The sequence below is a fragment of the Jaculus jaculus genome, chromosome 3 (genome assembly GCF_020740685.1).
Source record: "Jaculus jaculus isolate mJacJac1 chromosome 3, mJacJac1.mat.Y.cur, whole genome shotgun sequence".
NCBI classification, from domain to species: Eukaryota; Metazoa; Chordata; class Mammalia; order Rodentia; family Dipodidae; genus Jaculus; species Jaculus jaculus.
The window spans coordinates 172,213,457-172,275,709 of NC_059104.1; the positions used below are offsets into that span (position 1 = coordinate 172,213,457).

The 62,253-nt window shown below is 42.3% G+C and overlaps 5 protein-coding genes and 1 pseudogene across 5 annotated transcripts; 4 read left to right on the top strand and 2 right to left on the bottom strand.

The window, feature by feature from the left end:
- The first annotated feature begins 10,580 nt into the window (after nucleotides 1-10,580).
- On the top strand, nucleotides 10,581-11,519 carry LOC101595096 (olfactory receptor 51I2). Its single transcript, XM_004650950.2, has one exon. It carries the CDS (start codon nucleotides 10,581-10,583, stop codon nucleotides 11,517-11,519), a length of 939 nt encoding a protein of 312 aa, XP_004651007.2.
- Nucleotides 11,520-17,155: 5,636 nt separating this feature from the next.
- On the bottom strand, nucleotides 17,156-18,100 carry LOC101595389 (olfactory receptor 51I2-like). Its single transcript, XM_004650951.2, has one exon. The coding sequence runs from the start codon at nucleotides 18,098-18,100 to the stop codon at nucleotides 17,156-17,158; it is 945 nt and encodes a 314-aa protein (XP_004651008.2).
- Nucleotides 18,101-31,236: 13,136 nt separating this feature from the next.
- LOC101613671 lies at nucleotides 31,237-32,152 on the bottom strand (annotated as a pseudogene).
- An 8,322-nt stretch (nucleotides 32,153-40,474) lies between these two features.
- LOC123459490 (olfactory receptor 52D1-like) lies at nucleotides 40,475-41,443 on the top strand. Its single transcript, XM_045146131.1, has one exon. It carries the CDS (start codon nucleotides 40,487-40,489, stop codon nucleotides 41,441-41,443), a length of 957 nt encoding a protein of 318 aa, XP_045002066.1. The 5' UTR covers nucleotides 40,475-40,486.
- Nucleotides 41,444-48,834: 7,391 nt separating this feature from the next.
- Nucleotides 48,835-49,803, top strand: LOC123459491 (olfactory receptor 52D1-like). The gene has a single exon (XM_045146132.1). The coding sequence runs from the start codon at nucleotides 48,847-48,849 to the stop codon at nucleotides 49,801-49,803; it is 957 nt and encodes a 318-aa protein (XP_045002067.1). The 5' UTR covers nucleotides 48,835-48,846.
- Nucleotides 49,804-57,181: 7,378 nt separating this feature from the next.
- LOC101613394 (olfactory receptor 52D1) lies at nucleotides 57,182-58,150 on the top strand. The gene has a single exon (XM_004650731.2). It carries the CDS (start codon nucleotides 57,194-57,196, stop codon nucleotides 58,148-58,150), a length of 957 nt encoding a protein of 318 aa, XP_004650788.2. The 5' UTR covers nucleotides 57,182-57,193.
- Nucleotides 58,151-62,253: the final 4,103 nt, after the last annotated feature.

The window sequence follows — 62,253 nt, forward strand, 5'->3', positions numbered from 1 at the left end:
TTCATAATGTTTGAACTTTTCATAGAATAGATGGTAGCTTTGAGCTCCTAATTCTCTAGTCCCTGCTTCCTGAGTCCTGGGCTGTACCATCACACCCAGCTGGAGAAATTCTTAATTAAAGAAACATAATACCCCACCATTTTTATAGTTGCTTAATTTTAGCCTATATGATAAAATCTAGTAAAAGTAAACTTCGGGGTGGAAAGATTATTAGAGTCACAAATTGGGACATTATGCACAGAGACTTTGCCTAGAAAAATTCCATAAGATATTTTACCATAAAACCAATGTATTTTTCTTTTTTTTTCCTGAGGTAGGGTCTCACTCTAGCCCAGGCTGACCTAGAATTCATTATGTAGTCTCAGGGTGAGTTCGAACTCACAGCGATCCTCTGGCCTCTGCCTCTCGCATGCTGGGATAAAAGGCATGTGCCACTACACCCAGCTTAAAACCAATGTATTTTTCAAAAATTATCTGTCATACAAGCAGGACTGTGCAATTTGTGTTTGAAAGAAATCAAAGACCCACACAGAATATTGAACTCCAATACATGATATAAATGCCAAAATCATTATAAATATATTGATGCTACAATTTGCTCAGAAATATCTCTAAAAGGAAAAATGGATGTATACATGGTTATCAGGATGGACACATAACTAGAGACATATAATTAAACAAGTATAATAAAATAATTAAGATATAGGTGCAGGGTATACTTGTGGTGGTTGTAAAATTCTTTTGTGTTTTCTTTGAAAATTTTTATGATAAAACTTGCTGAGGACTTTTTAATGATTATAAAGAAAACAGAGGAGAGATGGCTCAGCAGTTAAGGCACTTGTCAACAAAGCCTAATGACTCTATGCAATTCCCTAGTACCCATATAAAGGCCGATGTACAAAGTGATGTACGCATCTGAAGTTCATTTTCAGTAGCTGGAGGGCCTGGTGCTCCTGTTGTCTCTCTTTTCTCTATTTCTCTTTGCTTGCAAATACATAAGAAATATTTAAGGGCTGGAGAGATGGCTTAGCAGTTAAGTGCTTGCCTGTGAAGCCTAAGGACCCCGGTTCGAGGCTCGCTTCCCCAGGTCCCACGTTAGCCAGATGCACAAGGGGGCGCACACGTCTGGAGTTCGTTTGCAGTGGCTGGAGACCCTGGTGTGCCCATTCTCTCTATCTCTGCCTCTTTCTCTCTGTCTGTCGCTCTAAAATAAATAAAATAACAACAAAAAAAAATTTAAAGAAATATTTAAATATGGTGTGTGTGTGTGTGTGTGTGTGTGTTGAGGCAAGATGTAGAATATTCTTCTTCAAGTACTAAGCCACATTGAATGAAGCAACGGGAACATGGGTCCATGCTGTAAGAGTGCACTGTGGACTCTGAAGTCAGCAATGGGAAACTCAGCCTCGTACATTATCTCAAGTCTCATTTTAGACAAACCTAAGCATCTGTGGCATCAACTGTGTTAGCATGTGTGATGATAAATGTTATGTACTTGGCATGTTGATATTCTTTCATATTAGTAAAGTCAAGAACAAGAGTCCTCAGGTGCAGCTTCTGTTCAACAAAAGAACACTCTGTGCCACATTTACCTCCCACTCTGGGAAAATCCAGCTAGTGTGCCATAAAGCTTACCATTTCTGGCAGAGGCCACAGAACCATGAACACCCACCTACCCTCAGCAGACATAGAGACAGCATTGTGAAGAAACAGGCATCAATCCTACCTGAATGGGCAAGGTCTGGAGATATCACTTGGTTTCAATAGTACATCAAGGGGCTGGAGAGATGTCTTAGGGGTTAAGCGCTTGCCTGTGAAGCCTAAGGACCCCAGTTCGAGGCTCAATTCCCCAGGACCCAAGTTAGCCAGATGCACAAGGTGACATGCATGCATCTGGAACTTATTTGCAGTGCCTGGAGGTCCTGGCATGCCCATTCTCTCTCTGTCTCTCTCTCTCTCTCTCTCTCTCTCTCTCTCTCTCTCATTCACTCACTTTTTCTCTGTGTCACTCTCAAATAAATAAATTAATTGAATTTTTTTAAAAGTACATCAAAAGTAAAATAGTTCCCAAAGTAATCCAGCTCTCTGGCTTTGAGAGACCTTTTAAATATATATATTTTTTAATTTTTTATTTTATTTATTTGAGAGTGACAGACACAGAGAGGAAAACAGATAGAGGGAGGGAGAGAGAATGGGCGCGCCAGGGCTTCCAGCCTCTGCAAATGAACTCCAGACGCATGCGCCCCCTTGTGCATCTGGCTAACGTGGGACCTGGGGAACCGAGCCTCGAACCGGGGTCCTTAGGCTTCACAGGCAAGCGCTTAACCGCTAAGCCATCTCTCCAGCCCAAGACCTTTTTATGCAACAAAATTTCTACTTTCAGAACTTGATGAGTCGAGCTTGTTGTGAACTTTCGGTCTTGTTGCATGCTCTTACCAAGTATTAGGTGGCACTTTGCATGGTGCTGATTGTGAAGATGAAAGTCACAGGAGATCATTTATGGTATAGTGCTAATGATAAGAACAAGATAGGACTACCTATGTAATTTGAAATCCTTTCTTTATCCTTGTGAGTTTCTTTGTATATAACAAACGATGAGTCGTTACTACAGTATTCCAAACTCTCACATCAATTGTTGTCCAGATGGATTTAGCTAGCAGGAAGCATTCACAGGCGTAAAGTCCCTGCCCACCGACTCACATGGGCACAGTCACAGCATGGGTCTCATGCCTTCCATTCTCTGGAAGACACTAGTTCTGCTCGTCTTTGCTGCAGCTCTGGCGACCCCGCCTCTGACTCACATCTTTATGTGATAGTAACGCTGGCTGCTGCAAATCTCTCGGCTGTATTACTATCTGCTGATGGGTTTCTAGGTTCTTTGAAATCAGCCTAAACAATTTTGGGGGGATTAAATTTATTTTAAATTATTTTTCCCTATCAGATACCTTTGTTTTATTGATCTTTTTTTATTAGTCAAGTATACAATGTGTATACAGCCATGATGGTAACATCGTTAGCCTGCTCCCTGTCATCCCCCCTCACCCGCAGACTGAGGGTGTTGTATTGTGGGGGTGGCCTTCAGTTATGGGGGAGAAGCAATGTCTCTGTGCATAATAACCCACTTTATGGCTCTAACAATCTTTCCTCCCCCTCTTCCGCGAATTTCCCTGAGCCATGTTGAGTTCATTTTAGGTCATTTTAAATTATTTTAATGGTAATTATGTAACTTTTCACTCAGTTCCATCTTCTATGCCATTATTTGTGGCACAGAGACTAAGCATTTCAAACCCACGTCTCTTCTGGTAACCGATTCTTGAGGTTTGCAAATATGGGGCACTGAAATGCTGAGGCGTGAGGAGGGACCCATAGTTTCATATTTATTTGATGTTGTTATGTTATCCCAGCAATTCTTCTTCAGCCAGGCACCAGTGATTAGTTCCAGAACCATTAGTTGGTTCCGTTTATCAGCTTCCCACACGTCTCTGGGAGTAATTTACCCAAATGCCTGCCTGAGAAGAGTAAGTCTGTCCTAGTCAGCCTGTACTCTGAACTCATGAGACCCCAGAACCGCCCCTAAAAAGTATGAGCCTCAGGTAATGCTCGTCTCCCAGACTTTCCAGGCTTCACAATTCCATGTCCATCTTTTTGCTCCTCCAGTCCTCGAGTTAAAAGTTAATTCCCAAAGTTGCCACTTCCAATGATACCATCGCATTTTTTATTTGCCTTCCATGCTAACACTTGATTTTCTATTAGTCTATTAGTTGTGTTGGTTCTTGTATTCCCACTGGACCCCAACTGAACCTGGTGCTGTCTCCTGGGTTACACTGTGACTCATGCACATGAACCTGACAGCCACCAAATTTTGTGTACACTGAATACATGTTAAATCTAAATTAATGAAAATTTAAATCGACAAAAGTTGCTTACTTTTAAGCATTCAGTGAGAAACTATTGCTTCATTGATGCAAGGCATTTGTGAGAACAGCAGAAGTCTTTCCATTGCATAGATGGGGCACATTCTAGAAAGAGATGTTGTCTTAGATTCTCTTCAAATCAGCACATCTTCTACAAAAGGGATCTAGATTTTTTTTTTTAATTTTTTTGTTGATTTTTTTAAATATTTTTTGTTCATTTTATTTATTTATTTATTTATTTATTTATTTATTTATTTATTTGAGAGCAACAGACAGAGAGAGAAAGAGGCAGACAGAGAGAGAGAATGGGCACGCCAGGGCTTCTAGCCATTGCAAATGAACTCCAGAGGCATGCGCCCCCTTGTGCATCTGGTTAACATGGGTCCTGGGGAATCTAGCCTCAAACCAAGGTCCTTAGGCTTCACAGGCAAGGCTTAACCGCTAAGCCATTTCTCCAGCCCTGTTGATTTTTATTTATGTATTTGAGAGTGACAGAGGGAGAAAGAGGCAGAGAGAGAGAGAGAATGGGCATGTCAGGGCTCCCAGCCACTGCAAAATGAACTCCAGATGCATGCATTCCCTTGTGCATCTGGCTAACGTGGGTCCTGGGGAACCGAGCCTCAAACCAGGGTCCTTAGGCTTCACAGGCAAGTGTTCAACTTCTAAGCCATCTCTCTAGCCTGGGATCTAGGTTTATGATAGAGTTATAAGAAACCATTGATACACTAATTTCAATTAAACAGTACATTAGTTCTAATTCTAAACAGACAAGAAAACAATGAGGATATGTTTTGGATATTGAATGTTTCATAGATGATTATTGAATAATTGATGGTGGGACCAACTGGAAAAATGGACAGCTGTAAACATTTAATGCACTACTCAATACAAGAGCAGTTCACCTAAGCACTAATACATAATAGAGTTCCCATTTCCCCTTGTGTGCATGTCTGTGTGTAGAAAGGTATATGTGGTGTGTGGCCCATGTACATGAGTGTGCAGATGGGTGAGTCCAATGTGCATGCATTTGGATACCAAAAATCATCAGGCGTCCTTTTCTTATCACTTATCTTAGAATTTCCTAGAGACCAAGTCTCTCCCTCTGCCTCGAGCTGCTGTCTGAATCACTGCCCCCATCCTCAGCAGACTGGAGTAACCAGCCAGCATGGCCATGCTTAGCTTCTCATGTGGGCTCTGAGGAGCCAAACCTGGCAATCTCAGCCTGGTGTCCTCATGCTTCAGCAGTAAGCACTCAACCACTGAACCATCTCCCTGGCGTTCCGCTTCTCTCCTCGGTAGAGAAGCTAGGAGCCATTGGGAACAAGTGAAGTACATGAGAACAGTAAAGCTTATAACTCTGAATGCTAGACAACTTGATAATTGCATGAGACAGGACATTTAATTATTTGACAGAGAATATTTTCCTGTCTGGATATGACCTAAGACAAGTAGGAAACTTGTTCAATCTAGATTTCAGAAATAAAGTCCCACTCAGTACATTTCAAGGAAAAAGAATAGCAAAAATGCTTATTTTCTGATTATTCATTTTATGCATTGTACCTATTACTTGCATAAACCTGTGCTCTCTTTGAAGGTGTTGAGCTCCCTTACATTCCTGCCTATCTATCTCCAAATAGCATGTGCTATTGGGTGGGAATTGGCCTGCCAGGTTGCTGAGTTCATTTTCAGCTAAGAGTGCATGATTTACTCTTTCCAGTCATTTAAGATCTTAGGAGACTTAGACCTCCCTGAAGAATTTTCAGACATAAGTCAGCATCAGTGACCTCACTCCCTGGGGCTTAAAGTGAGATATAAATGTGACAGGCATGAATTCCCCTTAATAACACAGGAAGACGTGTTGTTCTGAGGGTGTGTCTCATCTGGCTTCTGGTGAGTTCTGAAACTTTGTGGGGAGGAGACAACTGATCTTACAACTCCTGATCCATGAGTTGTCCCGAGTCAGAGGCGGGGTGAAGTGCTTGAGACCAGGTAGATGGCCTTTGACTGCAACTTCTTAGTAGGATGAACAGAGCAGGTGGACACATCTGAGATGGAAAGATGAGTTCTTGTTCTCGAATTGTCATTGTAGCAGACAGCTTCAGGTTCACTGAGATGAACTTTCATACCAGGCACAATTATGGAGGAAGAGATATTTATTGAAGCTTATAGATCCAGGGGAAGTTCCATAATGGCAGAAGAAGCTGGCCTGCCTTCACAGGACCAAGAAGAGAGAGAGAGAGAAGCACAAGCCAAAAAGCCACACAGCACACTTCAGGAACTCTTGCTAGGCACACTTTGCATATCTTTAGATTGAAATCTGAAACCCACCATCACACCTTAAGATCCATCCAGTGACCCTGCCTCCAGCCAGGTGACTGTAGATACAAACTACAATCAATAAAGAACTGAATATATTGGGGGCCATCTCTTCAAACTACCACAGTCATGAACTGATTTTGTAATTCATTATACTTTTCCAGATTACTCCCTTCCCATAGTTAATTTCTAATCTTCAAAGATCAAAGTTTCTATGGTTTAATAACAACACAGCAAATTCAGGAATCAAAACAGGACCCAGTACTCAGGAATGCTCACCATCCATTACTCTGTCAGCCTCAACATGCACAGTCTGACTTTGCCCTTGGCCCTTGAATTCTAATAGAGTATAGAATACAATGCACATATCCACAGAAGGTTGAAAGAATAAGCGAAATCATATAGATGATATCTAGTTTCTTGGATTTGTGACATAGAGTGAAACCTATGGTCTTTAGGCAAAAATTTCTATGAGCTATCTCAACCTTATTTCTTTTTAAATATCTTATTTTCCTTTATTTATTTGAGAATGAGAAACAAGTAGGCAGAGGGAGAGAGAGAGGGAAAGAATGGGCACTCCAAGGCCTCCAGCTGCTGAAAACTCAAGATTTGTGTGCCCCCTTGTGCATCTGGTTTACATGGGTCCTGGGGTATTGAACCTGGGTCCTTTGCCTTTGCAGGCAAGTACCTTAACAGCTAAGCCATTTCTTCAGCCCCTCTACCTTATTTCTTGCTCCTACCTTGAAAATCTAGAAAATCTCGATAGCTACTCATGATTAACTATAAATTTAAAAATAAAATAACAACAAATTTAAAAGTAAAAAAAGCCGAGCATGGTGGCGCACGCCTTTAATCCCAGCACTCGGGACGCAGAGGTAGAAGGATTGCTGTGAGTTCGAGGCCACCCTGAGACTCCATAGTGAATTTCAGGTCAGCCTGGGCTAGAGTGAGACCCTACCTTGAAAAACCAAAAACAAAACAACAACAACAACAAACAAAAAAACTAAAAAAAAAAAAAAAAAAAGCACATCAAAACCAGAAAAAGATCTTAGAGTACAACCTTTAAAAAAGATAGTCATAAAAACATACAAAGAAAAAAAGTGGTCATAAATGAGATACAGGTGTAAACATTGAAATGGATTTTCCAGGCCCATACAGCCAGTATGTGACCTTCCAGCCCAGGATTTTGTCCCCTATTCACCTTGGATCCTACATGGCTTCAGTACCACAAAGATGAAAGATTCTGAAAGAGCAAGGTGTCATTGTTCTTGCATCATTTTCTTGAGATATATATGTCTTGAGCCACTCACCCTCCTTGTTCGATAGTGCCTTGTCCACAAATGTATGCCTGTGTATTCCTTCCTTGATTCCTTAATGCCCTAAAGTCCTGAGTGGGAGAGGGGAATGTCCAATAGTTCTCTGAGTAAATCGTGGTTAATGCCGTGCTGTGAGGCACACTATTATCACTGAGCCTCAGCTCTCACATCTGTCATGAATTAAATAAGTGAACACTTGAACTGTGCTCTGCAGACTACCTGGCATAGAGTGTTGCTAGCCCATAAATCTTCATTTTCTCTGTCTATATTCCTTCATTTGTGGCCACCCAGACAACCCACAACCTCAGTGGTTTCAGAATAAGGGGAGGCTATCCTGGGACTGCCATGCATTCTCTTTTTCTGAAAATTCCAAGCTTAGCTCCCCAGACTCAGCTTGGCTTTGGGGTGAGCCCCCACAGGATCCTGCTGTAAACCTTCCTTCTCCCTTCTCTTTCTCTTCTCTCTGCATCAGCTCTGGCCTCTTCTGATTATCTTCTATGTGGTTGTATACAAGTTATCAGGCTATCTGTAATGGTGCTCACCTACAACCTCAGTACTCAAGAGGCTGGTAGGCCGAAACAGAAGGATCATAAGTTCAAGGCCAGCCAGGGATGCTAATGATAGTGATGATGATAATAATAACAACAATAATGAATGATGAAGTCAGATGGAAGAAATGAATTGCTAACTCAGACCCCGCTTCTGAATCTCAAAACTTCACAGTCCTTGAAGGGCGCAGGTATGCACCAGCTGAGATCTAAGTCTAGAAGAGAAGTGATCATGGTAAATACAGAGGTGGCCCCTGGCTTGTGGGAACCACTGTGCGTGTGAGTTCCTCACTGTCCAGGGAAGTTGAGCAGTTCTTCCTAGGGGCACTGCTGCCTTGCATAGTCTTACGTCATCTCTTGTTGATTTGGACATGCCAGCTCCTGGATTCCTTTCCTCCTCCTCTCCCATCAGAGAGAACTTTCAAAGCATGTGCTAATCTGTCTTTGTCAGAGGCCAGAGGGAAAGAACAAGAATTTCTATTTTTATTTTTTATTTTTGTAACTCAATGAATACAGTCAAGTTGGTACCATTGTTAGCCTCCTCCCTGCCCTCCTCCCTCCATAGAGACCCTCCTTGTTGGAATACATGAGTAGTGCATTGTGGGGTTAGCCTTCAGTTTTGGGTAGGAGGAAATTTTTTTAAGTTTTATTTCTATTTATTTATTTATTTGAGAACAAGAAAGACAGAGGGAGAGAGAGAATGGGCATGCCAGGGCCTCCAGCCATTGCAAACAAACTCCAGACACACGCGCCACCCTGTGCATCTGGCTTACACGGGTCCTGGGGAATCAAACTACAGTCCTTTGGTTTTGCAGGCAAGTGTCTTTACAGCAAAGCCGTCTCTCCAGCTCAGAAAAGGAAATCTTTTATGTGTATATTTTAATTTCAATGCTACTGACTCCAAGACCTTCTTCCATAAACCATTTGATTTCCTATGTGGCTTCTAAGCCATAAAGTTTCAGAAGAAAAAAGAACCTGGGTTCAGCCTTCATCTAGATGTTTTGAGTCTTCCCAAAGGAAGGAGACTTATAAGTCTGAAGCAGATCAGCCAGGTGAAAAGCCTCCCAGCATCCTCTGTCCTTATCTACTTATCTGTTTCAAAACTATCTGCATAATGAGTATATAAGCAATATAATCACTCTCACATCATAAAACAAACAGTTGAAGGAATTAAGTAATATGTGAGCAGCAGTACAAAAATAACCTGGGAGAGAAATATAAATTTCGTGGGGGTTGAAATGAAAGAGCCCTGTGTGGGTGAGTGCAATAACACAGTGGGAAACCTAGAGGCATACAGACAGATGTGCCGTGTGAACAAGCCAACACCTGTGCACACATGAGTGTGTCCATATGTAAATGTTGCTTGTATGAGGACACATGTGCACACCCAAGACTGTGGAAGCCGAGAAAGAATGCTGGAATGTTTGCATAAAAGTAACCTTGTGAGACAGTTAGTGTGAGTGGGGGGTTTGTTGGAGACAAATGGGATCCAGGATAAAACTAACATGAAGCTGCATCTATGTGTCTTTCTGAGTTGTGAACAGTCTGAGAATACATATTGACTGGAACGAGGTGGGGAAGTTTATATTGATCAAACCCCTCCTACAGACTGAGTGGTAGTATACCTATAAAACACTTAGAACTCATAATTTTCCCCAAATAAGATCAACCTTTAGTCTTCACGCAAATATATGAAGGTTTTGAATTTTCTTCCATATTTTTAAAATATTTATTTGCAAGGAGAGTGTGAGAAAATGGGCACACAAAAGCATAGTGCCACTGTAAGCAAACGGCAGAAATATGTCACTTTGTGTATCTGGCTTTACATGGGTACTGGGGACTAGAACTCAGGTCATTAGGCTTTGCAGGCAAGCGCTGTAGTCATTGAGCCATCTCCCCAGCCTCCTTTCTTCAGTCATTCGGCCAATGAAAGCTGATGTACTGAGTTAGTCAACTACCTCCATGTCCTTCTATCCCTTCTCCTTACCACCCAAATACTCACTGTGATTCAAGCTAGCTCTGGAAAGTATTTACACAATTAGTGATAGTTCTGAGCTAAGCAATATTTTCAGGGAAATATTTCAAGAGTTATTGATAACTACCACACCTAATTTCTTTCTGTAACAGCTGTCTTTGAATTACAGTTAACACATTTCTCTTGAATGGTGCTTCTAAAATGCGTGAAAGACGTGGATAATGTGGTGAAAACATGTTCCCCATAGTTATCTGATATTTGTGAAGTACTGGACAATGTCTTTGCTCTGCTATGAAACAGAAAGAAATAGCAACCCAGTCTGTAGCCTGATGATCGTAAGGTATGAAGAAGTTCGCCTGTATTATCCCCAAACCAGTGATTCCATGAGTCTATCAGCTCCCAGCTGCACAGACATTCTCCAGTGTGACTCTTCATTGCTGGTTCCTTGTCCAGAAGTAAAACTCCTTAGAATTCTCTAAGTAAGAAGATCTGACGCTGAAAATACCCTGCCATGGGGGTGTTCAATGCCACTCACCCTGCTTCCTTCCTCCTCACTGGCATCCCAGGTCTGGAAAGCCTTCATCCCTGGCTGGCTGGACCCCTCTGTGTAATGTACGCCACGGCCCTTGGGGGAAACGCAGTGATCCTGAGGGCTGTGCAAGTGGAGCCGAGCCTGCACGCACCCATGTACTACTTTCTTTCCCTGTTGTCTTTCAGCGACGTGGCTATGTCTTTGGCCACACTACCCACTGTGCTTGGAACCTTCTGCTTCAACGCCCGCAGCATTGCTTTTGATGCCTGCCTCATCCAAATGTTCCTCATCCATTCCTTCTCCATGATGGAGTCGGGGATTCTGCTGGCCATGAGCTTCGACCGCTACGTGGCTATCTGTGATCCCTTACACTATGCCACTGTGATCACCAGTGAATTCATTGCTGGGATGGGATTAGCTGTGACTGTTCGCAGCTTTATCACCCTCTTCCCTCTGCCCTTCCTCATCAAGAGGTTACCTATCTGCAGATCCAATGTTCTTTCCCACTCCTACTGCCTGCACCCAGACATGATGAAGCTTGCCTGTGCTGATATCACCATCAACAGCCTCTACGGGCTCTTCGTTCTCGTGTCTACCTTCGGCGTGGACCTGTTCTGTATCTCCCTCTCGTACGTGCTCATTCTGCGCTCTGTGTTGGCCATGGCTTCCCATGAGGAACGACTGAAAGCCCTCAACACGTGCGTGTCACACATCCTGGCTGTACTTGCATTTTACGTGCCAATGGTAGGGGTCTCCACAGTGCACCGTTTTGGGAAGCATGTCCCTCGATACGTACATGTCCTCATGTCCAACGTCTACCTCTTTGTGCCTCCCGTGCTCAACCCTCTCATTTACAGCGTCAAAACCAAGGGGATCCGCCGGGCCGTCTTTCGCATGTTTCACCGCATCAAAATGTGACTGGCCTGCGGGACCTCCGCAGTTGTGTCCCCATGGTCATTGCTGCCAAGTAGAAGACAGATACGTGCCCCTCAAAGTCGGTGAAAAGAAAATTCTTTCACTTTTTCTTTAAGTTCCCTTAGACATGCCTCTAATTTTTTTAAGTGAAATATTGAACACAGTTCAGATGGGATTGTTGAAAGGACTGGTTTGGAGCTTATAGAGTATGCTTCTAAGCAGCAAAGGGCATGCTTCTGTCTTGCTTTGTCATGAACACAGCTTTTACCTTTTAGGGAAAGGGTTGAATGGGTTTATGAGGAGTCAAGAAACTAGGAGTGGGAAGTCTGGTAGAATAGGGTTCCTGATCCTTGGGCTTCATAGCACTCAGAAGTGCTTTGATGATTAACATCTAAGACAGAATTAGAAAAAAAATATACCAATTCATATACTGTGGTATTTCCTGGAATTGGTGTGAACTCAAAAAAATAGGATCATGGCCGGGCGTGGTGCCGCACACCTTTAATCCCAGCACTCGAGAGGCATAGATAGGTGGATTGCCGTGAGTTCAAGGCCACCCTGGGACTATATAGTGAATTCCAGGTCAGCCTTGGCTAGAGTGAGACCCTACCTCGAAAAACCAAAAAATAAAAAAATAGGATAATCTTCAGAAATGCTCAGGCCCCCGGGGCTGGCTGAGCGTCAGCCTCATGACCAGCTCTGCTAGGACGCCATGCTTGACCGCTGCAGCTGGAACTCAGCTGTGCTGACGGCAGCACTCCTCCTCCTGTACAGAACACAGAGACGTCACCTTCTTGGTTGAGTTATAGGCAATAAGGGCATTTCCTCGCCGGAAGGCTCAGCGCACCGTTACCAAGTGCGCCGGCGCACTTGGGACTCAGAACCTCTGTTGTTCCATTTCACTCGCAGATACAAAGGGTCTACTTTGTGGGTGCTTGAGCATTTGAGCACAGCTGGCCAGTGCCTTCCAGACAGCTGCATGGAACATTTGCTCCTAACTGCTTTCAAGGTCTCTGGGAAATATGGAGTGTACTAAGTCAGTGGATATGTTGTGATTGATCATCTTCCTAAGCTCTGACTACTAACCAAGAGTCACTGTCAAAGAATTACCCTTTCAGGAGGACAGGACTATCATGTGGGCATGATATGACATGAGTGTCAGAAACCAAGATGTGGTTTTGTGGTTCTGACATAAACAAGGGCAAGTGGGTGGTTTTGTGCATACGCACGTTTATAAAATAAACGATTTTCCCCCTCGTCTTTCATTGCACATGAAAGATTAGTTCATCAAATATATGTGAGAGGAATTAAAATATCCATGGACTGTTTGATGAACTGGTTGGATTTTTGTGGCTACAATTTAGGTATTGAGTGGACAGCACCTAAACACCTGCCACTTCACTGTAAATCACAAAGCACCAGCCACGTCTGAATCTAAGACACAACCCCGAGCTAAGGCTCCCGACGAATCGCTGGAGACGACGTGCACCCCCATGCAAGCAAGCACCGGCGGTCTCTTCAGGAGAAACAGCAAAGGCAGAGCTGGAGAGCGGACAGCCACCGCCTCCCTTCACTCACCGCTAAGCACGCTGGGCACAGATTCTTCCTAAGACGCGCTCCACCTTCCCTCTAGTAGAAATATCATTTATCACCTTTGATTCGACTCCCACTCTAAAACAGTGTAGAGATTTAGATGGAGACTAATTCTGGTGATAAAGTGTATTTCTATCCTCACTCATCTTAAGGAATGTAAGTTATTCACTCAACAGTGTTTATTAAAACCCATAATGTACCAAATACGGTGTTTGGTATCTGTGACTTAGTCATCTTGTGATGCAGTCATTGCGGATTATGAGAAAAAGCCTATCTGAAAGGTCACAAGAGCAATATGGCCTGTCAGCACGTTGTTTGTTTGTTTGTTTTTTCTCATCTATACATTCCTTTTAGATGTGTTAACTGTCCATAGTAATGGGATTCAGTGTGATATTTTAGTACATGCATACAGCATACCCTGATCAAACTGAGTCTCTTTACCCACCTTTCATTTCCCAGCCTTGAGCAACGACTGGTCTACAACCAGATCATGTTCTCAATTTCTGCGCAGAAGAAAGAATGGGCAATGCTGGGCTTTTTTCATTTTGAGTGGCTGCAGTGTGGTGGGAGGGCCCCATTGACGGGTGTGTTGGAAATGTTCACATGACTTGTATGAGGTCAGAACATGGGCTGAGCACCAAAAGCAATATAGCTAAAGAGGATGCAAGCTGGAAGAAATAAGGGTTCTAACCCAGGGCCTCACACATGCCAGGCAACTGATCCACCACTGACCTCTCTCCCCATCTTTCATATTAGTCTTAATAGCCAAGCCTGTTACCTTTGACTGAGACAAATTCTTCTATAAATGTTGAACAGGTTAGAATTTGAAACATGATAACCTTACTTATTCTATATCAGGAACAATATAAAAATGAGATCTGCCTACATTTGAAAACATTTAGAAACGTAAACCAAATAAATCTAAAACTTACATAAATTCCTGCTGAGTAGACCTATTCAAACCGTTATATGAGTAGGTAGGTTATAGGTACCATATCTGAAATGTTTCACAAATTATTTATTCAATAAGGAATGGAGACATATAGAAAGGACAACTCAATTGTTAAAATTCAAATATCTATCAGGATATTTCTACAAATAACATAAAAATAAACATTTCTGGTTATAAAGGTAAAAAAAAGTTCTTGGAAAATCCAACAGGATTAAATTGAGCAAGTTTACTTTTAAACAAGCTTAGATTTATTTTCAAAATAATTTCTTTCTTTCTTTTTCTATTTTTTCTATTTTAAATATATTTATGTATTTGAGAAAGAGACAGAGAGAGAATGAGCACACCAGTGCCTCCAGCCACTGCAAACGAACTCCAGATGCATGTGCCCCCTTGTATATCTGGCTTAGGTAGGTCCTGGGGAATCAAACCAGGATCCTTTGGCTTTACAGACAAATGCCTTAACTGCTAAGCCATCACTCCAGCCCTTTTTTTGTTTTGTTTTGTTTTTCAAGATAGGGTCTCACTCTGGCCCAGACTGGCCTGGAATTCACTATGTAATCTCAGGGTGGTGATCCTCCTACCTCTGCCTTCTGAGTGCTGGGATTAAAGGCTTGTGCAACCATGCCCGGTTCAAAATAATTTCTTGATGAAACCTCTCAGTCCATACAGAAATATATAAACAGTTTCAAAATTATCATTTACATAGAAGTTCATAAACTATGTAAAATGCTTATCCTATTAATTTTAACTAATAAATTTTAATCTCAGGGGAAATAAAAAGCTTTTATTTTTCCACAAGTCTCGGTTATGGAGCTGGTCCAAATTTACTAGGCGGCTGAAAAACTGAATAGAAAATTTATGACAGAATTATCTTTTAATATGACAAGAACATTCACTTCCCATTTCCATGCCGTGTCATGTAACTAAATAGTGTAGCTGAAACTAAGTTTCAGTTTTTAAAAAGCAAAAAAAAAAAAAAAAAAAAACTAGCCAGGAACAATGGCACACGCCTTTAATCCCAGCACTGGCAGAGGTAGGAAGATCGCTGTGAGTTTGAGGCCACCCTGAGAATACATAGTGAATTCCAGGTCAGTCTGGGCCAGAATGAGACCCTGCCTTGAAAAACCAAACCAAAAACAAAACAACAAAAACAAAACCTACTCACCAATATATTCCTAATTCAGATACAGATAACTGATATGTGAGAGAGAGAGAGACGTTCCTTTGACTCTGGGCTGCGGGTTAGTCTTCGTTCTTGGTGGTGGTCTTTTAAATTTGCTTATGAGCTGTCCTTTTCTGCTCTCTGTGTGTGAAGGACGGTATTCCAGGGGGACGGGGAAGATCATGGGGGGCAGAGGAGGGGGAAGGGCTCTTCTGCTGTCTTTGCTTGTGCTTTGCTCTGTCCTGGAGCACGCACAGCCTCCCCTCTGCTCGCTCCAGCACCCTGCAGGCGCCGCTTCCAGGCATCCCCAACTTGAGAAGCGTCTGCCCTTCCAGACCCCAATTTACCTGCTTCTCCCACACTCTCCCTTGGAAACTCCTTTGCCTCTTTGTTTCTTAATGTGCCTTTCCCCTTTGGACTGAGGCTACATTCTTTTGGGAGAGCTCATTTGCTGGACGCTTCTGTGATTTGTAAATGCTTGGGACCATAAGCGCACTCCTTGGCCCTCCTGTATCCGTGGGCCTTGGAAACCATAAGGTTTGTTCCCAGTTCCAGCCCCGAGTCATGAAGCCTTCTACTCTCAGGTTTCAACATGCGATATAGTTGCCACCTACTGGGCATAGTATTCCTAGGATTTCTCTGTTACCTAGTTATGTCAAAGGCATCATCTGTGGGTTTCCATTTTGCTTAATTTTTCTATCCTTATGGCTTAATTTGGCATGCAAGAGATGTTTAGGTGCAATTCATATCTTTTCTTCTCTTGCGATTAGGCCATGATTATGTTACTTGGATGCTAGTGGCTTTATTTTAGGCAAATTAGTCTATGATTTTATGAGGAAAAAGGGTACAGTCATACCACTTTTTAAAATTGGGTGCTGGAGAGATGGCTTAGCAGTTAAGTGCTTGACTGTGAAGCCTAAGGACCCTGGTTCGAGGCTTCATTCCCCAGGACCCTCATAAGCCAGATACACAAGGTGGTGCATGCATCTGGAGTTTGTTTGCAGTGACTGGAGACCCTGAAGCGCTTATTCTCTCCCTCTCTTTCTTTCTCTCTCTCTGTCTTTCTCTGTCTGTTGCTGTCAAATAAATAAAAATTTTTAAAAAATTGCCTAAATGTCCGCTCTCCCAGTTAGCCCGTCCTCAATGTTGAGTTATATCATGGTCTTCCAGTGTCCAGTGAACTCACCACACCCCTGAGCTTAATTCTACCAGTGTCCACCTGCCTGAATGGTCTGGGGTGTTTTGCTTTCCATAGATCTCAGAGGGCTTGTCTCTCTCCACAGCTGTAATTCTGTGATCACCCTGGCATGTTTCAGCTTCTCTCCTCTGAGATTCCAGCAGCTGTGGGCCACACTGCCTCTGCTGCTGAAATGGACTTGCCCCTCATCCTACATTAGTCAACAACAGTAGCTTTCTTTCCAATTTCAGTGTTTACCAGCTTCCCAGGGGAAGTGTAATCCTCCATCCAGTTATGTCTGGGCAATGACAGCACATACAAATTTATTGAAACAGCTATCATGTATAACCGGTATTCCAAACTATTATTCCTTTAGCAGTTCTTGAGTGATACCTATGTCCTCAAGGAACAGGAATCCCAATTTAAACTGCATATACTAGTTTTTTTTGAGATTTACTTGAAAGCATAGATATTATTAGTGTATTGGGACCAAAAGAAAAAATCTATTTCAACCCACTTTCCTTTGTTGGATCTGAGAGAAGAAATTTGTGATAACTGACATAGCTAATCACAGCGCATAGCCAAGATGATCCCATTTGTAGGTTGTAGTTACGCTGTATGATGAGAGTAATGGCAAACACCCAATTGTAAGTTCGTGTCTCAACGATTCAACAGCTCCAACAGCCTAGCCCAGTGCACCCAAACATTAACAACAAACCTCCGAAAGTATGGGGTGTTTCAAAGTTTCTCTCTGGTCAGAGCTTAGGGCCCAGCAGCATCTTGTGCAGCCTTCTGCGAATCTCCTTGGTCTTGATGGAGTAGATGATTGGATTGAGCATCGGAGGCACAAAGAGATAGATGAGAGACATGAACTTGTGCACGTACTCCGGGGCGCGCGTCACAAACCGGTGGACCATTGACACGCTGACCATGGGCACGTAGAAGATGAGCACAGCACAGATGTGGGACACACACGTGTGGAGCGTCTTAAGCCTCTCCTCCCGGGAGGCGATGGCCAGCACGGAGCGCAGGATGAGTACGTAGGACAGGAGAATGAGCACCGAGTCTACGCCAAAGGCAGAGACGACAATGAACAGCCCGTACATGCTGTTGAGGGTGGTGTCCCCACAGGGCAGGCGGATCAGGTCTGGATGCAAGCAGTACGAATGGGTCAGAACATTGGCCTTACAGAAGGGAAGCCTCTTCAGGAGGAAAGGAAGTGGGAAGACCATGCAAAAGCTGCGGAGGATGACGGATATGCCCATATGGGCCACACGGGCCTCCGTGAGCACGGAGGAATACTTCAGTGGGTTACAGATGGCCACATAGCGGTCAAAACTCATGGCCAGCAGGATCCCAGACTCCATCCAGGAGAAAAAGTGGATGAAGAACATCTGGGCCAAGCAAGCCTCAAAAGCAGTCTCCGGGACATGGAAGCACATGGAAGCCAGCACTGTGGGCAGCGTAGAAAAGGACACACCCAGGTCATTGACAGACAGAAATGACAGGAAGTAGTACATTGGCTGGTGCAAGCTCTGCTCTTCCTTTATGATGAAGAGAATCAGGGAGTTGCCTAGGATGGAGATAACATAAAGCAGCAAGAGAAGAGCAGTGAGCCAGGGCTCCAGGCGCTCCAGCTCTGGGAAGCCTGTTAGCATGAAGTTGTTGGTATTTGATGTGTTAGTCAGGAAGCTGCCCATGAGGTGTGATGAATGGCTATGAAAATAGAACAGAACGAAGTGAGGTTGGCGGAGGTAAAGGCGAGGGGCAGGGATATTTACTACCTCCAGGTAGAAATGACAATCGTCCTTAGATCTCAACACCAAAGACCATGGGAAGATTGGAAAAGAACAGATTATACTTCAGACCTTTTATTGGTTAACACCACCCCCAGACCTACAGTCTTTCCCCAGGACTGAGGAATTCACATGTCTTTTGTTCAACTTTAGGAGCTAACAGCAAAAGAAACAATAAGCAATAACAAGCGTACTGTCCTTTTATAATCTTTCGAGTATTCAGCCATTTCTCTGCTATGTTTCACAACTAATATTTTCAAATTATTTTCTGCTCATATCATCCTAATTTCTCCACTGTATGTTAGTGACCCTAAATTTATGCTTCTAGCCAAGCTTTTCTTCTAGCTATTGGCTTATAATTGTCTATAGCTGTAATTGACAAATTGTTACAGCTGATTGGCTTATACAGCATAGGCAAAGTTCAGCTTTTTGTCTCTCACCACACTTGATCTTTTTGGATGCTCACCATCTCACTAACTCTTTGTCCTTTCATCCATATCCTCATGTAAGAAAAATCTAGAAAGCATCCTTAGCCCCTCTCACCCACCCCGATTCACAGATCTAGCTCACCCATTCTTACTTTCCTAATATACACTGAATACTAGCTTCTCTTCTTCAACTCACATGCAGTGGTAATCTATCCCCCAGCATCTGTAACAAGGATACCAGAACCTTCTTTAATGACTACCTATCTTTTTTTTATTTTTTTTTTAAGTTTTTATTAGCATTTTCCATGATTATTAAAAAAAATCCCATGGCAATTCCCTCCCTGCCCACCCCCCACACTTTCCTCTTTGAAATTCCATTCTCCATCATTAATGACTAGCTATCTTAATATGATTCCTTTCTCTAATCCATTCTCCATCAAGCAACCAAAATACTTGTGTATAATGTAAATAAAATGATGCTACACTCCAAAAAAACTGAAGTAGACCTTTTAGGTCTACTGAACCCAACATGGCTCAGGGAAATTTGCGGAAGAGGGGGCAGAATGATTGGTAGAACCACATGTTGGGTCATTATGCACAGAGAAACTGTCTCTTACCCATAACTGATGGCTAACCTCACAATGCACAACCCATATTCTCCAGTGAGGAGGGTCCCTGTGGAGGGGGGAAGACAGGAAGGAGGCTAGTGATGGTATCAACACTGTGTACATAACTAATTTTTAAAAAGTAAAAATAAATAAATGCTTTAATACCTTCACTTACATTTTTATATTTTTTGTTCATTTTTTATTTATTTATTTGAGAGCGACAGACACAGAGAGACAGATAGAGGGAGAGAGAGAGAATGGGCGCGCCAGGACCTCCAGCCTCTGCAAACGAACTCCAGATGTGTGCGCCTCCTTGTGCATCTGGCTAACGTGGGACCTGGGGAACCGAGCTTCGAACCGGGGTCCTTAGGCTTCACAGGCAAGTGCTTAACTGCTAAGCCATCTCTCCAGCCCCACTTACATTTTTAAAGTAAGAATTTAAACCCTTAACATGTCACGTGGCAGTGGAAGCAATACCTAGGACCTTATCTCTTCCAATTATTCTAACCTTTCACTCTCATGCCAATAACTTTGTGTTATATCACCTTATACACGTTCTTTTATTGTTTTTAATACTAATAATTATAAGGATATAGTATATATTTGTTTATTTAGTTCTTTCACACTAAATAAATTATAAACTCTCATAATTATTTGTTCATTCTCATCTTCTCCCAGATGATTAGGCAAGCAAATTTACAGAGAGTTCTAGACTAGCTCAGACAAGCAAAATAACTGTTCAATATCTGAGTCTGAGCTCATCTTTACCACACAGCAGCTTCCAATTTATATAATGAATACACTTATTTTCACATTTACAGAATAGAAAAAGTATTTCAGAGTAAAAATTTCAAATTCGTATTCAAATCCCCATGCAAGACATGCCCCGGACAAATGACAGCCAAGAAAATAGCGATAAAGGAGGTTACTTAGGGGTGAAATTCTCTGATCCTAACTCCAAACTATCCTCTCATTTCCAACCAGTTTCCCAAACAAAGGCTCTCTTCTTTTGTCTCACTATGCTATCTAATGAACATATTGGAGTACGAGTTAGTCATACTGAAGCACTGATCCCAGCACAAAATAGATGTCTCTCCGAGCCAGGGATACTCATACCAAAACCTGCAGAGTAAATCTTTACAATCATCCAGCATGGAGTAGGGGGTGGAGGCTGCAGACCCTAATGGCTGAATGGAATGTGAGTATTTAGGCATAGAAGTGATGTGTAGGGGGAAAAATGTTATCCTTTAAACATAAGTCAGACTTTCCTTGAAGTCTATATAGCCCAGCCCCCTTAGGATTCTGAAGCTAAAATGAGGTGTCTGAGGTGTCTGTGAGGGAAGAGCTGAAGTTCCACTTACCTCCTCATATAGACCCAGTGATGGGAGGAGAGTCAAGTGAGACGCTTACTCAAGGGAGAAACATCAGAGATTCAACATACTCTGCACATAGCTCTGCCTTCTGCGGACTTCTGTCTTTACTCCCTACTCTGAGATCTATAAACCTGCCTGGTAAGAGTCCTCTGGGCCTGGCAAGTCCAGCTCAAAGAGATGGCAAGGGAGACAGAGAGTGAAAACTCTTTGAGAGGGAATCAGAGTTAATGACTCCCCTATGCTCTGTCACCTCTCTCCCCTAGAGAATTCAAAACAATTAAGAATGAGAACTAGGGCTGGAGAGATGGCTTAGCAGTTAAGCGTTTGCCTGTGAAGCCTAAGGACCCCAGTTCAAGGCTCGGTTCCCCAGGTCCCACGTTAGCCAGATGCACAAGGGGGCGCACGCGTCTGGAGTTCGTTTGCAGAGGCTGGAAGCCCTGGCGCGCCCATTCTCTCTCTCTCTCCCTCTATCTGTCTTTCTCTCTGTGTCTGTCGCTCTCAAATAAATAAATAAAAAATTAAAAAAAAAAAAAAAAAGAATGAGAACTAGATTCCCCTGCAGTGATCAATATATGTAGCTCCTCACGTTGTAGAACTGATGCCCATAAACAATTCATTCAGTAAATCAGCCACAGAGCTAGATTGAATCACAGCCCCAAGGATTCTCTCTGACTCTTAGGCTATGACATTTTCCATTAACCATGCCACAACTCATATAGGTTTCGAGAAAGAAAATAATAAAGCCACAAACAGCCTCGTTGTGTAGTCAGAAAGCAGGGTAGCACTTTGGTTTGCCTAAGCCTGCGCTGGTCGTCACTTGGGAAGTCTTGTTCCACAGGAAACCCACCGGCAAACTGACAGTTCCTTCCCTCATGACCGAAATGCAGTTCATAACCCACTCCTTGTCTGAGTGAGCAGCGTTAAGGTCGACAGGTTTGCTCCAATTTCAAGTTGTTTACTTTTAAAATGAAGCGTCACAAAGTTCTGGGAACACTGCAGAGGAAGACAAAGAAAGAGTGCAAGGCTACAGGCTGAGAACTGTTATCCAGACATGAACTGGCAGATACATTCATGACCTCACAGGGTTGCCATTTCCCGACAAGACATGCCCAATTCTGAGCCAATCAACATTTTGACATAGAGTACAGAGGAGAACAAGAAGAAAAGTACTGTTTGAATAAAGAGGGGGATGGGTGGCAGAGGGAAGACAGAGAGGATATTAGGACAAGAATATGATCAACTTACCATACATTGATGTATTAAAGTCCTCAGTAAAATGTTAAAAATGAAAGCTGGGTATGGTGGCGCACGCCTTTAATCCCAGCACTCATGAGGCAGAGGTAGGAAGATCGCTGTGAGTTTAAGGCCACCCTGAAATCACATAGTGAATTTCAGGTCAGCCTGGACTAGAGTGAGACCCTACCTCAAAAAACCAAAAATAAAAAAAAGTTAAAAAAGATATAATTTCGGGCTGGAGAGATGGCTTAGCGGTTAAGCGCTTGCCTGTGAAGCCTAAGGACCCCGGTTCGAGGCTCGGTTCCCCAGGTCCCACGTTAGCCAGATGCACAAGGGGGCACACGCGTCTGGAGTTCGTTTGCAGAGGCTGGAAGCCCTGGCGCGCCCATTCTCTCTCTCTCCCTCTATCTGTCTTTCTCTCTGTGTCTGTCACTCTCAAATAAATAAATAAATAATTTTAAAAAAAAAAGATATAATTTCTATAGATCTGGGCAAAAATGAACAATATCACATAGAAAGTTCTTATAAGACAAAAGCCATTGTAAAGACTTGTTAGGCTTCCATCTATCAAAAAGAAGTTGACTAGGCAGTGAAGACAAGTTGGCTTTAAGGAAAGACTAACTTCCAAGATACTAGTTTAAAGTTTTAAAACTAGAAGATTCCTTGGGCCATCTTATGCCACAGCCAAGCTTTGTAAAGGAGAAAATGAGACTATAAAATCAAAATACAAAAAAAAAAAAAGAAAGAAGAAACTCACACGATTTTAAGCAAGTTTGTTATTTTCTGATGGGCTACATTCTTAGCTGTCCTTGGGCCATGTGTAGCTCAAGGATTGCGAGTTAGGTATACCTACTAGAGGTTTAAAATTGACTGATATTCACATACCTGATTAAAATAGTTTTTGTTTTGTTTTGTTTGTTTTGTTTTTAGAGAAGGCGATGCTCCGATTACTTTGAATCTGTCACCTCCCCAAAAAAGGAGTATCATGGGTTTTAAATGACTGGTCTAGTTAGCTCAGATTAATGAAATCAGATGGGGGTCAGTAGTATACATAAAAAGTTCTGGCTTTTTATTTCAAACTATTATTCTCCTTTGACTACATGGAAAACATTCTAGGTCATGGTTGTCACATGAGGAGAGTATAGTGTATCCCCAATACACACAAAACTCCCAGAGCATGAGGGAAGGAAGCTCTTGGAGTTCCCCTGGGAAGGGGGAACAGCACAGCCCAACCCACATCTTTGTTTCCATTTTGTCATAAAAGTATACCCCCAAATCCAACAGCACCAATAAATTACACAGAACAAATATTTGTCTATATTTCATATTACTGTACACAGCCTTCTTACTCCATTACTTCCTTTATTGTTCAATATTATAAATACACTTGCATACAATTTAAAGTATACATTAAATCTGACCAAAAGTCAATATTACCAAAAAGTCTCATCTTTTATTTTATTTGTTTATTTGAGAGAAATAGGGAGAGAGAGAGAGAGAGAATGGACATGCCAGAGCCTCTAGCCCTTGCAAATGAGTTCCACACACATGTACCACCTTGTGCATCTGGCTTATATGGGTCCTGGGGAGTTGAATATGTGTCCTTGGCTTTGTAGGCAAGTATCTTAACTGCTAAGCCATCTCTCCAGCCCAACAGTCTGATCTTTTAACATAATTTACATGCAACTAAGTTCAACTTTTTTTAAATATTTTATTTATTTATTTGAGAGAGAGAAAGAGAGAGAATGGGCATGCCAGGGCCTTCAGCCACTGCAAATGAACTCCAGGTGCATGCGCCCTCTTGTTATCCTGGCTTAAGAGGTGGGTCCTGGAGAGTCAAACCAGGATCCTTTGGCTTTGCAGACAAACACCTTAACTGCTAAGCCATCTCTCCAGCCCAATCATCTCACTCATTTTAAAGGCAAGCTGGATAGCATGTATATGTAAAATAAACATTGGTGTTCACAGAATGTGTGTGTGCATGACTTTAAAATCATTGAAACCAGGTATGGTGGTGCACCCCTTTAATCCCAGCACTTTGCCATGAGTTTGAGGCCACCCTGAGACTACATACTGAATTCCACGTCAGCATGGGCTAGAGTGAGACCCTACCTCAAAAAGCAAACAAATGAAAAAAATCATTTAAAAATAATCTTTGGGAAACAAATTCCAATCTCTAGTATGACAGTGTTTCCGTGGTATACTTAATTTCTAGGGCAATGTGTTTCTTTAAAGAAGGATAAGGAAAAAATATTGTAACAAAATGATAGGTTAATTATAATAATGTATACTTTTGAATTTTAAAATAAAATTGCGGAAGAGGTAGTAGAAAGAATGTAAGAGCCAAAGGAAGGGCACCACTCCTTACAATGCAGCTGCTTGGGCAGAAATTGGCCTTGATATCCATGACCTCTCTGTGCCTAGCAACACCTTCACAAGGCCCTCATAATAGGAGAAGAAGACAGTGACATCAAAATAACAGAGAGACTAATGGAGAGGGGGAGGGGATATGATGGAGAGCGGAGTTCTGAAGGGGAGAGTTGAGGAGGGGAAGGAATTATCATGGTTTATTTTCTGTTGTCAATTAACTCAAAAGAAGAAGAAAATTGAGCATTTTTTGGTAAATTATGGCTCTTTATACCTTCCCCAACCCCATTGTTTTAAAGAATACCTTCTGTGATGCTGTCCTCAAACATGTGAGAGCAGGAATCCAGCTCCTAAGTACAGCAATGTAAAGGAAATTAAACCCTCCTTGTCAGAACAGGTATGGAAAACCAAAGTTCACGGATTTAGAGGCTCCTCAAGACTGGGTTCCCAGCAGTATTTTGCAGAGCCTCAGGCGGATCTCTTTAGTTTTGACGGAATAGATGACAGGGTTGAGCGCTGGAGGCACAGACAGGTAAACGAGGGGCAGGAGCATGTGCATGCGCTGCGGGGCACGCCTTCCCTAGCTGGCAGCCAGAGACACGCCCACCATGTGTGACACGCACGTGTGCAGGGTCTTCAGCCGCTCCTCCCGGGAGGCAAGAGCAAGAACGGCGCAGAGTATGAGCACGTAAGAGAGAAGAATGACCGCAGAATCCAGGCCAAACGTAGAGATGACGATGAATAAGCCAAAGATATCATTAATGGTGATGTCCCCGCAGGACGGGTGGATCAGATCCGGATGCACCAGGTGATGGCTGATGAACCTACTGAGCCGAGTGCCACTGTCAGCCCCTGTCTCTGTTTCATCCCACCTGTGGCCTTCGCTTACAATGATGACAATTTCCCAGTAAATCTCTTACCACCTCCATAATTCGTATCTAATCAGAAGGGTAATATGTTCGGAGGGAAATATGAAAATTCACTCTTCTCATTAGAAACTCTGGTGCTGCTCATTAAACTAACAAATTCAAACACATTAGCCTAGAATTAAAAGTCTCTATGATCAGTACTTGATATTTCTAGCTTCAGTCCTTAAAATTATTGACCTCATGCCTCCAGGTACCCAGTCTGATTGCTACTATCCAAGTTTTACTTGTAGTTCTCCAGTTCCTAGCACCTTCCCTGACTTCATTCACATCATCTTCCAGAGGAAACCAAACACAGAAAGACATGTATCACATATTTTGCCATATGCAAAAATCTAAGATTTTATAAGCTGAGTACTATCTGAAAGCAGAAGAGGGAATAGGGCAGGGGAATGGGAATGGGAAGAGAGCAAAATAGGAATTGAGAGAGAAAAGAGCCATACATATACAGGCATGGTGGTAAATGCCTTTAATCCCAGGACTTGGGAGGCAGAAGTAGGAGGATCTCTGAGAGCTCAAGACCACTCTGAAACTACATAGTGAATTCCAGGACAGCCTGAACCAGAGTGAGACCCTACCTTGAAACCCAAAATAAATAAATAAATAAAAATTTTACATATATACATACACACACACACACACACACACATATATATACATACATATATACATATATATATGTGTGTGTGTGTGTGTGTGTGTGTGTATATATATATATATATATATACACATACACACAGAAAACCCATTAATCTGAATAATCAACATCAATTAATTAAGTTAAAAATAAAATTAAGGGGCTGGAGGAATGAATTAGTGGTTAAGGCACTTGCCTACAAAGCCAGATTCCAGGTTCAATTTCCCCAATACCCACATAAGCCAGATGCACAAGGGGTGGGGGCATTCATGTGGAGTTTGTTTGCAGTGGCTGGGAGCCCTGGTGTGCTCTCTCTCTCTCTCTCTCTCTCTCTCTCTCTCTCTCTCTCTCTCTCTTTCTCTCTCTCAAATAAATAAATAAATAAAGATTAATAATAAAATAAAATTAAGGAAAACATTCATTTTTCAGGGTTGTGACCCATGAGTGACTATCACAAGGAGTGGGAATTCTCTCTTCCCCTTGTATCACTAGGCCTCCATCTTTTGTGGAAACTTCTCTGCATGGCCTCATCCCAGTACTGTGAATCCTTTCTTCTCTACAGATCTCTGATGAGCTCTAAGAACTCAACCCGGACTTACAGTTTCACTCTCTGCTGTGTAGTTTCATCTTAGGGAAAGGAATTGACCACAAGAGGTACTCAATAAGTTATTAATGTTTTATTCACATGTTGTAAATCAGAAATGCTCTAAATTTATATAATAGGATGGTAAAAAGCCAAAACTGAATAGTTGTGTAAACAGAACCAATTTTTTCTGATTTTGCAACTCTGAGTTGCAATGCCTACTCTCTGCTCTACCTAGGTCTTCTCATCTGCCTTTGCTCCTCCAGCTGCCTTCCTCTGTGCTTTCTTCCCAGGGTGCATCTTAATTGTATATTGTTTAGCACTCCTTTTCCTATTTTACTTCTCCATGTATCTCTACCAGCCATAAACAGAATCCTATGAACTACAATCTCTTTTAAAGTTTAGAGAGACTTTATTAGATTAAGATATGGGAAGAAGAGAGAGTATTAAGAGCTTCTGTGTATGAGAAGGTAAGAAGAGTTAGATCCCTCAATAGTACAGAGAGTCCACGCCCATGAAAGGAGGTTAAGCCCACTAGAGACCCAAATTGGAGTCATTTAACAGTCCTGAATGGGGGCTGAGCTAACCAACCACAATCTTTTAACATTTAGCACACAAACAAGTGGTTTCTGAAACAGTCTATGAATTTTTTTTTTATTTATGCTTGATACTAGATTTTTCTGAGAAAGGTATGGGAGGGAGGGTGCTAATTCATATCAAGGCATTTACATTCAAAATATACCATAATGGAATATTCCTCCTGGGAAAGTTACATATGAAGAAGAAAAAGTGGCACACTTTCTGAGAACAAAATAACAGATAGAAAGTAGAAAAACAGAAATGATGAGGAAGAAAGCATACAGAAAAAATAATATTACATAGGGACAGATTATGAAGGATAGCCCCTGGATTTCTGAGCTCCGCAGAGTGCCTGCAAGCTTGAATGTGGAGCATCAGTAACTAAGCTTACCTGCCTGAGGTTGTAAGATATAGAGAAAAGTAGAGCAGTACTGGGGGACACTCACAAGCCCTGCCCCAGTTACTTCTTTCTACTGTCTGTCTTAACCAATATATGTCTCCATCCAGGAAGTCCCTTAGTTTACCATCAGCTCAGGTGTTCATGGGCTTCTGGGAATACGAAGCATCAGCAGTGCCTGCAGCTCCAGAATTTAGCTCCACAATTCTTGAGGGATTATGCAGAAATAAGAAATACCAAAACTGAAAGAGACCTGTAAGGCCATTGTGGCTAATCACCATTCACAGATGTGAGTTAAGCAAACACCTCCAATTTAGATAGCTTGATAATGGCAGAATAGTCCAAACTAATTTTTCTAATTCAGCTTATTGCCTTTCTACCACATATACATACATACATACTCCACAAAAAATAACTGACTGCTATAAACAGAATTTTATAAACTTAACACAAGTTAATCAGGGTTTATAAATTCTCACCTGACTTATCCATGTACTTGACCTGAACCCTGACAAGGTTTGGCAACACAGCCTTGCTAATAAAATACAGAATGAGAATATATATCATATTTTAAAAATGTTTTCTGGTTAAGAAGAGTTGAATGCATTCCACTGGGATTTTTTTTCCACACATGGTTACTCAATGCCTGCCAGGGAGACATTTTGCTCAAATAAACTTTCCTGCTGCATAATTATGTGTGGCTTTCTTCAGTTCTGTGAGTAAGATGCCCAGAACCTGCAAACACCAAGAGAGGGAAGACTGGTAACAATGAAATATGTCGGCATTTTCTTATAGTATCTCAAGCAGACACATAGACCAAACATAGACTTTCTTACCAGCCCACATAACACAGTGCCTTGCTCAATGACGCCATGTGAAACTTGTAGTTCTCGAAGTGTGAACTATGAAACCAATCATGGCAGTTAAGTCTGAATCTTAGGAAAAGGTTAAAGATTCCAGTACCTCACACCAGGAATATGTGATACCCAGGGCCCTGTGTTGGTGCAAATGTCACTACAATTCTACTTCCCAGCAGTGAAATGGACTGAGATAGATTTCTGGGTGGGCCAATTGCACATCCAGACAGAACCAAGAGCTCTCTATTGAATGGGCTGAATAGAAGCGGACTGTCCAAAGCAAATATCTGAGGATCCCCTTTCAGATGGAGCAGTCCTCTAAGACCAACAGGGCCGTCATAGAATTTTTATTTATTAAATATGCTATGGAAAAAATTAGCGTAAATACTTTTAGAAAGCTTTTCACAAGCACATAAAAGAGCAGAAGCATTGTTTCAGATTTATTTAAATTTAAATATCAAGCAAAAGTATTAACAGGGACTTCATATTTTCTGTTTACAAAAGCAACAAATTTATTATGTCATATTTGTGGCAGATTCAACATCATTTAACAACTGCATCCTTCCAAAAATATTTATTTTGACACTTTTTTGTTGCTGCTGTTTATTTCTATTTTGAGCTGGCAAGAAAATACATCAAATATATATTTATTTTCTTTTTTGTGTGTGTTTATTTTAGTTGAGTTTAGTTTAGCTTAGTTTAAGCCAGAAACAAGGGCTAGAGAGCTGCCTCCAAGGTTAAAGGCGCTTGAGTGCACAGCCTGATGGCCCAGGTTCAATTGCTCAGTACCCAACTAAGCCAGATGCACAAAGTGGCGCAAGCACCTGGAGCTCATTTTGCAGTAGCAGGAGGCCATGATATACCTATACTATATCTTTGTCTCTCTGCTTCTCTCCCTACCATAAATAAAAGTATTTTTTAAATAAGTCAGAAATAATATTTGTCACATTGCTATTATTATAAATCATAATCTATTAGATATAACAACATAAACATAAAAGGCACATTTGTGGTAGGTTTCAATGTAAAAGTTATTTTTATTCATTTAAAATGAATTGATATTTAGGCTATGATCAATAACAAAAGATTCATATAAAATTTTTCTGTCGAAAAAGTATGGCCTGTTTGAGAGTAAAATGTGTTTGATATGATGATTCAATGTAAAGGTATCAATGGAATATAAATATATACAAACATATTCATTTGTTAATTCAATCTTCAATTATCTTTGTGTGTTTCTAATGTATTTCAAGTCCCATGTCAAAAGATGAAGAGGAAATGGATAAATAAAATATGGTCCCTGGCTATAAGCTATTTACAATGATAGAGGAAAGGAGACAAATTAACCAAACTAATTGATGTGATTAACATTTATTCTCAGTCAGAATACAAAATAGGTAGTGACTAGTCTTACCTGGGTTAAGATTCAGAAAATAATCCTAAACAGAATGTTTCTTTATACTATGGTTTATCTATATCATATTTGTAAACAGAGCTTATAATTTTGTGTCTATTCTCATTGAATTAAAATAATATGTATAAAAGCTATAGATGTATGTCATTATAGAAACTTTAGAGGAGTTTATTTCATTTATACTTAAAACAAGCGTATGAGGTAGGTAGATCAGAATTTTGTCTTAAGCAGTCCATGCTCCAGTAAAAAACCCTAATTAAATTCACTGGTTCACCAAAAAAATAAATAAGTAAAAGATGTGCGAACAGAAGGGAATCTATATGAGGACAGGAGAAGTATTAGTGTGAGAAGACAGGGTAATTAGTATGCACATAATCAAAGTTCCTTACATACATGTGGAAAATGTCATAATGAGACATACGCCAATAAAATCCACCAATTATATATGCTGGTTAAAAAACCACTTTAAAAAAGAATATAGTAGGTCGGGTGTGGCGGTGCACGCCTTTAACCTCAGCACTTGGCAGGCAGAGGTAGGAGGACTGCCATGAGTTCCAGGCCACCCTGAGATTACATAGTGAATTCCAGGTCAGCCTGGGCCAGAGTAAGACCCTACCTCAAAAAAACAAAAAAACAAAAAAAAAAAAAAGAAAGAAAGAAAGAAAGAAAAGAAAAAAGAATATACTGTTTCATTCCATGGGTGAAAAAGCTAAAACCTAGAAATGCTCATTCCACCTATACCGGATCTGAACTCACACTTGTACATTTTCCTTTAAGGGGACGGTAGGACTTAGAGCTAATGGAAACATTTTATGATATGAAACTCTGACTTGACAAAAGTCAATATTATTTCCTATGTCCATTTGTTTTTTCAAACATTTATTTTCTTCTATTAGTTATTCATTCATGATTCTTTATTCAAACACTTTTTCGCCTAGCCTTTCATTATTACTCTAGCGTCATCAGATGCTATCTCAAGGGAAGGACTGTCGTAGATCCAATGTGGATGGACAGAGTAAGACAAGATTGATGCCAATAAAGACAAAGAGATATGAGTGACGGAGCCATGCCCGGAGATAAACGCAGTAGGTCGTTGATTTCAGTGGATGGAAACTAAGTCCCTGCACACCTCTGGTGTCCTATACAGGGGGGAAATCCTAAGAATCTTAAAGTCTCATTATGACTACTTAAACATCAGAGCTTCACAAGTGTTCAAACACCTGGCATCAAGTCACCATCTACACTACGCTTCCATGTGTGGATAATGTATCCTTAGCCAACATTGAATCCTATCTGTGCCTCTATTTGTTTCAAAGTCCTTGAGGCCCAACACCAAAAGCCCCGGCATCTGGCCAAGTGTCTTGATGTTGATCCTCGATATTCAAAATGCTCCTGATTGTTCTTCAAAGGAACAAAACTACGTTCTACTTCCGGTGGAAATTCACAAAGTTAATTTCTACAGGTGACCCAAAATAATCCTGACAGGTGTTAGATTCATAATGCACTAGCAATCAATAATCTTAGAACTTGAAGCCTAGCACGGGCCTCTTCTAGTTGATTCCTCCCTTGGCTGATGCCCAGCTGGCTCTGTTCCCCCACACTGGTTCATCCAGCGCTTCTCTTTCTGCCAAAGGCTCACATCTTGGCTCTGAAAAGCATCTTGAGAAGCCTCCTGCGTATCTCCCTTGTCTAAATGGAGTAGATGACGGGGTTTAGCATGGGAGGCATAAAGAGGTAGAGAACAGACATGAGGATACGGACGGCATGAGGCAGGCCAGCCCCGAAGCGATGCACGGTGGACACACCGACCATGGGCGCACAGAAGACGAGCACAGCCCAGATGTGGGACACGCACGTCTTCAGGCGCTCCTCCCGGAGGCGATGGCCAGCCCCCAGCGCAGGATGAGCGCAGAGTCCAAGCCAATGTGAGCAACGCAATAGACAGCCCCTAGTGGCTGCGGAGGGAGACATCCGAGCATGCCAGTTTAATCATACCCACGTGAAGGCAGTAGGCCTGCGAGAGGATGTCCTGCGGATGGCAGAAGGGCAGTCTGTGCAGCAGCAGTGGGAAGACCACGATGAGGGCAAAGCTGCGAAGGAGCCTCGCCAGGCCCATGGCCACAATGCGGGCGCTGGTGGGCACCCAGGCACAGCGAAGGGGGTTGCACATAACCACATAGCGATCAAAGCTCATGGCTAGAAGGATGCCAGACTCTGTCCAGGAGAAGAGGTGGATGAAAAACATTTGGGTCAAGCAGGCGCTGAAGCCGGTCACCCGGGCATGGAAGCAGAGGGCAGCCAGTATAGTCGGCAAAGTGGAGAAGGCCACACCCAGGTCGTTGAGGAAGAGCAGGGACAAGAAATAGCACATGGGCTGGTGCAAGCTCTGCTCCTCCTTAATGACGAGGAGGATCAAGGCGTTGCCCACAATGGAGATGGCATTGAGCAGGAGGAGAGGCAGCGAAAGCCAGGCCTCCAGGGCTTCCATTCCAGGAAAGCCTGTCAGGATAAAGCTGAGAGCCTCGGAGACGTTGACCCCGAAGCCACCCATGAGAGGACGGAGCATCTGTCAACAGCCAGCTGGAGGTTCTGAAGAAACTTCACTATGTGTCTCATAGACTGCCACTGTTTCTGTGAAGGAAAAGTAGATGTGCAGGTTTATAAGTTCTGATGATGTTATTCCTGAAATTCACTGTGGACATGACCAGGAGATTACAAAATATCAGCCATAGGAGGTGATGATTCTTTTTTAGGCCTCTCTCAGAAGAATGGATCAGTAACATTTTCAGGGAAGCCGGCTGTCCCAATCCATCTCCTTATGATCATTCTCTCAGCTATCTTCATATAACTCACACATCATGAGATGAGTTATAATCATTCTGAAAAGCAGGGAAACACATTTCAAAGTAAAGGAAGGAATTTATCCCAAGATTCCTTGTAAGGAAGTTACATGGCTATAACTCAAACTCTGTAATACAACTTCAATCCCAAGTGTTTTCCTAGAAATTTTGGATAGTTTGTTTTTATTTTCTCTTGCATAATGTCAACTTCAGGTATAGAAGATGAGAAATGTGGTCTTACATCAGCCCAAACAAGGTTGTCAGAACATATCATAAAGGCATAATATATCCATTTCAAATCCTTCTTTTCTCTAGTATTGTGATTTATCACTGATCATTTTATTTATTTGAGAGAGAGAAAGAGAGAGAATGGGCATGCCAGGGCCTCCAGCCACTGCAAATGAACTCCAGATGCATGTGTCACCTTGTGCATCTGGTTAACGTGGGTCCTGGGGAGTCAAACAGGTCCTTTGGCTATGCAGGCAAGCACCTTAACCACTAAGCCATCTCTCCAGCCAAGCACTGGTCATTTTGAGAAGGAATACACTTAAGAACATTATGTAACATTTCTCAGGCTGGAGAGATGGCTTAGCAGTTAAGCACTTGCCTGTGAAGCCTAAGGACCCCAGTTCGAGGCTCAATTCCCCAGGACCCATGTTAGCCAGGTGCACAAGGGAGCGCACGCGTCTGGAGTTCGTTTGCAGGGGCTGGAAGCCCTGGCGCGCCCATTCTCTCTCTCTCTTTCTCTGACCCTATCTCTCTCCCTCTCTCTCTCTCTCTCTCTCCCTTTCTGTCACTGTCAAATAAATAAATTAAAATAAACAAAAAAATTTTAAAGAATATTGTGTAACATTTCTGTGGCATGCCAAAAACTTTCCATGCCTATAGAAAACGTCCTCACAGGGGCTGGCGAGAGGGCTCAGAGGCGAAAGGCACTTGTTTGCAAAAGTAGCCTCACCTATCACTTTCATGACATGGATGCCAGGTTGACTTCTGCATCTCATGGGTAATTCCGTGTGACTCTCCATCAATGAATGGCTTATTATACCCCTGTCATGCCATCTGTTTTATAGGACCCTCAGGAAGCAAATTGTTTGTCTCTGGCATAAACTACTATTATATCAATGGATTTCCCTGTTGGGGAGACAGGGATCTGGGAAAGAGTCCCAAGGATCTACTAATAATGAAGGATAAGTTTACTAGACAACAGCATTAGCTTTGGAGGGGTAGAAATGATGAACCAGCTAAGCTCTGGGAAGCCTACACAGTTTAATGAGCCCTTTAAGGCCATACAAAGAAATGGACAATGAAGATTTTACAGGAAGTGTTCTAAGTTACCCGGCTTCTCGAACAACTCACCCACGTCTCATTCCACCATGGAATCCATTCCACTAGGAAAAAAACCTAAAATTGTCTTCACTCAAAACTGCTTCTACAGATAAAGATTACGTTTTGTATCTCTTCCTGATGTAACGGGAAGTGACGGAGAGGCGCTAAGGGGTCCCTGGTGACATTAGTGTGCTTTCTGCCCCTTAGAATTTTCCCTATGTTAACACAATAGAAAAAGTGAAAACACAGAGTGAAGACAATGGAGACAAGGAGTCAGAAAGACAAGAACAGACAGATGGGTAGAAGGAGAGGCAGAAAGACAGAGAAAGAAATAAAACTGTTTTTACAAATGGAGGAAATAATTTGAAGATGGGGAAGGGCATTTGAGGAAAGAGAAATGCAAGATCAGAGAAGAATTTTTGGAGAGACAGAGGTTAGACCATGGAACGTGAAGAAAACAAAACTGTGAACAGCTCTAAGGCCATGCCCCAGCCTGCCACAGTGCTCTGCAGTGCACGGCCTGTGCTCACCCCAGGCCAAGTGAAGGACAGAGAAGACCCCACACTTACCCCATTTTTCACAGGAACCACCTCCCAACCTCTGAGCAACAGAGGGACCATAACAAATCCTGAGATCCCCAGCCAAAGCCTGTTGGGAATGGACTTCTCACTGCAGGACTCTTCACCTTCCATCTGTTCCCATGGGTGCTTCACAGCTCTGCGCAAAGGACAAGGCAAAACCCCTCTCCTCCCAGCTAAGCGGAGCTTCCGTGCATCCATGACACGTTCCTGTGGCCTCCAAGGTCCTATCAGGACGTGTTTGTTCTAAGGGGCTTCTGTCAAATCAGTGTTGGAATACCAAAGAGCCCAATGCTAGAAATAAGCCAAGAATGCACCTCCCTTTACTTCTTCACCTCCACCCCACCGTGTCCTCTCCCTAAGCCAAGTGACCATATCAAGGTCTCTTCCCTGAGAACTTTCAAAAGCTATGATGCAAGTCAACTAATGTCATTGAACGCAGCAATCAAACTGGCATTGGTGATACTGCGTTTTCAGAGTTCCCTGAAGTCCCGTTAGAGCTTAATGGTCGTCAGTTCATTTTAGCCTCAACCAAATCCATCGACAGGGAATCTTCCCATTTCTCAGATGAGAAAATTCTGTACTCAAGAGGTCAAATTGTACTCAAAATTATACTGTTGCTAATTAGGCATATTGTTCATGGACTCACTGGCTGTTTTCAGAACACATAAGAAAGCCAGGCAGAGCCGGGTGAGGTGGCTCATGCCTTTAATCCCAGCACTCAGAACACAGAGGTAGGAGGACCACTGTGAGTTCAAGGCCACCCTGAGACTACATAGTGAATTCCAGGTCAGCTTGGGCTAGAGTGAGACCCTACCTCAAAAAACCAAAGGAAAAAAAAAGAAAAAAAAGCCAGGCATGATAATGATTCCTGTGCTGGCAGCACCCAGGAAACAAAGTAGGAGGATTGCAAAGAAGAAACTTAGCAAGGCTCCCTCACTTCATTACTTATTAGTAATTCAATCAATAAGCCAAAGTGTAATCCAACAGTGACCCTGGAGCACACCTGGAGCAGAGGTGTGTCAGGCAGTTGGACTTCCCTGCCAGCACTGGCCTGTTTGATCACCTCAAGCTCCTTGAGGACGCTGCACAACAGAGACAGTTGCCGCACAAGTCCAGCTCCCAGGTGCCGCCCAGCTGTGACTGTTCCAGTGACCATTTGCTTTCACAGGCCTGGAGCCTCCACGAGCAAGCTGCTCTAACTCTCGGACATACCTGAGGCAGGTTTCCCTGTATCAGAGACCTTTGTGTCTGAGGGTATGAGGATGTGTGGAAGCTCTGAAACGAAATGCAGTAGCAGGCTCTGCTAACTGGAAGCATTAGAGGCAGCTTGGGAAGCTTGGAAGGTTAAAGGATTCACTTTCTGTCGGCTTTCTATCTGTGTCATTGTAACCTGCACAGGTTGTTTACCCTGAGCAACATAAACGGATTCTCTAGCAGTCTGCAAATGATCCTGCAGTCATTTCCAATCAGTGGCTCCACAACATTCTCAGGAAGGAATCCACTTTTCCCAGTCCATCACACACCAACGTAGTGGGGCAGGGACAAGGGAAAAGAGGATATCAACACACAATGTATCCATACAAGATATGTTGTTAATAATAATAATACCATATATATACACACATATATGAAAAATAAAGGGCTGGAGAGATGGCTTAGCACTTAAGGCATTTGCCTGCAAAGCCAAAGGACCTCAGTGTGATTTCCCAGGACCTACATAAGCCAGATGCACAAGGGGACACACGTGCTTGGAGTTTGTTGGCAGTGCCTAGAGGCCCTGGCATGCCCATTCTGTCTTTCCCTCTCTCTCTCAAATATACAAATAAATACTAAAGTTTAAAAAACAAAATAACCCAAATTTACTATAGTAAAAAACAAATGCTGTAACTCAGACTCTGGGTCCTACTAACCTGAAGTCTGCATGAGAGCTGAGACCCTGAGGCACCACCAGAGGCACCAGCTGTCTGGAGGAGAAGGAGGAGACCACAAAACTGCCTCCTTCTCTCCTAAGGTCTGTCACTACCGGGACTGATAACTTTTATAAACATTTGACTGCTTCCTCTCATCTCCACTATTCCAATTATTTCTGACACCTCATCCCATTCGCACAAAGTTTTGTGCCACTTTGATTCCTGTGTGAGGTGAGATCTTTACCATCTGCATGACAGAAGCCACCTCCCCCTACCTGCTCCCTGCACCAAGTCCATCAGAGTTCATCCGTTTCTTCCCTCTATCGTGTGATCATTTTCAAATTCAAATCTTTCTTCTTCGGGTCTCCAAGACATACATAGTACCCATTGTTTCTAACCTGACTAACATCCATGGATGTCTCACTCTTCAGGAATCAGTGTGAATTACCTGTAGACCCACTGAGTTTTATGCTTGGAATACTTGTGCCCCTCTTTCATTTGGGTGCAGTAAATTAATTAGTGTCAGTAACTACAGCAGCAGTTTCTCATGGGAATGTTCAATCGACCATTTATGACTTCTGGCTTGTTTCCCATTCATCCCTACTGAGCCTGCATTTTATGCTCTCACATCACACACTGCCTACACCCTCACCAGCGAACTCAGTTTAAGTATAATGTACTCTCAGTAAGAGCTTGACGCAATCACCTGTTTCTCCTTTCTTGAATGAATGCTGTCATGTCTTCCTGTCATTTCACATCCACCACCTTTCTTCAATGCCCTGTGCAAATGATCGCTTCCTGTTTTGACCCTGAATATAATACTCTCTACAGCAATTTTCCAGGCTGCTTCAGGTTCGCTGTGTATTCTCTCCTAGATTCCCTGACACCCTGCTGACTGACTCTTGCCTTTAGTTCTAATTTCTGCCTTTGCAACTAATTGCTTAATCCCTGTGATGGGATGCTTCATAAGCACTTTAAAATCAGGCTGGAGAGATGGCTAAGCCATCAAGGTGTTTGCCTGTGAACCCAAAGAACCCAGGTTCAATTCTCCAGTACCCATGTAAAACCAGATGCACAAAGTTATGCATGGGATCTGGAGTTCACTTACAATGGCTAGAGGCCCTGACACACCTATTCCTAGTTTCTGTTCATGCAAATAAATAAAACTATATGTGTGTTTGTGCGTGTGTGTGTGTTTATATATATTCAATGAGAATGAAAACTAACATCTTAATGTCAAATAAAACTAGAAAGCTACAAAAGAAAAAAATATTCATATACCTAGCAATGGATAATGGTGACTTAGATATTTCTAGGCTACATATATTCCACTGGAAATATTTGAAATAGTGACACAAGAGTTTAATATTTAAATGCCAATATTCACACATGACTGAAAATTATACACTTTTTCTAATATTTAAACTTTTCTTTTGGTTTTCTGAGGTAGGGTCTCACTCTAGCCCAGGCTGATATATAATTCACTGTGTAGTCTCAGGGTGGCCTCGAACTCACGGTGATCCTCCTACCTCTGCCTCCCAGCTTCTACTAGTTAAACTTTTAATGGTACTTTAAACTTTTAAATACGTATGTAGTGTTCCTTAAATTCATTAGGAAATAATTTAAATTGTTTAAAGAACACTGATATGGGTTAGTTTGAGAAATGAACTCAAAAAAATAAAATAAAATAAAAAGAAAGTAAAAGAAAATTTAAGCCAGGCATGGTGTTGCCGCCTTTAATCCCAGCACTCTAGAGGCAGAGGTAGGCGGGTCACAGTGAGTTCGAGGCCACTCTTAGACTCCATACTGAATGACAGGTCAGCCTGGGTGAAAAAGAAAAAGAGAGAGAGAGAGAAGAAGAAGAAGGTGTGTTACAAAGGCAGAGGGTGCGGTAAAGTAAAAAAGGAAACATTAATTAGGAACGGGACTTCACTGAAAATAAGGACTTGATGACAGCTACTATCCTGAGATTCAGAAGATCTAGTCAGAGAAGTGACGCTATTCCCGAAGAAGCCTGACTTCATGATCTCCAACCTGCCAGCTACAATGGGTCACATTCTGAAAGATCCTGAGCAGTGCTCAATCCTCAGCTATCACTGCCATGACACTTTCAGTGCTCCTATCTGAATTTGTTTTAAAATTTTTTATTGACATCCATAAACATAATGTATTCCAACCTCCTTTGTGTGAGGAAGTCTGACAGCACCTTGGTATGTACCTGTCAAGTGACATCATTTGCTGCTCCACTCACCACAGATCTGTTACTCTGAGCTCAAAATTCTGGACCCCAATAACTACGAATCCAAGAAGACTCAAAAGAATAAAAAAAAAGAAAATGTGGTCAAGAAAAGAGGATAAAAATAAACTGAGGGGGATAAAATGAGTAAACTAGAGAGTCAATTTCCACTTTCCCAAAAAAGTTATTGGAATTTTTTTCCTTACTCGTTTCCTCATTTATCAACTGCAGTTTCTTTGTCAACAGACCAAATCCCTAGAGGAGGGTACCTGACTTTAAGCACCAGAGAGCTACAGACAGAATCAATAAATAGCCTCACTTACCAAGCCCTCCACCATAGGAGACTACACGATGGAGTTGAGCTGACATTCAGTGTCTGCACCAAATATCACGACCCAGTTATTCACCACGCCATCTGAACTTACTTCTGTCTTCTCTGCGAAGGCTTTATATTCAGTATACATCTGCTCCAGCCCTCACCACCTTCTCTCCCCCCAGCTTTGCACTCATACATCACATCTCTCCACAAAGTAGCTGGTACCCATACCGTACATTACAGAGCTCCAAACTCAACCTGCCCCACTGAAAAAAATGGATATCTCTCACACAGGTAAGTTTTTGAAATCTGATTCCCCAACAATTGAATTTAATGAACAACCTAGAACAGGGCATCAGTGAAAATAAAGACCTGGTGATGTCTACTGTCCTGAGATTGGGGGGATCGAGAGCTATTGTGTTGATGTCCAGTGGGACGCAAAACCTAAGGCATCATCTGACTCAAGACATTGAGGCAAGTTTGTGAAGGTGTCCCCATGAGGAAATTATATATTAGTTGTTTAAGGATCTGAAAAGAATTTTCGCATAGAATTCCTTTATGTTTTTAAATGTTTTATTTTACTTTTTTTTTTTTTTTTTTTTTTTTTTTTGAGTTACGGTCTCACTCTAGCCCAGGCTGACCTGGAATTCACAATGGAGTCTCAGGGTGACCTCCAACTCACGGCAATCCTCCTACCTGGGTCTCCCGAGTGCTAGGATTAAAGGCATGTACCACCACACCCAGCTAAATACGTTATTTATTTATGAGAGAGAGGAAAGAAAGAGAGAATGGGTGGACCAGGGCCTTCAAATGCAAGCTCCAAATGCATGGGTGTACATCTGGCTTTTACATGGGTACTAGGAAATCAAACCTTAGGCTCTGTAGGAAAGCATCTCAAATACTGACCCATCTCTCCAGCCCTAAAATGCATTTCTAAGCTTCCTGTTGATTCCTCTTACTACCCAACCATGATATCTAGTAGTCTGCATTCACTACACCTGCCAGGTATTGATGCCACTTCCTGACAGACTGCACAGTATCCTGCATGCCGTGTTTGGATCTTCAGATCACCCCATTACAGAGACGGTCCTTACCTATCCTCAGTCACATCTTTTTCTATGCATTGGAAATCTTCTGTCTTTATTTCCATATTTCCTTTTTTTTTTCTTTCACTACTTTCAGGGCAAATTTCCTTGCCTTCGAAGCTATGTCTGGCTTTAACATGGGTCTGTTGTGCTCAATAGAACCCGGCCCGACAGGCGTTACATTGTTGAGTAGTAAGAGGAAAATCAGAAAGCTTAGAAAGTGATTCTGTGTGAAGATGCTTTTCAAATGCTTAACCAAGTAATAAGTAATTTTCTTAGTTTGCAAAAGAATTATTTGAGAGAGTGAGAGGCCAGCCAATAGACAGAGAATATGGGCATGTCAGGGTCTCCAGCCACTGCAAACAAACTCCAGATGAGATGCATGTGCCACCTTGTGCATCTGCCTTTTCATGGGTACCAGGAAATCATTCCTGGGTCCTTGGGCTTCACAGGCAAGCACCATAAACACTAAGCCATATCTCCAGGGCCAAAAGAATTATTTTTATGTGAATCAACCAAATACCTAATGTTCCAGGACAAGCATGCCATCATCACCTTTTGGACAGAGCTCTTCATGTGCCAAGACAGATGTCAGCCCACAACACCAGTGACAATAGTCTCCCAGTCTCCCTATTCCTGACTGGGATCCCAGGACTGGAGTTTGCCCACCCCTGGATTGCCATCCCTTTCTGTGCCATGTATCTGGTAGCCATCCTTGGTAACGTAGCCGTCATCCTGGTCATTGGGACAGACAGTGCCCTTCATGCGCCAATGTATCTCTTCCTCTGCCTTCTCTCCTTCACTGACCTGGCCCTTAGCTCTACCACTGTGCCCAAAATGCTGGCCATCCTGTGGCTCCATGCCACTGAGATTTCCTTTGCTGGATGCCTGGCACAAATGTTTTGTGTCCATTCTATCTACGCCCTGGAGTCCTCAGTTCTCCTTGCCATGGCCTTTGATCGCTACGTGGCTATCTGCAACCCACTGAGATACACAACCATTCTCAACCACACTGTCATAGGCCGAATTGTTTCTGTGGGGATATTTCGTAGTGTCGCTGTGGTCTCCCCATTCATCTTCCTGTTGAGGCGGCTGCCCTACTGTGGCCACCGCATCATGGCTCACACCTACTGTGAGCATATGGGCATTGCTCGACTGGCCTGTGCCAACATCACCGTCAACATTGTCTATGGGCTGACCGTGGCCTTGCTGGCCATGGGTCTGGATTCCATCCTCATCGCCATCTCCTACAGCTTTATCCTCCGAGCCGTCTTTCGTCTTCCATCCCGCGATGCCCAGCACAAGGCGCTCAGTACCTGCGGCTCCCACCTGGCTGTCATCCTGGCTTTCTACATCCCCGCCTTCTTCTCCTTCCTCACCCACCGCTTTGGTCACAAGCGAGTTCCCAAGCACGTGCACATCTTCCTGGCGAACCTCTACGTACTGGTACCGCCTGTGCTCAATCCCGTCATCTACGGGGCGAGAACCAAGGAGATTCGTAGTCGGCTTCTCAGACTGCTTCACCTGAGGAAAGTCTCCAAATGAACTCAGAGAAGCCACAGAGAAGAAAAAGAAAGAGGACTCAATTTGCCCTGACACTTTGTCTGGAAGAGGATGGCCAGGTGAAATAAAAGCATCTATGATTGCAGTCAACATGCCATTTCTCTCTGAGGCTCCGTAAGGTATTCTCAACAGTCCAGAATAATGATAATATTCTACTTCTTCCCCCTTAATTGTCTACTTACTACTACTATGCAGATCAGTTACTGGTCTTAGAAAAAGGCTTGGTTTAACCAAAGGAATACTGTTTCATGAGCCCAGGTAGAAAAGACAAAAGCATTTAGTGGACGTGAATCTGAATTCTACATTCTCCACTGCAGAGAGCAGTTTAAAGGGCCCACAATAAACCTGAACCAGAACAGTGACTCTCCTACTTTCTAACTTGTAACCTTGAGTATGTTGCTAAGAGTTTCTGTGCTTCAGTTTAGACTGGGACAAGAACAATATGTAACTCTTAATACTGTGATGAGGAACACACAAGTGATTAATGTAGGAACAATTGAGGTAGAGGCTGGAATGTAAAGTGTCCAATAAATAAGTAAAAATAAACAGTTATACGCTTCTTTAAACACTAAATTTATCTGCCTCTCATTTTATATTATCTCACCTTGCAGGCTGTCTGTGATAATTATGTTGCATAACAGTTCTATAATATTTATATTATACTTAAGTTGCAAGTACTGCCTAGTGGAAGTGAATTACTCATCCTTTCTCTTCTGAGTTTCTCCTTATATTAATCATGAAATTAACCTTCAATATATGATATTATATTATATTACATTATATTATACTGTTACTAATTAGGCATATAGTTCATGGTCTCACTGGCTGTTTTCAGAACACATAAGAAAGCCAGGCATGATAAAGATTCCTGTGTTGGCAGCTCCCAGGAGAGTAAGTAGGAGGATTGCAAAGAAAAAACCTAGCAAGTCTCCCTCATTTCATTAGTTATTACTAAATCAATCAATAAGCCAAAGTGTAATCCAACAGTGACCTGGAGCACACCTGGAGCAGAGGTGTGTCAGGCAGTTGGACTTCCCTGCCAGCACTGGCCTGTTTGATCACCTCAAGCTCCTTGAGGACTCTGCACAACAGAGACAGTTGCCGCACAAGTCCAGCTCCCAAAGGTGCCGCCCAGCTGTGACTGTTCCAGTGACCTTTTGCTTTCACAGGCCCGGAGCCTCCACGAGCAAGCTGCTCTAACTCTCGGACATACCTGAGGCAGGTTTCCCTGTATCAGAGACCTTTGTGTCTGAGGGTATGAGGATGTGTGGAAGCTCTGAAACCAAATGCAGTAGCAGGCTCTGCTAACTGGAAGCATTAGAGGCAGCTTGGGAAGCTTGGAAGAAGGTTAAAGGATTCACTTTCTGTCGGCTTTCTATCTGTGTCATCGTCACCTGCACAGATCATTTATCCTGAGCAAGATAAGCAGATTGTCTACCAGTTGCAGATGATCCTGCAGTCATTTCCAATCAGTGGCTCCACAACATTCTCAGGAAGGAATCAAGTTTTCCCAGTCCTTCACAATACAACAGTAGTGGGGGCAGGAACAAGGGAAAAGAGGATATCAACACATGATGTATCCATATAAAATATGTTGCTAATAATAATAACCATATATATATATATATATGCATCATATATATATACATATATATAATATATATGTACATGTATGTGTGTGTATATATATATATATATATATATATATATATATATATATATATATGTCAAAAATAAAGGGCTGGAGAGATGAATTAGTTGTTAAGGCATTTGCCTGCAAAGTCAAAGGACCTAGGTTCGATTCCCCAGAGCCCACATAAGCCAGATGCACAAGGGGGCACACGTGTTTGGAGGTCCTTTGCAGTGCCTAGAGGCCCTGGCATGCCCATTCTTTCTTTCCCTCTCTCTACCTCTTTCCCTCTCTCTCTCAAATATATCAATAAATAATAAAGTTTAAAAAATAAAATAACCCAAATTTACTATAGTAAAAAACAAATGCTGTAACTCAGACTCTGGGTCCTACTAACCTGAAGTCTGCATGAGAGCTGAGACCCTGAGGCACCACCAGAGGCACCAGCTGTCTGGAGGAGAAGGAGGAGACCACAAAACTGCCTCCTTCTCTCCTAAGGTCCGTCACTACCGGGACTGATAACTTTTATGAATATGTGACTGCTTCCTCTCATCTCCACTATTCCAATGATTTGTAATGCCTCATCACATTCCCACAAATTGTTGTGCCACTTTACTTCCTGTGTGAGGTGAGATCTTTACCATCTGCATGACAGAAGCCACCTCCCCCTACCTGCTCCCTGCACCAAGTCCATCAGAGTTCATCCGTTTCTTCCCTCTGCCCGTGTGATCATTCTCAAATTCAAATCTTTCTTCTTCGGGTCCCCAAGACATACATAGTACCCATTGTTTCTAACCTGACTAACATCCATGGATGTCTCACTCTTCAGGAATCAGTGTGAATTACCTGTAGACCCACTGAGTTTTATGCTTGGAATACTTGTGCCCCTCTTTCATTTGGGTGCAGTAAATTAATTAGTGTCAGTAACTACAGCAGCAGTTTCTCATGGGAATGTTCAATTGACCATTTATGACTTCTGGCTTGTTTCTCATTCATCCCTACTGAGCCTGCATTTTATGCTCTCACATCACACACTGCCTACACCCTCACCAGCGAACTCAGTTTAAGTATAATGTACTCTCAGTAAGAGCTTGACGCAATCACCTGTTTCTCCTTTCTTGAATGAGTGCTGTCATGTCTTCCTGTCATTTCACATCCACCACCTTTCTTCAATGCCCTATGCAAATGATCGCTTCCTGCTTTGACCCTGAATATAATACTCTCTACAGCAATTTTCCAGGCTACATCAGATTCACTGTGTATTCTCTCCTAGATTCCCTGACACCCTGCTGACTGACTCTTGCCTTTAGTTCTCATTTCTGCCTTGCAACTAATTGCTTAATCCCTGTGATGGGATGCTTCATAAGCACTTTAAAATCAGGCTGGAGAGATGGCTAAGCCATCAAGGTGTTTGCCAGTGAAGCCTCAGAACCCAGGTTCAATTCCCCAGTACCCATGTAAAGCCAGATGCACAAAGTTGCGTATGGATCTGGAGTTCACTTGGCTTGAGGCCCTGGCATACGCATTCTTATTCTCTGTCCTTTCAAATAAATGAAATTATATAATTATGTGTGTGTGTGTGTGTATTTATTCAATGAGGATGAAAACTAACATCTTAATGTCAAGTAAAACTATAAAGCTACAAAAGAAAAAATATTCACATACCTAGCAATGGATAATGGTGACTTAGATATTTCTAGGCTACATATATTAACCACTAGAAATATTTCAAATAGTGACACAAGAGTTTAATTTTTAAATGCCAATATTCACAACTGACTGAAAATTATATACTTTTTCTATTTAAACAACTTTTTTTTTTTTTTGTTTTTTTGAGGTAGGGTCTCACTCTAGTCCAGGCTGATCTGGAATTCACTATGGAGTCTCAGGGTGGCCTCGAACTTAAGGTGATCCTCCCCTCTATGCCACCAAGCTACTACTATTTAAACTTTTAATGGTGCTTTAAACTTTTAAATAAGTATGTAGTATTCCTTAAATTCTTTAGGAAATAATTTAAATTGGTTAAAGAATAGTGATGTGGGTTAATTTAGGAAAAGAACTCAAAAAAACAAACAAAAAGAAAAAGAAAATTTAAGCCAGGCACGCCTTTAATCACAGCATTCAGGAGGCAGAGGTAGGAGGATTACAGTGAGTTTGAGGCCACTCTGAGACTACATAGTGAATTCCAGGTCAGCCTGGGTGAAAAAAAGAGAGAGAGAGAGAGAAAAGAAGGTGTGTTACAAAGGAGGAGAGTGCTATAAAGTAAAAAAGGAAACATAGTTGGGAACAGGATTTCAATGAGAATAAGGACTTGATGACAGCTACTGTCCTGAGGTTCAGAAGATCTGCTCAGAGAATTGATGTCATTCCCAAAGAACCTGACTTCATGATCCCCAAGCTGCCAGCTACAGTGGGTCACATTCTGAAAGATCCTGGGCAGTGCTCAATCCTCGGCTATCAGCGTCATGAAACTTTCCATGCTCCTATCTGTATTTGTTTTAAAATTTTTATCAGCATCCATAAACACCATGTATGCTGTTCCCACCTTCTTTGTCTGAGGAAGTCTGACAGCACTGTAGTATGTACCTGTCAAATGATATGATTTGCTGCTCCACTCACCACAGATCTGTTACTCTGAGCTCAAAATTCAGGACCCCAATAACTGGGAATCCAAGAAGACTGAAAAGACTAAAAAAAGAAAGTGTGGTCAAGAAAACAGGATAAAAAATATTGAGGGGTCAGGGGAAGAGACTGAGGAAAGAGAAGGCTAATCAAAACCTAAGAGGATACAAACAAATCATATGAGATCCTCTGGTTTAGAACAATGGAACACTTAGGAGCCATAGATCATTCTTAGAAAATTTTCAGTGCCAGGGATGGGATATCTCCAGTGAGTTGTGGGCCAGGGAGGTCCCTGATGCTCCCAATTAATAATAGGCTATTGATGAGGCCCTTGGCTTCCAGCCAGGAATAGATGGTAAGACCCTATTGCTGAAGCCTCCGTATGCTTGGGCTGCAAAGCCACTGAGAAATCGTGCTGGAAATGAGCTGATAACCTCCTCCATGTAGACCAGCTGACAGAAAGATGGAAGAAGCCATTCTACGTGTAAGTCAATAGGAGAAAGAGATACAACCAGTGAAGATACTCAACAGTGGACACTGCAAGCCTCATATTTGGCCAGCCAGGCCAAATGAGCCATCAGGTGCAATAGTGGCACGTCTGTCATGGTGGAAACCAACTGCCTTCCAATTGGACTGGAGGTCCGTGCCATGGGGGCAATATATCCCTAATACTGAAAACTTAAAACAGGGGTAGTCATGAGCCCTAGGGATGTAACATCTGCTGATGTCTGGAAAAATGTATATAGTATGCTTATCAAATTGCCCAGTAAGCACCTCTGTTAATTTTCATACCCTTATATTAATGCTACTCTCACTTGGTAGAGAATCTTCTCTTTTCAGATGGCAGTGACCTTGGGATGACTCAGAAGGTATCATAGTGCTGAAAAGAAGTGACTGGAGTACTGAGTAACATCTCGATCACACCATCCAAGGCTCAGGGTCTAATGCGGAAGAGGTGGCAGAAAGAATGTAAGAGACAAAGGAAAGGGTAGGACACCATACAATGTGCTCCCTCCAGACATAAAATGGCCTGGATATCCATGACCTTATAGTACCTGACACTACCTACACAAGACCATCATAAGAGGAGGAAAAGCTCATGACATCAAAATAAAAGAGACACTGATTGAGATGGGGAGAGGATATAATGGAGAATGGAATTTAAAGGGAAAAGTCGGGGGGGGGTGGCAGAAAGGTATTACCATGGGCTACTTTTTATAAGCATGGAAAATGTTAATAAAAATTGAGAAAAAATAAAAAATAACATAAATAAAAGAAAAAAATACTGAGGGGGAAATAAAATGAGTAAACTAGAGAGTCCATTTCCACTTTCCCTGAAAAGTTATTGGAATTTTTTCCTTACTCATTTCCTCATTTATCAACTGTCTTTGTCAACAGACTAAATCCCTAGAGGAGGGCACCTGAGTTTAAACACCAGAGAGCTACAGACAGAATCAATAAATAGCCTCACTTACCAAGCCCTCCACCATAGGAGAATACACGATGGAGTTGAGCTGACATTCAGTGTCTGCACCAAATATCACGACCCAGTTATTCACCACACCATCTGACCTTACTTCTGTCTTCTCTGCGAAGGCTTTATATTCAGTGTACATCTGCTCCAGCCCTCACCACCTTCTCTCCCCCCAGCTTTGCACTCACACATCACATCTCTCCACAGAGTAGCTGGTACCCATACCGTACATTACAGAGCTCCAAACTCAACCTGCCCCACTGAAAAAAATGGATATCTCTCACACAGGTAAGTTTTTGAAATCTGATTCCCCAACAATTTAATTTAATGAACAACCTAGAACAGGGCTTCAGTGAAAATAAAGACCTGGTGATGTCTACTGTCCTGAGATTGGGGGGATCGAGAGCTATTGTGTTGATGTCCAGTGGGACGAAAAACCTAAGGCATCATCTGACTCAAGACATTGAGGCAAGTTTGTGAAGGTGTCCCCATGAGGAAATTATGTATTTGTTCTTTAAGGATCTGAAAAAAAAAATCGCATAGAATTCCTTTATGTTTTTAAATATTTTATTTTATTTTATTTTACTTTTGTCTTTTGGAGGTAGGGTCTCACTCTAGCCCAGGCTGACCTGGAATTCACAATGGAGTCTCAGGGTGGCCTCAAACTCACAGCAACCCTCCTACATCTGTCTCCCAAGTGCTAGGATTAAAGGCGTGCACCACCACACCCAGCTAAATATTTTATTTATTTATGAGAGAGAGGAAAAAGAAAATATGGTGAGCCAGGGCCTTCAAATGCAAGCTCCAAATGCATGGGTGTGCATCTGGCTTTTACGTGGGTACTAGGAAATCAAACCTTAGGCTCTATAGGAAAGCGTCTCAAATACTGAGCCATCACTTCAGCCCTAAAATGCATTTCTAAGCTTCCTGTTGATACCTCTTACTACCCAACCATGATATCTAGTAGTCTGCATTCACTACACCTGCCAGGTATTGATGCCACTTCCTGACAGACTGCACAGTATCCTGCATGCCGTGTTTGGATCTTCAGATCACCCCACTACAGAGACGGTCCTTACCTATCCTCAGTCACATCTTTTTCTATGCATTGGAAATCTTCTGTCTTTATTTCCATATTTCCTTTTTTTTTTTTTTTCACTACTTTCAGGGCAAATTTCCTTGCCTTCGAAGCTATGTCTGGCTTTAACATGGGTCTGTTGTGCTCAATAGAACCCGGCCCGACAGGCGTTACATTGTTGAGTAGTAAGAGGAAAATCAGAAAGCTTAGAAAGTGATTCTGTGTGAAGATGCTTTTCAAATGCTTAACCAAGTAATAAGTAATTTTCTTAGTTTGCAAAAGAATTATTTGAGAGAGTGAGAGGCCAGCCAATAGACAGAGAATATGGGCATGTCAGGGTCTCCAGCCACTGCAAACAAACTCCAGATGAGATGCATGTGCCACCTTGTGCATCTGCCTTTTCATGGGTACCAGGAAATCATTCCTGGGTCCTTGGGCTTCACAGGCAAGCACCATAAACACTAAGCCATATCTCCAGGGCCAAAAGAATCATTTTTATGTGAATCAACCAAATACCTAATGTTACAGGACAAGCATGCCATCATCACCTTTTGGACAGAGCTCTTCGTGTGCCAAGACAGATGTCAGCCCACAACACCAGTGACAATAGTCTCCCAGTCTCCCTATTCCTGACTGGGATCCCAGGACTGGAGTTTGCCCACCCCTGGATTGCCATCCCTTTCTGTGCCATGTATCCGGTAGCCATCCTTGGTAACGTAGCCGTCATCCTGGTCATTGGGACAGACAGTGCCATTCATGCGCCAATGTATCTCTTCCTCTGCCTTCTCTCCTTCACTGACCTGGCCCTTAGCTCTACCACTGTGCCCAAAATGCTGGCCATCCTGTGGCTCCATGCCACTGAGATTTCCTTTGGCGGATGCCTGGCACAAATGTTTTGTGTCCATTCTATCTACGCCCTGGAGTCCTCAGTTCTCCTTGCCATGGCCTTTGATCGCTACGTGGCTATCTGCAACCCACTGAGATACACAAGCATTCTCAACCACACTGTCATAGGCCGAATTGTTTCTGTGGGGATATTTCGCAGTATCGCTGTCGTCTCCCCCTTCATCTTCCTGTTGAGGCGGCTGCCCTACTGCGGCCACCGCATCATGGCTCACACCTACTGTGAGCATATGGGCATTGCTCGGCTGGCCTGTGCCAACATCACCGTCAACATTGTCTATGGGCTGACCGTGGCCTTGCTGGCCATGGGTCTGGATTCCATCCTCATCGCCATCTCCTACAGCTTTATCCTCCGAGCCGTCTTTCGTCTTCCATCCCGCGATGCCCAGCACAAGGCGCTCAGTACCTGCGGCTCCCACCTGGCTGTCATCCTGGCTTTCTACATCCCCGCCTTCTTCTCCTTCCTCACCCACCGCTTTGGTCACAAGCGAGTTCCCAAGCACGTGCACATCTTCCTGGCGAACCTCTACGTACTGGTACCGCCTGTGCTCAATCCCGTCATCTACGGGGCGAGAACCAAGGAGATTCGTAGTCGGCTTCTCAGACTGCTTCACCTGAGGAAAGTCTCCAAATGAACTCAGAGAAGCCACAGAGAAGAAAAAGAAAGAGGACTCAATTTGCCCTGACACTTTGTCTGGAAGAGGATGGCCAGGTGAAATAAAAGCATCTATGATTGCAGTCAACATGCCATTTCTCTCTGAGGCTCCGTAAGGTATTCTCAACAGTCCAGAATAATGATAATATTCTACTTCTTCCCCCTTAATTGTCTACTTACTACTACTATGCAGATCAGTTACTGGTCTTAGAAAAAGGCTTGGTTTAACCAAAGGAATACTGTTTCATGAGCCCAGGTAGAAAAGACAAAAGCATTTAGTGGACGTGAATCTGAATTCTACATTCTCCACTGCAGAGAGCAGTTTAAAGGGCCCACAATAAACCTGAACCAGAACAGTGACTCTCCTACTTTCTAACTTGTAACCTTGAGTATGTTGCTAAGAGTTTCTGTGCTTCAGTTTAGACTGGGACAAGAACAATATGTAACTCTTAATACTGTGATGAGGAACACACAAGTGATTAATGTAGGAACAATTGAGGTAGAGGCTGGAATGTAAAGTGTCCAATAAATAAGTAAAAATAAACAGTTATACGCTTCTTTAAACACTAAATTTATCTGCCTCTCATTTTATATTATCTCACCTTGCAGGCTGTCTGTGATAATTATGTTGCATAACAGTTCTATAATATTTATATTATACTTAAGTTGCAAGTACTGCCTAGTGGAAGTGAATTTACTCATCCTTTCTCTTCTGAGTTTCTCCTTATATTAATCATGAAATTAACCTTCAATATATGATATTATATTATATTACATTATATTATACTGTTACTAATTAGGCATATAGTTCATGGTCTCACTGGCTGTTTTCAGAACACATAAGAAAGCCAGGCATGATAAAGATTCCTGTGTTGGCAGCTCCCAGGAGAGTAAGTAGGGGGATTGCAAAGAAAAAACCTAGCAAGTCTCCCTCATTTCATTAGTTATTACTAAATCAATCAATAAGCCAAAGTGTAATCCAACAGTGACCCTGGAGCACACCTGGAGCAGAGGTGTGTCAGGCAGTTGGACTTCCCTGCCAGCACTGGCCTGTTTGATCACCTCAAGCTCCTTGAGGACTCTGCACAACAGAGACAGTTGCCGCACAAGTCCAGCTCCCAAAGGTGCCGCCCAGCTGTGACTGTTCCAGTGACCTTTTGCTTTCACAGGCCCGGAGCCACCACGAGCAAGCTGCTCTAACTCTCGGACATACCTGAGGCAGGTTTCCCTGTATCACAGACCTCTGTATCTGAGGGTATGAGGATGTGTGGAAGCTCTGAAACCAAATGCAGTAGCAGGCTCTGCTAACTGGAAGCATTAGAGGCAGCTTGGGAAGCTTGGAAGAAGGTTAAAGGATTCACTTTCTGTCAGCTGTCTATCTGTGTCATTGTCACCTGCACAGGTCATTTATCCTGAGCAAGATAAGCAGATTGTCTACCAGTTGCAGATGATCCTGCAGTCATTTCCAATCAGTGGCTCCACAACATTCTCAGGAAGGAATCAAGTTTTCCCAGTCCTTCACAATACAACAGTAGTGGGGGCAGGAACAAGGGAAAAGAGAATATCAACACATGATGTATCCATATAAAATATGTTGCTAATAATAATAACCATATATATATGTATATGCATCATATATATATATACATATATATAATATATATGTACATGTATGTGTGTGTGTGTATATATATATATATATATATATATATATATATATATATGTCAAAAATAAAGGGCTGGAGAGATGAATTAGTTGTTAAGGCATTTGCCTGCAAAGTCAAAGGACCTAGGTTCGATTCCCCAGAGCCCACATAAGCCAGATGCACAAGGGGGCACACGTGTTTGGAGGTCCTTTGCAGTGCCTAGAGGCCCTGGCATGCCCATTCTTTCTTTCCCTCTCTCTACCTCTTTCCCTCTCTCTCTCTCAAATATATCAATAAATAATAAAGTTTAAAAAATAAAATAACCCAAATTTACTATAGTAAAAAACAAATGCTGTAACTCAGACTCTGGGTCCTACTAACCTGAAGTCTGCATGAGAGCTGAGACCCTGAGGCACCACCAGAGGCACCAGCTGTCTGGAGGAGAAGGAGGAGACCACAAAACTGCCTCCTTCTCTCCTAAGGTCCGTCACTACCGGGACTGATAACTTTTATGAATATGTGACTGCTTCCTCTCATCTCCACTATTCCAATGATTTGTAATGCCTCATCACATTCCCACAAATTGTTGTGCCACTTTACTTCCTGTGTGAGGTGAGATCTTTACCATCTGCATGACAGAAGCCACCTCCGCTGCCTGCTCCCTGCACCAAGTCCATCAGAGTTCATCCGTTTCTTCCCTCTGCCCGTGTGATCATTCTCAAATTCAAATCTTTCTTCTTCGGGTCCCCAAGACATACATAGTACCCATTGTTTCTAACCTGACTAACATCCATGGATGTCTCACTCTTCAGGAATCAGTGTGAATTACCTGTAGACCCACTGAGTTTTATGCTTGGAATACTTGTGCCCCTCTTTCATTTGGGTGCAGTAAATTAATTAGTGTCAGTAACTACAGCAGCAGTTTCTCATGGGAATGTTCAATTGACCATTTATGACTTCTGGCTTGTTTCTCATTCATCCCTACTGAGCCTGCATTTTATGCTCTCACATCACACACTGCCTACACCCTCACCAGCGAACTCAGTTTAAGTATAATGTACTCTCAGTAAGAGCTTGACGCAATCACCTGTTTCTCCTTTCTTGAATGAGTGCTGTCATGTCTTCCTGTCATTTCACATCCACCACCTTTCTTCAATGCCCTATGCAAATGATCGCTTCCTGCTTTGACCCTGAATATAATACTCTCTACAGCAATTTTCCAGGCTACATCAGATTCACTGTGTATTCTCTCCTAGATTCCCTGACACCCTGCTGACTGACTCTTGCCTTTAGTTCTAATTTCTGCCTTGCAACTAATTGCTTAATCCCTGTGATGGGATGCTTCATAAGCACTTTAAAATCAGGCTGGAGAGATGGCTAAGCCATCAAGGTGTTTGCCAGTGAAGCCTCAGAACCCAGGTTCAATTCCCCAGTACCCATGTAAAGCCAGATGCACAAAGTTGCGTATGGATCTGGAGTTCACTTGGCTTGAGGCCCTGGCATACGCATTCTTATTCTCTGTCCTTTCAAATAAATGAAATTATATATTTATGTGTGTGTGTGTGTGTATTTATTCAATGAGGATGAAAACTAACATCTTAATGTCAAGTAAAACTATAAAGCTACAAAAGAAAAAATATTCACATACCTAGCAATGGATAATGGTGACTTAGATATTTCTAGGCTACATATATTAACCACTGGAAATATTTCAAATAGTGACACAAGAGTTTAATTTTTAAATGCCAATATTCACAACTGACTGAAAATTATATACTTTTTCTATTTAAACAACTTTTTTTTTTTTTTGGTTTTTTGAGGTAGGGTCTCACTCTAGTCCAGGCTGATCTGGAATTCACTATGGAGTCTCAGGGTGGCCTCGAACTTAAGGTGATCCTCCCCTCTATGCCACCAAGCTACTACTATTTAAACTTTTAATGGTGCTTTAAACTTTTAAATAAGTATGTAGTATTCCTTAAATTCTTTAGGAAATAATTTAAATTGGTTAAAGAATAGTGATGTGGGTTAATTTAGGAAAAGAACTCAAAAAAACAAACAAAAAGAAAAAGAAAATTTAAGCCAGGCACGCCTTTAATCACAGCATTCAGGAGGCAGAGGTAGGAGGATTACAGTGAGTTTGAGGCCACTCTGAGACTACATAGTGAATTCCAGGTCAGCCTGGGTGAAAAAAAGAGAGAGAGAGAGAGAAAAGAAGGTGTGTTACAAAGGAGGAGAGTGCTATAAAGTAAAAAAGGAAACATAGTTGGGAACAGGACTTCAGTGAGAATAAGGACTTGATGACAGCTACTGTCCTGAGGTTCAGAAGATCTGCTCAGAGAATTGATGTCATTTCCAAAGAACCTGACTTCATGATACCCAACCTGCCAGCTACAGTGGGTCACATTCTGAAAGATCCTGGGCAGTGCTCAATCCTCGGCTATCAGCGTCATGAAACTTTCCATGCTCCTATCTGTATTTGTTTTAAAATTTTTATCAGCATCCATAAACACCATGTATGCTGTTCCCACCTTCTTTGTCTGAGGAAGTCTGACAGCACTGTAGTATGTACCTGTCAAATGATATGATTTGCTGCTCCACTCACCACAGATCTGTTACTCTGAGCTCAAAATTCAGGACCCCAATAACTGGGAATCCAAGAAGACTGAAAAGACTAAAAAAAGAAAGTGTGGTCAAGGAAACAGGATAAAAAATATTGAGGGGTCAGGGGAAGAGACTGAGGAAAGAGAAGGCTAATCAAAACCTAAGAGGATACAAACAAATCATATGAGATCCTCTGGTTTAGAACAATGGAACACTTAGGAGCCATAGATCATTCTTAGAAAATTTTCAGTGCCAGGGATGGGATATCTCCAGTGAGTTGTGGGCCAGGGAGGTCCCTGATGCTCCCAATTAATAATAGGCTATTGATGAGGCCCTTGGCTTCCAGCCAGGAATAGATGGTAAGACCCTATTACTGAAGCCTCTGTATGCTTGGGCTGCAAGGCCACTGAGAAATCGTGCTGGAAATGAGCTGATAACCTCCTCCATGTAGACCAGCTGACAGAAAGATGGAAGAAGCCATTCTACGTGTAAGTCAATGGGAGAAAGAGATACAACCAGTGAAGATACTCAACAGTGGACACTGCAAGCCTCATATTTGGCCAGCCAGGCCAAATGAGCCATCAGGTGCAATAGTGGCACGTCTGTCATGGTGGAAACCAACTGCCTTCCAATTGGACTGGAGGTCCGTGCCATGGGGGCAATATATCCCTAATACTGAAAACTTAAAACAGGGGTAGTCATGAGCCCTAGGGATGTAACATCTGCTGATGTCTGGAAAAATGTATATAGTATGCTTATCAAATTGCCCAGTAAGCACCTCTGTTAATTTTCATACCCTTATATTAATGCTACTCTCACTTGGTAGAGAATCTTCTCTTTTCAGATGGCAGTGACCTTGGGATGACTCAGAAGGTATCATAGTGCTGAAAAGAAGTGACTGGAGTACTGAGTAACATCTCGATCACACCATCCAAGGCTCAGGGTCTAATGCGGAAGAGGTGGCAGAAAGAATGTAAGAGACAAAGGAAAGGGTAGGACACCATACAATGTGCTCCCTCCAGACATAAAATGGCCTGGATATCCATGACCTTATAGTACCTGACACTACCTACACAAGACCATCATAAGAGGAGGAAAAGCTCATGACATCAAAATAGAAGAGACACTGATTGAGATGGGGAGAGGATATAATGGAGAATGGAATTTAAAGGGAAAAGTCGGGGGGGGGTGGCAGAAAGGTATTACCATGGGCTATTTTTTATAAGCATGGAAAATGTTAATAAAAATTGAGAAAAAATAAAAAATAACATAAATAAAAGAAAAAAATACTGAGGGGGAAATAAAATGAGTAAACTAGAGAGTCCATTTCCACTTTCCCTGAAAAGTTATTGGAATTTTTTCCTTACTCATTTCCTCATTTATCAACTGTCTTTGTCAACAGACTAAATCCCTAGAGGAGGGCACCTGAGTTTAAACACCAGAGAGCTACAGATAGAATCAATAAATAGCCTCACTTACCAAGCCCTCCACCATAGGACACTACACGATGGAGTTGAGCTGACATTCAGTGTCTGCACCAAATATCACGACCCAGTTATTCACCACGCCATCTGACCTTACTTCTGTCTTCTCTGCGAAGGCTTTATATTCAGTGTACATCTGCTTCAGCCCTCACCACCTTCTCTCCCCCCAGCTTTGCACTCACACAACACATCTCTCCACAGGGTAGCTGGTACCCATACCGTACATTACAGAGCTCCAAACTCAACCTGCCCCACTGAAAAAAATGGATATCTCTCACACAGGTAAGTTTTTGAAATCTGATTCCCCAACAATTGAATTTAATGAACAACCTAGAACAGGGCTTCAGTGAAAATAAAGACCTGATGATGGCTACTGTCCTGAGATTGGGGGGATCGAGAGCTATTGTGTTGATGTCCAGTGGGACGAAAAACCTAAGGCATCATCTGACTCAAGACATTGAGGCAAGTTTGTGAAGGTGTCCCCATGAGGAAATTATGTATTTGTTCTTTAAGGATCTGAAAAAAAAATCGCATAGAATTCCTTTATGTTTTTAAATATTTTATTTTATTTTATTTTACTTTTGTCTTTTGGAGGTAGGGTCTCACTCTAGCCCAGGCTGACCTGGAATTCACAATGGAGTCTCAGGGTGGCTTCAAACTCACGGCAACCCTCCTACATCTGTCTCCCAAGTGCTAGGATTAAAGGCGTGCACCACCACACCCAGCTAAATATTTTATTTATTTATGAGAGAGAGGAAAAAGAGAATATGGTGAGCCAGGGCCTTCAAATGCAAGCTCCAAATGCATGGGTGTGCATCTGGCTTTTACGTGGGTACTAGGAAATCAAACCTTAGGCTCTATAGGAAAGCGTCTCAAATACTGAGCCATCACTTCAGCCCTAAAATGCATTTCTAAGCTTCCTGTTGATTCCTCTTACTACCCAACCATGATATCTAGTAGTCTGCATTCACTACACCTGCCAGGTATTGATGCTACTTCCTGAAGATACTGTGCACAGTATCCTGCATGCCGTGTTTGGATCTTCAGATCACCCCATTACAAAGACGGTCCTTACCTATCCTCAGTCACATCTTTTTCTATGCATTGGAAGTCTTCTGTCTTTATTTCCATATTTCCTTCTTTTTATTGTTTCAGGGCAAATTTCCCTCCTTTAAAGCTATGTCTGGCTTTACCATGGGTACTGTGGGCAACAGAACCCGTCCCGACAGGCTTCGCATTGTTCAGTAGTAAGAGGAAAACCAGAAAGCTTAGAAAGTGATTCTGTGTGAAGATCCTTTTCAGATGCTTAAATAAGTAATAAGTAATTTTCTTAGTTTGCAAAAGAATTATTTGAGAGAGAGGCCAGCAAATAGATAGAGAATATGGGCATGTCAGGGTCTCCAGCCACTGCAAACAAACTCCAGATGAGATGCATGTGCCACCTTGTGCATCTGCCTTTTCGTGGGTACCAGGAAATCATGCCTGGGTCCTTGGGCTTCACAGGCAAGCACCATAAACACTAAGCCATATCTCCAGGGCCAAAAGAATCATTTTTATGTGAATCAATCAGATACTTAATGTTCCAGGACAAGCATGCCATCATCACCTTTTGGAGAGAGCTCTTCATGTGCCAAGACAGATGTCAGCCCACAACACCAGTGACAATAGTCTCCCAGTCTCCCTATTCCTGACTGGGATCCCAGGACTGGAGTTTGCCCACCCCTGGATTGCCATCCCTTTCTGTGCCATGTATCTGGTAGCCGTCCTTGGTAACGTAGCCGTCATCCTGGTCATTGGGACAGACAGTGCCCTTCATGCGCCCATGTACCTCTTCCTCTGCCTTCTCTCCCTCACTGACCTGGCCCTCAGCTCTACCACTGTGCCCAAAATGCTGGCCATCCTGTGGCTCCATGCCACTGAGATTTCCTTTGGCGGATGCCTGGCACAAATGTTTTGTGTCCATTCTATCTACGCCCTGGAGTCCTCAGTTCTCCTGGCCATGGCCTTTGATCGCTACGTGGCTATCTGCAACCCACTGAGATACACAAGCATTCTCAACCACACTGTCATAGGCCGAATTGTTTCTGTGGGGATATTTCGTAGTGTCGCTGTGGTCTCCCCCTTCATCTTCCTGTTGAGGCGGCTGCCCTACTGTGGACACCGCATCATGGCTCACACCTACTGTGAGCATATGGGCATTGCTCGGCTGGCCTGTGCCAACATCACCGTCAACGTTGTCTACGGGCTGACCGTGGCCTTGCTGGCCGTGGGTCTGGATTCCATCCTCATCGCCATCTCCTACAGCTTTATCCTCCGAGCCGTCTTTCGTCTTCCATCCCGCGATGCCCAGCACAAGGCGCTGAGTACCTGTGGCTCCCACCTGGCTGTCATCCTGGCTTTCTACATCCCCGCCTTCTTCTCCTTCCTCACCCACCGCTTTGGTCACAAGCGAGTTCCCAAGCACGTGCACATCTTCCTGGCGAACCTCTACGTACTGGTACCGCCTGTGCTCAATCCCGTCATCTACGGGGCGAGAACCAAGGAGATTCGTAGTCGGCTTCTCAGACTGCTTCACCTGAGGAAAGTCTCCAAATGAACTCAGAGAAGAAAAAGAAAGAGGACTCAATTTGCACTGAACCTTTGTCTTCCACAGGATGGCCAGATAAAATAAAAGCATCTATGATTGCACTCAACCTGCCATTTCTCTCTGAGGCTCTGTAAGATATTCTCAACAGTCCAGAATAATGATAATATTCTACTTCTGCCCCCTAAAGTGTCTACTTATTAATAGTGTGCAGATCAGTTACTGGTCTTAGAAAAAGGCTTGGGTTTGCCAAAGGAATACTGTTTTATGAGCCCTGGTAGAAAAGACAAAAGCATTTAGTGGACGTGAATCTAAATTCTACACTTCTCCACTGCAGAGAGCAGGTAAAGGGCCCACAATATACCTGAACCAGAACAGTGACTCTCCTACTTTCTAACCTGTAACCTTGAGCATGTTGCTAAGAGTTTCTATGCTTCAGTTTAGAGTGGGACGAGAACAATATGTAACTCTTAATACTGTGATGAGGAACACACAAGTGATTAATGTAGGAACAATTAAGGTAGAGGCTTGAATGTAAAGTGTTCAATAAATAAATAAAAAGAAACAGTTATGGGCTTCTTTAAACGCTACATTTATCTACCTCTTATATTATCTCACCTTGCAGACTGTCTGTGATAATTATGTTACATAACAGTTCTATTGAGTTAAGTTGAGAGTACTGCCTAGTGCATGTGAATTTTCTCTCATCCTTTCTGTTCTGAGTTCCTCCTTATTTTAGTCATGAAATTAGCCTTCATTATGTTCACAGGAGCAAGATCAGGGCCAGCTTTTTCCATAAGTGTCCTTCAGTATTTTTGTAAACTCAGTTCCAAAATGCAAGTCCACCAGTTTTGTTTAAAAATATTATTACTGTTATTTCCATCTTAAATTAAGAGCCTGTCATTCATAGAAACTGGTAGTGTAAGGTTATACCTTTGAATAGGCAAAATCTCATGCATTATCAGGCCTTTCACAGTGGAAACAATATGAAACCTAGATCCCAAGTACCTGGACTTGAGCCTCAGTTTTCGTATCTGCTTGCTGAATGAGTTAGGACACCCCCACTCAGCCAGCTCCAGCATTAGTAAAGCACTTATTACAGTCTCTGAAAGAAGGCACACCCTCAGTACAGACTGGGATGTTGGTAGCATTTAGTTAATAATGCTTAAATTAACAAAGGTGTCGTTTTTTATTATATCAGTGACAAAGTCATCTGTAGTGTTTATTGCCTTCTTGAACTGGTTACTATTCAGCAACTTCATCACAGAAGCCATTTCATCTGTGTCTTGTACATAACAAATAAACACTCAATACCATGCCAAAGATTTCAGGTCATAGTTTGTACCATAATCTTTATTGAATGAATACATGACTATGGCATCTTCCATATGCTATTGTAACAAGTAATGAAAAAATATGTCTAGCATAGATTCTGGGACACAACCAGTACTTAGTAACTTGAATATTATTTGTTAATATTACACTAAGACTGTTCATATAGAAGCACATATATAATTTTTATAGAGTTAAGGAAGATTTTTATTTGCAAAGGTAATTAGAGAGAATATTGTCACAAAGTCCATGAGACAAAAAGAAAAGTGTCAGCTTTAGAACTCCACACTGTACAGGCAAATTCTTGTGCAAGGAGCCATCATGGACCAGGGTTTCATATCTTAACAGAGAAGGTCAGGACTGAAAATTAGAGGGATGGAGAGAGAAGAGGTTAGGAGAGAAAGGAGCAGAACAGCTCAAGGAGACATAAAGATTTACTTTAAAAAAAAAGTTTGAGAAAGCCAGGTGAGATCAGATTTCATGGATTCTTCAAAAGGCCCAAGCTGCTAACAGCCCTCTGGAGTTTTACAAATGCTGAATGAAAAGAGCAATGATCATTCTCAACCAGTCGCAACCTTTGCTGAAGTCTGGAGTAAAGTGAGGTTGATGGTTAATAAAGAAGATGGGATTTCCAAAGGTAATACTTCCCTCAGTACCACAATCCAGTATGCACAATACCGTCCCTCTAAAGGGCTAATATGTTGCAATGTGTACACTCAAAAGAAGTTACCTTTTGAGGACAGATAAGCTCATGAGTACTACAGGGTGTACAAATGATTTGCCTGTTATGGAAGCCAGGCCCTGATGGAGCCTTAAGCAATTCTTCTCCTAGACTCCTTTAAGAAGTTCATACTTTATGTGTGCCTTTGAATCCTCTTTTATTGAACATATTTGTTTCTTTTTGCCCTAACTACAGCTCTTTAGAATTCAACCTTCAGTGATTCAGGTGTGGTAAGGCAAAAAAGTTCTGGAAGTTCTCCCCAATACCATAGCCCATCTTATACCCAGATCTTACCCTGCCACTCCCAAGTCTGCCTCTCTTACAGGACACAGTTAGATCCACAAGCCTTCATCCCATCACCAACACACACATATATACACATGCAATTATGATAAGTGATGAAAAATATGCCTAGTATAATATTTACTAACTTGATTATTATTTATATATATTATACTAAGATGGTTCATTTGGAAGTGCATATACAGAGTTTGGATGGAATTAATATTTTGCCCAAGAAGGCAATTATAGAAAAAAATTATTACAAAGTGAGAAAAGGAACATCAGTTCTGGGCACAAAGAGCCCCACATTGCACTGCAGAGGCAAATGGACACTCTACTATCCACCCTGTACCCAGGAGTGGAAAAGAAAAGTAAGACTTTGTTAGGTAGTTATTAGGTATTAGCAGGCTTGAGAGACATCTGGACCCCTCTCCCAGAATTAGCATCTTGATAACCAGGAACTGAATCTGCAGAATTTTTATCACTGATCAAAAAAGAAATGGGATCTAAGTCTTGTGTCTGGCCCTGGGTGGAGACATGGCATTCTCTGTTTCCCACAAAATCATTAGCAGCTTTCTCTGAGGAACTAAGGCATCATTATGCAAGATATTATTCCTGGATTTGTATATCCCTACCTTCTTCTCCTTCATTTGGTCAGAAGTGAAGTGAATTTGTGACAATATTCTATTCTCATCACCTTTGCAAATAAAAAACATTCTTCTACAACTCTATGCAAATTTTGTATCTATGTACTTCCATATAAACAGTCTCAGTGTAATATGAACAAATAAGAATTGAGTTACTAAATACTGGCAGTGCCCCCAGAATCTATGCTGGACATATTTTCTAATTACTTGTCAAAATAGCATAATCATGATGCCATATTCTTTTGGGGTTTTTTGTTTGTTTGTTTATTTTTTGTTTTTCAAGGTAGGGTCTCACTCCAGCTCAGGCTGACCTAGAATTCACTATGTAGTCTCAGGGTGGTCTCGAATTACAAGGATCCTCTTACCTCTGCCTAAGTGCTGAGATTAAAGGCATGCGCCACCATGCCTGGCTCATTTCTTAATTCAATAAAGATTATGGTACATGCCATGTCATGCCATGACATTTTGGCCACAGTATTGTTTCTTTTATTGATTATGTATAAGGCACACAGATAAAATGGCTGCTGTGATAAAGTTGTTGAAGAAGAAAATAAACAGTACAGATTATCTTGTCACCAATATAATGAAACATAGCGCATCATTTAACCTTGAGTTAATCCAAACGGACCTTTCAACCACCAGGACAGGAAAACATCTCTAAGGAAAGCCCTCTGTTCTAAGGACTTCAAAAGTTATTGTAGGGATTTCCTCAACATGTAGGTGGGCACAGCAGGTTCTCTGGCTGTTGTCCACCCTCACCTCTTCAGCGTGCCCTCCACAGCGGTCCACCCTCACCCTTAAGCGTGCTCCACTTGACCCTGCAATAAACTCCCTTATCTTCTCTGCTAGGCTCTGCGTCTTCTCTGAATTCTTTCCACAGAGATCTCTGGGGTCTGAAGTCAAGGGGAGGCCAGAGAAGACCTCAGTAAAACCACCCTCTTACCCCAAGAATCCATCTCCTGGATTGCTCCTTTTCTGCACCACAGCTGCATGATCCCATTTTGTTTTGATATATGAGTAACAACACTCAAGAATTCAGTTTCTTCTTATTACAAACATGTAAATATGTATTTCTCTACTGTGATGTGGATTTTCCTCTGAGCTGCTCCTCCATAGGCAGATTCCAGACTTCT

Coding starts and splice junctions, on each gene's coding strand:
- LOC123459490 (XM_045146131.1), top strand. CDS start 40,487: ATGTCAGCCCACAACACCAGTGACAATAGTCTCCCAGTCTCCCTATTC.
- LOC101613394 (XM_004650731.2), top strand. CDS start 57,194: ATGTCAGCCCACAACACCAGTGACAATAGTCTCCCAGTCTCCCTATTC.
- LOC123459491 (XM_045146132.1), top strand. CDS start 48,847: ATGTCAGCCCACAACACCAGTGACAATAGTCTCCCAGTCTCCCTATTC.
- LOC101595389 (XM_004650951.2), bottom strand. CDS start 18,100: ATGGGCAGCTTCCTGACTAACACATCAAATACCAACAACTTCATGCTA.
- LOC101595096 (XM_004650950.2), top strand. CDS start 10,581: ATGGGGGTGTTCAATGCCACTCACCCTGCTTCCTTCCTCCTCACTGGC.